A 72089-nucleotide genomic window follows, 5' to 3' on the forward strand; every position below is an offset into this window, starting at 1 on the left:
GAGTAAAACAAAACATCCAAATTTCCATCAAACTCACTAAAAGCAGATAAAATAGGAAGCAGCAGAGGGGAATTGGGGAAACAATGTGATGGGGTTTTGGGTAGAAGCACTAGAAAAGGTTGAAATAGCCACGTGTACTATTATGAATGAATCGTACAAGGCCAAATATATGCCTCTTCTGTAAGTCTGCCTCTTTTTGACATCATGCAGCTTTGATTTTTGCATAAAAGACAGAAAGGTAGAAGAGAAATTAACCCTTTCTCTGTGTTAACACTTGTGCTACATCTGTCTGTCTGCAGTTCTGTACTTTCTGTATTCCCATCTCTCTGAGTAATTGTGTTTCTGGATATACAGTACATCACAGAGGACGTGCGGTGCACTCAACCGTAATCTGGTCCTAATCCCTGCTAGGGGCATCCAGGAGTTGGATATTAAAAGTGGGATTTTATTTTTTTTACTTCCCTCTGACTGCCTCATGACTGCGATGTTAGGCTGACAACAACAACACCGGCTGAAAATACATTGCAACCACCAACCTTGACCTCGCCACCGAAGAAAAAATAGAAAAAGAGCCCAAAACAAAAGACACGTATGTGAGGCGGTGCGGTTGCATGCTTGTGTGGATCGGGTAAGTTTCTTCAAGCTCATATTGAAATAAACCTACAGTGAGTCACACCAGTCAACATTACGCAGAAGGAAGAAAGAAAAGCCTTTCCATGATACGTAGCCTTCCACTCTATGTGTGTGTGTCTCTTTTTGCCAATTTGCATGACGAGCGAGATAAAAACCCCATCGCCATGGGTAATTAATAAATCAGATTGAAATGATGGAACACTGGGTAGGCGTTGTTTCATTAATCGCCATCCCCGTCCTCTTCTAGTATCTTCCATCTCAGTGTTGCCGTTCGAGGCTCCTAATTAAATTGTACTTTCTGTCGATTGTGCTCATTACTCAGCCAAAACCAATCAGTGGTCTGCAGCTGGGTCTGGTGAGATGTAGATAAATATGGGAGTAAATGTTGGTTGAGGAACACGACATGGGGTGCACCTCGATGGCAGAGACAACACGGTGGTGCTTCCTTTTGGGGGGATGTTTCAGCACGGAAACCACCAGAGAAGTCTTGGTGGTTTAATTTTAGACTGGTCCCACGCCTCTTGTCAGTATTGAGTGAACGTCATGCAAACAACTGTTTTGACATTTTAACCTGACCTCAGCTTGACTTTGAATATCTATACTTATGCATCAGATCAACATAATTTTTTCAGAAATATTCTTTTAGCCACTAGTGGGGGAGGAACATGTGATGTTCTTTGACTGGATTTTTCCTTTTGTCGGTTTATTGCTGAAGTCTTCAATCTTTAAAGTCTTTAAAGACCAAAAATTGGGCACAAGTTTGGATTGGCAGGGTTCATTTAAATTGGGTGGGTTCCTGGTATGATCCAAGCTTTTACACTTTTTAACCCTATTTCAATAGGTTTGATGTCAGGGCTTTGGAAAGCCTATTCCAGAAGCCTAATGGAGCTATTTCTAAACAACTGCAGATTCTAGGATCACCAATTAAAACAACTGTGCATAAGTATTAGAGTTTAAAAGTAGATAAACTCTACCAATTCTGCCAAGAGGAGAGGTCACATGTCCAGTCAGAATTATGGCAGAAGCTTGGTCATGGACACTAAAAATATCAGCTTGAGGTGCAATTTTCTAAGGGATATTTAATCAAATGTTAGTGGAGGTGTATTTATACCTTTCACCTGTGCAGAATCCAAAGTAAATTCAAACTAACGAACCGAATACTTAAAGTCACTCAAGACATATGCTGTACAATCACTACAACCTGGAAAAAGAAGAGTTCAAAGAAATTATTAAAAGCCCCAAAATACCTTCACATTCAAGCTGGTGATGAGTGTAAGGAAACTTTTGACCAAAGATGTATATGTGTATGTGGGTGTTCTGGCTTCAAAAGATAGCCTTTGCTTTAAAAGAGCTCCTTTCAAGCTTCCTGTCAGTGTGCTGGAAGCTTTAAAGCTAAGAGGTCTCTGCAGCACTGACAGAGATTCTTCCTGATGGGATATTCCCTTTTCCCGACATTTCATCGTACCTGGCCAGTCAACCATTCCACTCAGACACGGCGCTTCCACCTCAACACTACAAAGCAGTTGGAGGTAGGCGGGCAAATGTGTTTGAAGAGATGACAGCAGCTAAAATAGGGTTGGCTTTGCCACTACAGAGCATTTTTGTAGTTAAAATGAGGGTCACAGCAGGTGACTGCTTTGCTCCAACGCAACTTGACAGATAGCCAAAAGTCCAAGGAGAAACTTTGGCATACTCAAATGGACCTGAACAACTATTTTCAAAGGTATTCTGTCTTAAAAGTTGTGAATTTGTTCCACAGTATCTAAAAACTGGAAATCAATATCTACATGGCAAGAAATGGGAAGTATAAGGCCCAAGGCATGCACAGCTCAGCTAACGCGGTTCATGAGGTAAGGTGGGTGAGTTTAAACATATGAAGAATATAATTTTGCCACTTTAACTTTTGTTTTCATTAAAAATACACTCGGAATACTAAAAAAAAAAATACTACAAAATAACATATAGGCACACCTACAAAAAACTCAGAGAAACCTCACTTGCCCAAAGCACCCAAATGATTAGAGCCATCAATGACTGCTGATATGAATGAATATACCTTTTTATACTATACTGGCACTGTAATCAAAGTTTTCTTTCTTTAACAATTGAAATGTATTGTTGCACTGTGTGTTGGCTTATTTTTACATTTTAAATGAAAACATATATTTAGAAACTGTACATGAATTGCAGTGAAAAACAACAAATCATTGTGCTACTATGAAAAAGTGTTGCTACTTGATTTGTACTACAAAATGAATTGTTTGAATGTGGGAAAAAACGCATACTTCCTGCCACTGCTAATTGTACTGTGTTATCGATTAAAAGGAACTGTTTTCTTGGTATTTTATTAAAATTATGGCACTGCTGCTACATCAATGTCTATGTTGTAAAGTGTACTCTGTTGTTAAAGCTGATTTGTTCAGTTGGTGAACACTTTCCTCTCTGTGTTGTCATGTAAATACTGGAAATCTTTTTAATTTAAGAAGGAAAACTCGAGTTTTAACTGACACGATTTCCATGTTGAAATATACACACTGATAAAAACACAAACAAATAATTTAATTAGTGCGTTACATCCGTTATTCTGAACCAAAACAAGAAACGCATGACTTTTTCATTTTTAGTAAGAAACAAAAAGTCTTCTATTATGAAGAACATACCTGTGCTTTCCATGTTTTGAGACCTCAAGTTTCTAATATGACATTTTTGTGAAAATAAACTGGGTTTCTGGTATAGATCAGATAACAACACTCAACCCTCCATGCTGTAAGCTAGCTTAGCCAATTGTGTGCGTGCTGTAATTGCTTCTTTAGTACACAAACAGAAAATAAATAAATATAAATTTCCTAAGTTGCAGAATTTTTCTTTTTTCCCACCAGATGCGCTGTTAAACAGCTTTGCACATATTCTCACCCCCAGAAAACACAAGAAAACTTGAAATCCTTTCTTAGAGCTAGCATAAAAGCATTGTTAGCCTAAATTAGCATATAAACCAGAAGAAACTAGCCTGCCTTTATTAAAAAAGCAGACCTACCCTGGTTTATATATAACTTCAGCTGTGCTCCCCAAGTATCTATGTCTCTCATGTTTAGGCATTAAAGTGTCAAAGTTGGTGAGAGATACTCATTATAGATCTTGTTCAGGTATCCAGTCTGTACCCTAGCCTAGCTTCATACTTGGCACACAAACAAGTTAAGTATCGATTTGTTTTGCTACCTTGCTCTAGGAAAGAAAGCAGGCGTTTCATGCAAAAATATTGTACTGTTAATCAGCCCTGCATATTTTCTCAGCTTGGGAAACACAAGAAAACTTGTGATTCAGCTGTTAGTCTCTGAGCATCACTGCTGGAGCAGTTTGGGGTTAAATGTCTTGTGGAAAGAACACATGGATGATAGTTGCTGGGGGCATTATTCAGTCTGTGTCAACATGCAGACATTTGCAAACACACACACACACACACACACACACTATGTTTACATACACGTTTCTGGAAAAGCAGGGTGCTCGGCAGCTCTCTCTGAAAGAAAGACAAGTGATGCAATGTTTTGCTCGTCACAGTCCTAGTTGACTGCTGTCTCTCTCTGTGTGTGTGTGTGTGCTATTGCAGGCAGGGTGGGGTAGGTGGGTGGGCTTGCAAGTGACAGGCCGAGATGGTAAGGGAGATAAATAGTCACACTGAGGGAAGCGATAATGGACTTTTCTTGTCTGCACTGTGTTGGCGTCTGCAGATGGTGAAGCAAGAGCAATGACAGACATGCTGATGTGTTTAACTTCTCTGGCTTGGAAAGTGAGAAAGGAGGAGAGACAGTGGCAGCAGACAGCGAGGATGGGGGGTGAGTAGAGAGGAAAAGATGCTGATGCTCTTTAACTCCTTTCCACATTGCCATTGGCAACAAGACCTCCGTCGACGCTCTGACAGATGCATGGTAATGAATCCGGCTTTAGGTGAAACCCGTCGCCGCCTTTTCCTCACACGCTCACAGTCTGTCCCTCTCTTCTTTTTCTCGCTTTCTTTTTCCCTTCTCTTTCTGTCACACACATGCACACACCTATCTTTCCACCCTTATCGCCACCAGACTTGAATTAAAGGGTTCACACTATTCACAGACGCAGACATTTTCTCACGTACCTCTGCTGGTATCTACCCATGCAAATGGTTTCATTTTTGCCCCCAGGTTTTGAGATGTCACTAATACAATGGTGCTGAAAGGAAAGCGTAACTTTATTTGTGGTGTTCACAACACATGACAGATGAACTATTTTCCATGAATAAAAAAGAAAGAAAGAAAGAAACCTAACAATGCATGACTTACTTAGCAAGCACGTTAGCTTAGCCTCATTGCTAAGAGCAAAATAAGTTCCTCTGGAAAAGAATGATTTAATCCATGCAGCAGCTATCCTTTTGGATTTCAAGGATTAATCCGGTCTTTAAGTGATGACGTGACGAATTCTGCTTCTGGGCCCAAAGTAGTGTGCATTTAATAAGGCTGTTGTGTTTTTAACACGTTTTAATGCTTTGTATCTTGTTCTATTTAATCTCAACAAGCCTCTAAAAACAGTCAGTGATCAATGTCGGCTTCTCTCAGTTTTTATTACTGCTAATCATTTTAAAGCTCAGTTTTTAAACCCTTCCGATGTAACTACAGCCAGCCCGTGCAGCAGTATATTAATGACTAACCTCGTATTGTGGATGGATTATCTTGGTGGTTCTCCTGACTGAAGTTTGGTCCGTTTACAGCATCCTGCCATGCAATTGCATTTGCCCCTAACCATTGGGAACCCTCACATTAACTTTTATCGAGTGGAAAAAAGTCCTCTGTTCATTAGCGTTCGTCCTCCAGCTTTACTGTTTATGTTATGCTAACATAGCTTAGCACATTATTATTTACAAGCTAGCCAAATTTCAGTAACCCTACACATGTCACTGCTGTTTACTTTATCTTCATTTATGTTGGAAGTGATAGCTGTATGTTTTAATTTGTTTCATAAATCTCTCAGTCAGAACATCCTATATTATATTTAGATGGAAGCTAGTGAGCTAACTCCCTGCTAACTTCTAACTCCGTTAAATATCATAAATTTCGTTTTCATGGATGCCTGGACGTTAAACTTAATTGTTACACCTGGTAGAGCAGCTACATTTCAAAGGAAGTAATGAGTGCGTGTGTTTGAGCAAAATAAAGGCTGACTACAACTTTATTTTTATATTCATGCTTATTTACTGTGAGTAGGCCTACTGGGACCAGGCCTTCACATGACCATAAAGACTATGTGTATGACAGAAATCATTACTTCAAGTTGGTTCTACATGTTATTGAATCATGGAGATCAATATGATTATTTTTCACATAACTGTGCAGAGTGCAATACTACAAAATTACATCTTCTTTAAAAAAGACATAACATTTTTGTGTACTGGGGAGCATTAGCGCTTCACACTTTGTAACTGTAAACTGCAGTAAAGCTAGAAATCTTTAAAAACAAAGCACATGATTAGATATTGCTAGGCAAGAATGCATGAAAATGGGTTCTGTGTGTTACAGAAAGTCCTGCAGATTTGAACCAAGATCCTGTTAGCAACAGACTCAAGAGAGTGAAAGCAGAGCAAGTGAGAAAGGGAGAGTCTCGGTTGTCTGATCTATTGGTCACTTCATCTTCTAACCGGTTTTCCTACGCTGTGCAGTTCGTTTGTCACTGCCGGCACAGGCTCATGTCTCACTTTCATGAAGAATTGTGTTTGCGAGTGTGCGCGCAGCAGTGCGTGCTGCTACAGCCGAGACAGAGACAGATGGGCTGACTCCCACTGGTTACATGTGTTTGCTCTCCGTCAGAACGCTCTGCCAAGAGGTCTGGACCCGAATGCCTCTGAGGGAAATATGCTCTCAAAGTGTCTGCCGGGTTTCTAGTTCAAAACCCTTACCTGAAACCGGCATGCAGGGGTTACAGCGGCTGTATGTCAGCGAGGTTAGGGAATAGTAGAGTTTGTGTCACTTAACGATGGCACGCAAACTCACAGCACTTGGTGAAGCGCTTAAATAGCACACCTGTCCGCCCTTTGCTAATCCTGGCTTCCTGGTGTTTGCCCATCATCCCTCTCACCTGTCCATCAAAAACTATACAGTGACCTAAATGTGCTGACAGCCCATTCAGGAGGCAATGACATCAGTATCAAGAGAAGACGGGGGAAAATAAATAAATAAATAAAACAGCCTTTTTGAAATCCCTGAGCTGCAGCAGTGCAAGTAGAACTTTTTGTCCCAGTTTGGCCGTTGACATTTTCCTGTTTTTTTATTTTTTCCTCCCCCTTCTGGCATCAGCAGAGGATTTATGATGAACAAAGGGAGTGAACACTGGATAAAAGCGCTAAACTGGCCTGCAGAGCCACTGTCTGGAGGGGGAAATAGCTTTGTGTGATGGGAGTTTTGTTCTAAGCCCTGCGGCCGGAGCTCAGTTTAACATCTGCTTCTGTCACACTCGGGGACGAGGTGCAGAACACTGTGGCACATTAAAGTACAGCCCAGTGCGCGCACACACACAAACACACATATAGTCTTTATGGTCATGTGAAGGCCTAGTCCCAGTACTCACAGTAAATAAGCATGAATATAAAAATAAAGTTGTAGTCAGCCTTTATTTTGCTCAAACACACGCACTCAATACTTCCTATGAAATGTTTGTCTAACCCTGGTAGCTGAGAGTAATCTACTTTAACTAGTGATGCAGAGTGTAAATAAAAGTGTGGTTAAACACCTCACCTACTATCAGTTTGACTAAGAGCAAGAACAGCTTTAAAAGACTACAAACTGGAACTCTTGCACAGGTTTGATTACCTCAAAAATGCAGTGAAAACAGTATGACGAGAGGTTCAAAGGGTGTTAGAAAAGACAAAAACCTGAAAGGCTATCTTCTTCTTCTTTACCACACGCGATGCGAGCATGCTTCAAAGCTGCGTATCTTTTCTCAGACAGAACGCCATTACTCCGACCTCGCATCTGGACACTTTGTTTTACCAAGGTGACAAGTGTGAAGTGTTATAAATTCAGTTATCTTGCATGTCTTTGCGTCAGCTCAGACAAATGCTGAATGTTTTGTGGAGCTGGACTCGAGCTTTTGTGTTCAGAAAAAAATAATAATGAGGGTGTTTAAGCGGAAAGACCTACACTCAGTTCAGTTCCTGTAATACAGAGCGTGAATCACTTCACAATCTATGACGTATGAGGACAGGAGCATGCCGGCCTCCACATTATCTCCACATGAACTCTATGAACTTTGCTTCAAGGATTTTAACAGATTACCCATGCCCATGCTCACCTGACCAAGCATATCTCTCTGTCAGGCAGTGTGACGCACATTTGCACTACAATCCTTTGACAATGGATCACGAAATAGGATAAAACTGGAAGAGCGATGTCCAACTTTTGAGGAGCGTTGATTACTTCTAATTTCTTAACAAAAGGCCCCGTTATGCCCACCTTGCATACAACAAAATTGTCACGTCTAATGTCGCGAGCCGCCATTTCTACCAGTCATGCACCTCCTGCAAACACACAAGCATTTGACTGTGTTGGTTTTTGTTGACATTTTAATGACACATCAGTGCAGAAGCTCAGAGAGTGACATATTATATAGAGAAAGATGTTGCAACAGTTTGAAAACATTCAACTTATAAATATAACTAAAAAATAATTAGCATTTAACATTAATGGTGCCTTTGCATAAATAAAGCTAAAAAAACCCAACAAATCTGGACTTCTTATCGTCCCGTATCGGCACTGATCCAGAGGTTTTGTCTAGTCTTAATAACCACAAGTCCAGAACACAGTCCCTCAGGTCTCAGCACTAACCCGTGTACTACCAATAACTGAAAGCAAAAAAAAAAAAAAAAAGAATGTATTGAGTGCTTTTTAAAAATTTAAACAGTAAAACCCCCAAAATCTGAGGGTAACATGAATATTTCTTCTCACCTAATACTTTTGTATTTGTTGAACACAGTCTGCCTGCAGAAAAGTCTTGACAAAATGGCGCGTTTGTGTACTTGTTAGTGTTGGGAAAAGTACGCATCGTTATTTTGAGGTATGCTAATTAGCCCTAGATGGTAAATCAGTATAGTTAATCCCTATAGGCAGAGACCTGGACTTTTACTGTACCCCTGTGTCTGAGAGTGTGTGTCGCTGACCAGAAACAAATCATAGCAGTGTTTTTTTTTGTTGAGGAATGCAAAGGGGAACTCTACCTGTTCTGATAAAAAAATTATGTTTTCACTGCAAACAGGAATGGTACAGATGGCAGCGTAGATGATGTCTCAGTAAACAGAAAACAGAGACGGATCGGTCGCCAGAGTGGAAACAAGCAGGTGGGCAGCGGATTTAATCACTTCCAGGACCATCTTTGTGTGTGTGTGTGTGTGTGTGTGTGTGCATCTTTCCGCATCTGTCAATTAAGCTCGAAAACCTGCAAGGTGAGCAAATGAGGAGAACCTGGGTAAAGGTGGTTTCCGTGGCAACTGCTGCACTTTAAAACACTTTCCCCACCCCCCGCCATACCCGTTTCACCTTTTTTTTTTTTTGCCTGCGGTGATGGTTTCCACACTGCGCAGCCAAAAAAGGTTTCCTGCTAAGTGGTAACAAAGAACTGCAGGGAAGAAACCTGATGCACGGCGCAGGAGCCGTGGAGATGACAGCAGTGACAAGCTATTCCTGTCAGCAAAGCCCCCTTCATGGATCTACGAGCCGGGCGGGAGAAAGAGAGAGGTGGAGGGGGAGAGGCAAAAAAAAATGTTGCGCGTGACAGGCAGATCCATCAGCAGCCTCAATAACGGGCTCGTCAGCGATCGTGTTCAAGTCACAAACCGCCCCTCTCCCCCTCCTCTTCCCTGTTAAGCCGCATCCATTTATTGCAACAAATGATTATATGGTTACTTTAACTGCCGGGCTCTGAAGGCAAAAAAATAAATAAAAAATCAATGCAAACATGTTTGAGGTTCACCGCCAGTATAAATGCCCTCTTTGGCTCAGTGGGCACATTTTGAGAATATTTCTCGTGCTCTGCTCAGATGAAATGTAACATGTTATTTCCTCGACTCCTTGACCTGCGTGTCATTCGTCAGCTGGTTGCGTATGCAGGATGCATTCAGGCGTGCACGTGTGCGCGCAGATGGCGCTGCAGGCAATTAGAAAAAGGAGAGTGGAAAGGGAGCCATTAGTGAGCAATTACCTCTGATTGCTTCAACATTGTTTTGGTGGGCTGCAGCACACTGTGAAATAGCCAAATGTTGCATTGTGGGCCTTCTCTCCTGCTCTGGCTCTTCCACTGCCGCCGCTGCTGCTCTCAACCACACAGCTGCAGCCGGAGCAGCCGGCCAGACACCGAAAATGTCTGCTGTTGTCATTGTGCTTTTCCTCGGATCACTTTGTTGATCTCTGCCTTGGCTCTCTGCTCTGTCTCTGCTGTTGCTCTTGCTCAATATTTGCCTGATCCAATATTGCTGCCTCTCTTTTTCGCTTCCCAATGTGTCTACTTTTTCACTTAACTCCACTTCAGCGAGTCTATTTTCCCACCACTGCCTATTTCACTTCCTCGTTACGTCCCTGACACACAGCCTTTCTCATGAATCCTCCTTAATTTCTTTTCTTTTAAACCTTTTCCATTATTGCTTCTTTTTTAGTAACTCGTTTGTTTTGAATAAAGGCATTGTTAGAACTGAATACCTTGCCTTTTGGTCCTGTTTTGGTTGGCCCACGCATTTCTTAACTGCAGTTTGAAACACTGACATTAGCATTTTGGTTACTGCGAAGTTTATGGGTGTGACACATGTACATGCTAATAAGTGCTAAGTAACAGACTCCTAAGATAGTAGTATTTCGCTCACTAAAAAAGAAGTAAAACATTACTGGATGGTCTGAGCTACACATATAGCTTCATATTGTGTCCTGTGATTGCATAAAAATTCCAAAAGGCACAAACAACAGGGCCAGCTACATGTCTTGAATTAGCTGAGGGTTAGCGCTAGCAAACAGCTGTTGGTTACAGCTGCGCGTGTCGACCGTCTCCAAATGGAAGCTTTATAAATATTTTTACACACCATGCAGTTGTTTAAAAAAAATGATGGGCATTTTAACATAGCAACCTGTGGAATGTTACACACTTTTTCAAGTGGCTAATCCAGAAACTGCATTTGTGCGTTAGCTTCATGTTCAAATTAAGGGTTGCTACTTCAATCTATACACAATGTTTTATGATCAGTATATCTGAATGTTATGCAGCACTGCCTGAGACAAATTAAATTTTTGGATGGATAATTTAGAAAACATTGTGTTTTCTGTTTATTTTTATTTTTTTGCTAAACTGTGCTGATGTTTTCAGGGACACGTGCCTGCACTCTCTGTATTTGAAAACTCAGAAAGATGACATTGAGAAACAGGTAAGCACATCTCAGAAGAACAATTTTTTTTCAGCAGAGTGATGCTAGTGTGTGTCGGGTGTATTGCTGCCTACATGAGACAGAAGCAATATTTTGACATTTTGGAAAGCACTGGCTAAGAATTTGCTAAAGTCTTTACTATCTTTATAACTGATGCACAGGTAAATGCTCTCACAGAAAGGTTTTGTTGTCATCAGCTACATTTGCACGCTGTCACAGAGCAGAAGGCTGTCAACACAGATCAGACCTTGTTAGAGCGCATTTGCAGACTGTCAAATGACAACAGATTGTACACAATCTATCACGGCCTACTGTCTAACATCTATAAACTGTTTTGGATTGATATTTGATCCTTTGCATGTAGAAATATTTTGCTGACCAAAAACAGAAACCTAGAATTGCAACTCACAGTTTAAGCCACATGGACAAAAGCATGATTGCTGCTGTGTTGCATCACCTCTTCTTTTAATAACATTATGCAGGTACTTGGAAAAGAGAAAACCAATTGGTGTAATTGGAAGGGAAGGGTTTTTTTCATTCTTCCCCAACGGTGGATTTCAGCTGTTACGATATTGTCTGTCTTAGAATGAACCAAATGCAGGAGACTGATTTATATGTTGCTTCAAAACTTGTAATTATCATTTAACATTAATGGTGCCTTTGCAGATGTGCAAGTGAAACCTCAGTCACACAGGCCTAGAGACTTCCGCTTGTTAGAGAAAAATGTGTTTCCCCGACCATTTGGCAGGTGGTTGCTACTTGTTGCTAGGTGAAATTGGTCACAAAGGGGGTACTGCACTAAAAACCTCCTTGTGATTGCTTTGTTTCCTAGCTGATTGCTGCAGTTGCCCGTTGATTGGTTGGACAATGGTTATCTGCAGACACTTGATACCTAACCACTGAGCAGCAGAGATGGGCAGTACTGTAATCTGATTACTTTTTTCAGGTAATGAGTAAAGTAAGGGATTACTATTGCAAAAACGGTAATTAGATTACCGTTACTTTCCCTTAGGAACGCTGCGTTACTGCGTTACTAAAACCGTGATTTTTTTGCGAGAATGTCTCATGACAGTGACGTAAGCGAGTCCGACGTGTGTGACAACAGCTGTGTGCAGATCAACAATGGATCATATATCGATTGTGGGCGAGAGTATGAGCGTGCAGCGTTTAAAGCGTGGAAGTACTGACCTTACTTTAAGTTTGATTCCATAAAAAGTCACAAAAACATTAGTGTCCGTTGTGCGTGGGAAGAAAACTTCTTTTTACAGCGAAAAAAAACCCTAAACAAGCACTGAGTGCGCAACGACGTAATGGGAAATTCACAGAGAAACTTGCGGATTCTTCAACTGACCGTGGCACACCTGCACCAGGGTAAACCTCCGTCTACCGCAGTCCTGCTTTACAGGTGAAAATAGAGCAAAAGGACCGCTAGTCTTTGACTTTATTTATTTTCTGCTGTGTTTTACTAGCATCTATTTGAAAGACTGAGTGTAAACACACAAAAATAAATGTTGGAATGTGCAGAAAACAAGTTTAAATGTTAAAAAAAATTCTTCCAGTCGGAGAATGTTGCATATAATTAAATTTAAATTTTAAAGTTAAAAGATTAAAACTGATAAAACAAGTTTAAAAAAGAGACTTTTCCATTTGATTACATTTTATATGATGGATTATGCAGAAAAAGTAGAATTGGGTTGAAAGGTCTATCGCTTTATTCAGGTTGTAAATTGTGTTTTTAAAAAGTAACTAAGTAACTAAGTAATTAATTACTTTTGAAAATAAGTAATCAGTAAAGTAACGGGATTACTTTTTTGGGGAAGTAATCGGTAATTAGTTACTGATTACTTTTTTCAAGTAACTTGACCAACACTGCTGAGCAGTAGTTAAGCATGAAAAGGTGTGACTCAAATATATATGCAGGTGGCTGTGGCTATGAAGGTAGAGCAGCTTATCTATTAATCAGAATCTTGGTGTTATCATCAAGAGATAAAGGCCACTCATGATCTCACAATAATGTTATACATCATACAACCAAGACAAATGCACAACTTCTGGAAAACTGCCGCAATTTTTGTAATTTTCAGTTTGTGAAAAAAGAAACATCAAAGTTTAAGTGATATTATGAATATTGTCTTAGATTACAGAATTTAAACTGGAATTGGAGTGGCCAAACGAAATTATTGGATTAACAGTACCTAACCGTAACCTTAGTTTCAAGACTTCAAATGTATTTTGAACGTACACTCAAAAGCTGTTTCATGGACCAGTGTGGGGTTTTGTTACTTCCTCATAGTTCAGGTTGATACAGTATTTTAACAAGTGGGGCATTAAAAATGTTAAAGGCATTGAAAACGGTCTTTCTTAGGCTGCAATTATTTTTTTTAAATAAATCCACCAGAGAGACTGGAGGGACATTAGAAGTAACAGAACAAACAGTTTGGTACAGTTTGGAAAAAAAATGCAATCACCAGCTGGACATCCACAGAAGAAAAAAGGGGTGGAATAATCACAGGATCCTTTACAAACAAAACCAAAGTCTATAATCAGCCTCAAAAACAGAAAGGCCAGATTTGTAGTTGAATGACTTTAAATGTAATCTTTACAATAGTTAATTTTATTATTTGCAGAATGAGAAGCCACCCCTCTCAGAACATCTAGATATACCTCAGATGTATATGAATGAAAGATGTGCAAGGGCCATTAGAATCTTAATTACAAAAGCTGGTCAGGGTGTAAAAGATTGCTTTCATCACGACAGAGCTTGGATCAATAGTACTCTTGTGAAGTGAGGGGTTAGCCAGCAGACCTCAGTATGATAAACTGTAGAAATATATGAAATCACAGAAACTCTTATTGGAAAAAAAGATTAATATTGAAGGGGTGTAATTTAACTGGTTTTGTTATATTCAAAGGTGTTATTTTTAAAAGTTATTGATAGCCTGAGAACATTTCATTCTGGGTACATCCTCGAAATTTGCACTTAACGTTTAAATTTGAGTGTTATTTCAGCAGCAGTGTTATTTCAGGAAGTTTTAACGGTAGATCCCAGTGCATGTGTGTCAGGGACAAATCTTTTGACAGAGCAAGAGCTGAAGATGATGACAGGGAGGGGGGTCTCAGCACTTAGGGTAAATTTAGGATGCTTAACAAGAAGCTGCCTTCCTGCTTTCTCTTATTCTCTGCTTCTATTTCTGTCTTTTTTTCTCCCTCTTCTTTCTTCTTCTCTTTCACGCACTTCATATCTCCATCACACCAGGTCCCCTTCTGTCTCCTTCAGAGTCGGTTGCTTCTCAGCGGGGTGGGAGTAAAGTGTTGATTGGTACCATGCTGGCAAATGGCGGGAGATTGGAGGTAGCCCGCTGATGCGAGCTCATGTTGAGCCCACACCCCCTTTCGGCCTGGTCTGGCAGGAAAAAAAAAGAGATGAAGCGATGGCAGGGGGCTGGCGGACCAAAATAAAAACAAAATGAAATAGCACTGAGTGAGAGAGGCACTTTCAGGGCTTCTTTACTGATGCTACAGCTACAAATAGGCATGACTTTACATGTCAGTGCTTTCCCAAGACTATAGGCTGTTATTTTGTTGCCAGTTGTTATTTTGTTACTTTTGACTAATGCACTGGATTGCATTTAGAGGTTTTTTTTTTTTTTACCTTAGTCTTGTATTTGGGGATGCTTCAGCAGTGATGAATTATGACCAGTGTTGGGTAAGTTACTTTAAATTAGTAACTTAGTTACATTACTAGTTACTTCTATCAAAAGTAACTCAGTTACTTCAAGTTACTTGTTACTTTCAGAGTAACTAGTTATTAGGGAAAGTAACTTTGGTTTTACTCAGAATTCTCTTGTTAATGTGTTGCTTCCGTAACTGGATACCCAGCAAGATTGCCAGTCTTCTAGCTTGCTTACTTGCCACAAGTGCACTGTGCCACCTACCAATAGAAAGGAAAAAATAATGTATTTCCACGAGAGAAATCCCACACCTGAATCTATCCTAGCCTGCTTTTTACATCCAACACAAAAACTGCAGTCGTGGTGCTTTCGATTGTACTCAGAACTCGGAAATTCTGCCTTCTGAATAGGAAGATGTAGGTAACACCAGACTGAAGATGAGCTGCATACAGAGCTGGACTGGGACAAAAAAATCGTCCTGGGCATTTTGACTAGAGACCGGCCCACCATTATAGGAAAAATCATAAAGCCTTTGAATGAAAATAAACACTGTTGTGACAGTGATGTACACTGTTTTGATGGTATATATGTATCAATCTATCAATTGTTTGTTGCAAGACTCAGATAATTATTTTTTTAAAAGTGAGACATTTTAAATTAGAATAAGAAAGTATTTCCTTGTGCCCCCCTTTCCCTTTTAATGCCCTACGTGGACCCCTGGCAACACTTTGCTAGACCCGCTCCTGCACAGTTACCAGCTGTCAGCTACTTAGAAAAGGATCCTGGTGTTATTTGTCTCTCAGAAACAGTTCATAACTTCCCTTCAACTCATTCATGTTAACTAAAAGTTAAACCTGTTTCTCCATCACAGCTCTGATGATTCAGTAAGGACATCTCCTGGTTTTATCTTCATGTTTCCCTCTCACCAGATAACCAAACCGATATCATGACCAGCAGGTTTACAGCTGTGGCTCCGGCAAACATCAGCTGATACTAGAGATTAATATTAAATAAATTCTAACAACAGCTGATCAAGCTTAAACATGCTGCTGTTGTTTACCGTGACATCCGCTGGTTTCCTCTTTCTGGCGCAAAGTGGACGATAAAAAAACAAGAGAGAAAAGCCGATCAGCTGATCATTGATCAGTTTCATGATTGAAGTAGAAACAGGAGAGGGAGGGTGAGAGGATGAGAGAAGAAGAGGCAGCTGTGCAGCGTAAACACAGAATAACTCCAGCTTTGTGTCTTTTTCATTCTAGCTGAAGTCCGGGACAAACTGTGTTCCTTTTCACCTCAATACGAAACGCATGATATTTTCTCTGAATACGAGACGATTCCGTTTTTTACAGGATGGTTGGCAACTCTAATAATTAACCTTATGAACAAAATAAAGTTCAACATCATAGCACCCACCCAGCTGTATGGAAACTCCGTCATGCTAGCTAGCACGCAGTACGAAAAAGTCAGCATAACGAAAATAAACTCCACCTAAACTTGGTTCATATCTGACCCAGATGGACTGCAGGTTATAACTTCTTACCTGAAGTTCAGTTCACCTGACACTCTCGGACCAGCGGCTGCTTCGGGTCTCTCCTCTTGCCTCCCTTTTCCTTCATCCACCTGCTGGCTTCCACCACTTGCTAATGTTATAAGATAAGATAAGATAAGATAAGATAAGATAAGATAACCTTTATTAGTCCCACACGTGGGAAATTTGTTTTGTCACAGCAGGAAGTGGACAGTGCAAAAGTTATGAGGCAAAAATTAGAATACAATAAGAATAAATACAGTACACAACTGTACAGAATAGAATAAAATAAAATACTATATACAGTAGAATAAAATAAAATAAATATACAATAAGATAAAAATAGAATACAAATACAAATACTATATACAACTGAGTAAAAATACAACGATGACAGAAAGGATTATTGCACTTAGTATTATTGTATGGATGTGTGTGCTTGATCAGTTAAAGTCTTTATTATGGAGTCTGACAGCAGTGGGGAGGAAAGACCTGCGAAATCTCTCCGTCCCACACCGTGGGATATTGAATCTGTGGAAGCTCCGCGATAGCCACCACACGAAGTAACGAATAACAAGCCTATCGAAAATCCCAGTAACGAGTAACGCGTTCCCGGTTTTGGCATAATAACTAGTTACCGTGCTCGTTACCACAATAATAACGTAGTTACTGTAACGCGTTATTTAATAACGTGCTAGTCCCAACCAGTGTTGGTCAAGTTACTTGAAAAAAGTAATCAGTAACTAATTACTGATTACTTCCCCAAAAAAGTAATCCCGTTACTTTACTGATTACTTATTTTCAAAAGTAATTAATTACTTAGTTACTTAGTTACTTTTTAAAAACACGATTTACAACCTGAATAGGTGGTAAAGCGATAGATCTTTCAGCCCAATTCTACTTTTTCTACATAATCCATCATACAAAATGTAATCAAATGGAAAAGTCTCTTTTTAAAACTTGTTTTATTAGTTTTAATCTTTTAACTTTATGCATCAAGCAAAAATGTAATTATATGCAACATTCACTGACTGGAAGAAATTTGTTTAATATTTAAAACTATTTTCTGCACATTCCAGCACATAAATTTTTTTTTTTTTTGTGTTTACACTCAGTCTTTCAAATAGATGCAAATAAAACACAGCAGAAAATAAATAAAGTCAAAGACTAGCGGTCCTGTTGCTCTATTTTCACCTGTAAAGCAGGAGCAGGGTAGGCGGAGGTTTACCCTGGTGCAGGTGTGCCGCAGCGGTCAGTGGAAGGATATGGCAGTTTCTCTGTGAATTTCCCATTACGTGGTAGCGCACTCGGTGCTTGCTTGGAAGTTTAGGGGTTTTTTTTCGCTGTAAAAAGAAGTTTTCTTCCCATGCACAACGGACACTAATGTTTTTGTCACTTTTTATGGAATCAAACTTAAAGTAAGGTCAATACTTAAACGCTGCACGCTCATACTCTCTCCAGTACTTGATATATGATCCACTGTTGATCTGCACACAGCTGTTGTCACAAACGTCGCACTTGCTTACGTCACTGTCATGAGACATTCTCGCAAAAAAATCACGGTTTTAGTAACGCAGTAACGCAGCGTTCCTACGGGAAAGTAACGGTAATCTAATTACTGTTTTTGCAATAGTAATACCTTACTTTACTCGTTACTCGAAAAAAGTAATCGGATTACAGTTACTGCCCATCTCTGGTCCCAACACTGATTATGACTGACTAGTTTGAGTCCCACAGTGCTTCAAATACATGCAAAAACACATACACCAGAAAGCATCCAATGGGTGAACATCTTGTGGAGACATCTTTTTATCGGAGTTCGAGAGTTCAGACATGGTTAGAGAGTTGGTTTGGCCAGTAAGTAATCTTATCATTTGCAAACGTTTGCACATTTAAAACAGCTGAGTTAAAGAAGAATTAGCTGAGATTAGTAGCCAATGGTGTTTGAAAGAGGCATAAACAGCAACTGGTTATACCTAGTTTCTGAAGTCCTATTTTGAAGGCCAAAAATCAGGGGTTTCTGCTGTCGCCATCTTGGTTGGAAAATCCAAGATGTGACGAGGAATGGTGAGTCCTCTACAGAGTTGTGGTTGAGAAGTTGTTAGCCAATATTCAAACCACTCATAACCCTCAATTTTGAAACCGTGTGCTATTTTTGACCGTTTTCATAGTAATAATGATAATAATCAATCATTTCATTTCATAATCTGTTTCACGAGGCTTCACTGTAGAGTCACTGATTACCTGAGGTTCACGTTACATCCAATGATTAACTAGCTCATCTGAATTTTTAACATCACATTTATGAATACAAGTTAAATTAATTTATATAGCCCAGAGTCCCAAGTCAAATTTGTTTCAAATTTTATAACTGGCCATTGGTTCTAGATAATTTAAATGGCCTGTATTTATATAGCGCTTTACTAGTCCCTGAGGACCCCAAAGCGCTTTACATATCCAGTCATCCACCCATTCACGCACACATCCACACACTGGTGATGGCAGCTACATTGTAGCCACAGCCACCCTGGGGCACACTGACAGAGGCGAGGCTGCCGGACACTGGCGCCACCGGGCCCTCTGACCACCAGCAGTAGGCAACGGGTGAAGTGTCTTGCCCAAGGACACAACGACCGAGACTGTCCAAGCCGGGGCTCGAACCGGCAACCTTCCGATTACAAGGCGAACTCCCAACTCTTGAGCCACGATCGCCCAATTTACTGCAATAACAGGTAAGGAGGGAGGAAAGATGAAAGAACTAGAGCACAAGGGGGGATGAAAGAGAAGGTCAAACACAGACTGAAGGTGGGCAGATGACAGAAAGAGTTACATCATGGAAATCAGGAACTGAGATCTAGCAGCATTTACTGTATTTACTGCATAAAAGCAGTCTGTTTGTACATGTACATCGACTTGAGTGCCTCATTAAAACACCACAATGTAGAAACTAATGTGTTTCAGTTGGAAGTACACTGTCTAAAAGTCAGTCTACACAGTTGGAAAAATAGGACTGATGTTCTTCGCGAAACACACCAGAACTTTTAAAAATGTTACAAATTAATTCATCAAAATTTAACACACTCACATTTACTCCTCCCCACTTCCTTTAAGTAGATAAAGGAATTTATATTATGAATGTGGGACAGAAAAGGAAAAGAAAATTAGTGGATACCAATTCACCAAAGTGCGGGAAATATGCGTGATGCTCAAAAAATCCACGGGGAAGTAATCCCAGAAACCTCATTGCTCGTACAGCAATACTGATCAGAGGGACATATTGATTTTGTTCTTGATATGATTTATAAGAACTTTATTTAACATTTACTTCTGTTTTCGAGCTTTTTTTGAACAAACCCCATGCATCTGTTTCGGTATATCGTGCCAGAAATCACCTTCTCACGGGATTTTGCTTTGAATGAAGTTTCTAATCATAGTCTACATCCGGGGTGTTTTGCTCCAGGTGGATTGCAGAAGAAGTGCAAATCCTACCTCTCAGCAAGTTCTCTGTTTGATTCTTGACTTCTCATTTCGCCCGAGATGCCACATTAGCAGCAAAACCGGAGAGCTATGCGCTTTGAACCAACTAGGTGTGAAAAACCTTTAACCGACGAGTCTGTTTGTAAATGTGCCAGGTGGTGGTGGGAACGAGCGCACGCCACCTCTGCCCCACGCCAGAGGCAGAAACATGAGGCTTCGCTAAATGTCAACCATGACTTTTTTCCTTCAATTTTTTAAAAAACAAAACACCAACTGACTAGGCAGCGTATGTTATGGGGGACGTTTTTCTTGTGAGGAAAAAAAAATTCAGACTATAGGATGGAGGAGACAGCGCTAAGGAGGACAAGTAAGCTTGTTGAACTCATTGCCAGCTTCCCTCCCTTTTTCACTTTCTCCCCCGTGCTCGTTGAAGAAAGATTAGCTGGTGCGCTGTAAAGGTCACAATAGTGAAGTCCGTTTTGGCAATGTCAGCCATGGGATTGGATTGGCCGGCCTTCAAAGGGAGGGATTACCATAGAGCCACGAGCTGAAAGTAACCCAGCGCTGACGGGCCAGATCGCAGCCAAATGACAAATTACAGCTGGTCTGGTTAGGTCTGTGGGCCAAGAGAAATAGTGCGTGCGTGCGTGTCTTGGTGCTGCAGCAGACAGATGAAAGCTCCTAGAAGCTGGCTGAGCTCTCGCTCCATTATACAGACGAGTGCCTCTATTCTCTCCCTGTCTCCACACGCACACACTCCCAGAGTTGAAGTCCGCATGACTCCGCTGCCCTCTGTCTCCTCACGCCTCCAGGACAAAGACATCAACGCACACACACACTTCTAATCTCTCACACGCAAGCAGGCGTGCCCTTCAAAGCCAAAGGAACTGGAGCAGACGAGACAAAGATGGACACGGTGGCTGTAAAGACACGAGCGGGCGTGCGAGTGTCTCCTGTGGCTGCAAGGTAACCCAACCTGTCCCTGTTTATTCCTATTCATCGCACTCCTGTCAGCAACACAGCTTGACCTTGGCTTTGTATTATGTACCTCGCAGAGAAAGTCATTAGGAGCTTTGAAGATGAATGTACAGCATCATCGGCGAGGGACTTGTGTGGCTCCGCGAGGACACAAAGGTGAGCTGAGGTAGCTTCTGCTAATTGTCACAGCTAATTTACACTAATTGTATTTATTTGCCGGCTGCCTGACCGTGGCTCATTGACTGCCGGCTTTACGGTTCAGCAGCGTTGCGATCGGGTTCAGTTGTTGGTCAGAGCTGGCTTCCACTTCCAGGTCTTTGGGGTCTCCCTTGTCAGTGTCTATCTAAGGGACACCAGAGTGAGTAGCACTGTTAAAAAGTACTAAAAAGGGATCATACAGTTAGAAGCACTCACTACTGTTGCTTGACAGGACGGTCTATGTAATCGTTAGTTACTGTTACTGTCCTTTGCTCAATCCACAACCAGTCGCAGCAGATGGCCCCGCCCCTCCCTAAGCCTTTTCTGCAGGAGGTTTCTTCCTGTTAAAAGGGAGTTTTTCCTTCCCACTGTCGCCAACTGCTTGCTCACGGGGCTCGTCTGTGCTATTGCCGGGTCTTTATGCCTTAAAAAAGGCAATAAATAATTCAATTGTATTTTTCATTGTCCTAAATATACTAACAGGGTTCATTGTGGAGAAAATGGATAAATCGCAAAAAAATGCACTCATTGTTAGCTAAGAACAAAGTGCTTACATGCTTTTTTGCATGCAAAAAAAAAAAGAGATAATGGGCAAAAAAAAAGTGCGACAATTAGGAAGAATGGCAGTCAAGATGCTACACTTTGTCTTCTAAATGCACAAACTGTCTGGCTTAATTAGGATACGTAGGACAATCTCAAAGTAACACTCCCAGTAAAACACCCCCAACGGGAAAGCATACACACAATAATCCACAATAATACTCAAATTATCTCATTACAGTTCATTCATGTGGGATGTGCAGAATGCATTAGCTTACAAATAAAATGATTTGAACATTATTCTGGCTTTCCTGCTTCCCTGTAGGGAGTGTTTATTCTATAAAAATAAATTGTGCTTACACTTGTCAGCAGATATGCATGCTGAGTGGAGACTTACGCACGACTATGCAGAAAGGGAGAGGTCTGGATAAAGGTCTTGCTAAGCATGAGATTCGTGTCTGTTGCATGCAGTGCACATCAATCTACACACATTAGACAAAAGATAAACTAAAGAAAAATCTACCTGCCTCTGAGAAGTCTGAGCCTTGCAAAAAACACTGGATATTCTAATAGCCTAGGGTTCAAGCTGAAGGTTAAAGAGCAGTAACCCTAACTCTAACTTTACAGGGTTAAAGACAAGTATCTATGTTAAAATCTTAATTATTTCAGTCCAGTCAGCCAGCTCCCTAATTAGTTCAGTGTTGATATGTGGTTCTAGGCTGTGAGCTTGTCACTCCTAACAAAGAGACACCAAGCTCAGCAAAACAGGGATGACAGGGAATGGTGGTGGTGGTGGGTGGTGGGCACACTAATGAACTTCAGTCAGAGAACTCAAGTTAGAAAACATTCATTATACCAGCAGAGTATAGTTAGAGTTTGCAATCTAGGCTCTGAGCTCATCATACTCTACAAAATATGTTCTTTATAAACTGGGGAGTGATTTGTCAAGGCGGATGCTGAGGAGCAGTGATGCAGGGTTGGTACGGACATGTCATAGGTTTGGGTGGGACGTCATGAAGCTCACATGGGCGAATTTGTAGGATGTGTTGTGTATAATATATGAGAATAAAGCAGTAGCCTATACGTAGGCAGATCGATCCAATTATAGCGCAATAGGATCAATACTTAGATTTGTTTCTAGCCACTTAAGTTAAGTACAAAAATAGGTCAAAAATATACACTATGAAAATGTCTGAAGCTTTTTGTGTTGACTGTCACCTTGTTTTATTTACAGTGCTCCCTCACTATATTGCAGTTCACCTTTTGCGGCCTTGCTGTTTCGTGGATTTTTTTTGTGCAGTTTTGCATGCTTTTTTTCCCCCACAGCGCATTGTGTTCTGCATCCTGATTGGCTATAGACCATTGTCAATCAATCTTCTGTTGCGTCGAGCTTGTCAAATTTACTTAAATCTTCGATCGCTACCAGTGTGACTCTGAAGTGCTGTACTGGATGATGTAGAAGTCTCAAAAACTGTCTGAAATATTATTATATTACATTTGGCCTTGCCCTGTTTTTAGGAAAAAAAATGCTTCTGATGTGTTTCAGTTCATAAGAGGTGATTTTGTGGTTTTTCCTTGTGCAGTGCTTCAAGTGCACATCCACTTGTTTCTTTAAAGCCCTGCTCTGGTCACTTGTATATCCACGTTGGATTCTTTCCACTGTCTGAAAATGATAACCGTCTATCATGACTTTGATTTCTCGGGACAAGGATGAAGTTAAGTGCAAGTGATAGAGTGCATCAAGTAAGTTTGAACTCAGAGGCTGTTTTCATCCTCGGGTCTGATGCTGAGGAGGGATTCAAGCACTATAACCAGAGAATAAAGTGGAAAGTGGAACAATCTGGAATGGTATTCTGGCATTTTCATTTAATGAGCACTTTAATCTGATAGGCAGGTTAATGCATAACACTGAATGAGTGAACATGTCAGGTGCCGCAGCCTGGTGTTGCTTCCAGTGGGGGCATGGAGACACTTTCTCAGTAATAAGAAAATAATGATGTCCCGCGGTACGTTTACACCTTTAACACATCCCTTTCTCCTCATCCCTTCGGGGCGTTCATGGTGCAGATGTAAATAAAGTTGCAGTCCCACTAGCACTGCAGAAGGGGATTTAACATGACCAGAGTAAGTTTTTTGTTTTTATTTTTAAGTGGCATGTAATTTGAAATGCAGCTTGATAAATATCAAACACACAAGCTGTCTCTGCACAGTTTGTATATCCAGTTAATGTGAAATGTAAAGAAAACTCTTAATGTGTAATGAGAGATTAGGAAATGACTGCTACAAAAAGCTAAGTACGTTAGCCAAATGAAATTTTATAAAATGGAAACTTAAATCTGACATGTAGTGGGAGAGTTTTAAAATCAGATATTGGATCATTACCTGATGGAATCCAACGTTTTTGTGACTTAAACTCCGTCGTCTGAATCTACAGATAGCAGTGAATACTAGAGTAAAAGCACAGGTCACAGCCTGTGCACAAAGAAAGATCTCTTGGAGCTCACAAAATACATTATTGTGTGACTCGAGTCTAAGACATTCTTTTCCCCAAGCTGCACTGCTGCACCCAATCTTAGGGTTTCCCCACCTCCTGAATCCTACTTTAACCCCTGACCGCAACCCTTTTGGATGTAGAGAGAAGCAACAAGCAGGCTTCTCCTTTTGCTCCTGACCTGAGCTCCACCTTTGTGATGAAACTGCTGTTTCATCACTGCGCTGCAGCCTGAGAATATCAGCGAGCCTCAGTGTGAAGGCTGGGTCAGTTTAAAGATGAAGTTGGTGTTTGCCAAAGCAGAACCTGAATGCATCTCACACATCAGCATATTCAACTTTTCTACTGATACTATATGTTTTGCACTCAGGAAAATATTAGCAGTGGAACAAGAAGACATCTACAGATATCGTGACCAGAATATCTGTATTTTCAATCACAAAAATAAAGTGGTAAATATAAGAGAGTGGGATGGCGATGCAGTGGATTGCACTGTTGCAAGGTTTTGGATTTGAACATTCCAATTATGCATACAATTTCCCTTTTTGACAAAGTTTCTATTTAGGGCTGCTAATAGTTTCTTCCTGTTAGATGGGGAGTTTTTCCTTCCCACTGTCACCAAGTGCTTGCTCATAGGGGTCGTCTGATTGCTGGAGTTTTCTCTCTATTGGGGTCCTTTCCTTAGAGCATAGGTGTCGAACTCCAGGCCTCGAGTGCTGGTGTCCTGCAGGTTTTAGATGAATCCTTGATTCAACACAGCTGATTTAAATGGCTAAATGACTCAACATGTCTTGAAGTTCTCCAGAAGCCTCGTAATGAACTAATCATTTCATTCAGGTGTGTTGACCCACGGTGAGATCTAAAACCGAGCACTGGGATTGGGCACCCCTGCCTTAGAGAATAAAGCTCAAGGTGTTGTGATTTGGCGCTTTATAAATAAAATTGAATTGAATTGATGGAGCCCATGGACTGATGACCAGTGGTCAGTGTCAACTGGAATAGGCTTCAACCTCCCTGCAGCCCTCGACGGATGAGACGTTAAAAACATGAATGGATGGGTATAATCAACGAACAACACAACAATATTCAGGCCTGTTTTTTTGCTGTACAAACTGGACAGAGCAGAGGAAGAATGATGGATTATTGTAGGTTTTACCATAGCAGTCAAATCTAGCCTTGAGCTCAGTGCACCAGAGTTTGCATAAAGCAACGCTATAGTTTGCCTGCTTACTTTTTCTAAAGCTTGGCATTTGTCTGGGCAACGCTGCACACAACTTTCCACTCTTTCTGAGCGGATGTTATGTTTATAAATGAGACCTCAGGAGGCTGCTGGATGGGGCAGGTGGTTTAGTTTCTGCAGAGGCATACAGGTGGGATGCTGCGGGCCACAGGTTATAGTCACTCTAGTTATTGCTGGTTGCTTGGCACGGCAACTCGCTGGAGAGCAGCAAAGCCAACAGAAATCAGTGACTCACCCTTCCGATCTCCCTCACACTCTCTCACTTTTTTTCCCATTCCATTTCATCCACAAAGGGGGCAGAAGGCCCTCTCTCTGAGCACGGTGATGCACAGAGACATGTATGCCCAAGCATTTACATTTAGTTTCTTGCTTTTGAAGATATAGTTCTACCCCTGCCACTCATTCCAGGTGGAAAAAAAGTGAAAAGAAGTAAGTTTGGTTCCCTTCTCAGCCTCGCTCTTTGTGGATCTACATTAGCCTCTGGAGAGCAAACAGTCTGGAACAATCTCTCCCCACCAGACCTCTTTCAGTCTTTCTTTCTTTGTTATGTTTTCGCCATCCGCTCATCTTCCCCTCTTGTCCTTGCCCCGTAATCCTCCAAGATATACTTTGCTCCCATTACACATGTGTTCCCAGTCAAAACCGATGAATTATAAATGAACGTCCATGAAGCAGAATGCCAGAGGTCTCCTGTTGCTGTTACACACAAAAATACTGCCCAGAGGAGTGGAGGCATTATGATACGGTCATTTAACAGATGCTTTTATCTTAAGTGAACAGTAATACATGCTGTATTTTTAGCTTAGACCTCAAGGGCTTTAGCTGATTGCTGGGATTTAAGAAGCAACATACAGTTTGCTCTGCTGATGGCCAAGTCGCTGCCTTCACACTGTATTGTCTGTCCATATGTAGGGCACACGAACTGAACCTTTGGGAAAGACGTCCCATTCCATGTTATCATCTGCCAGAAAGTAAAGAACTGAGCTTGTCCGAAGCCTCGGAAGAATCTAGCGTATTTGCATAAGGCTTGTGTGAAAGAGAACAGTAAACCTGTCGTTGCGGCTCCCTCATTGCTTAGCCTCCTTTTTCTTTGTGGAGCTTCACCTTCTTCTTCTCTTTCTGTTTCTTTTATTAAACTGAATCAGTTTTTCTTGTCAGAGTCCTCCCTCGCTCCATCACTTTTTAATAACCCTCCTCGCTTTAATGAGTTCTGTTATGTACACAGGGGGCAGCGGCTAGGGGCCAATTTGTGATTTCACATCAGATCAGATCAGAGAAAGCTAAGGAAATAAAAGGGGGGGAAACACACACACACACATACATCTTCCTGTGTGTCTCTTCTTCTTCTTCTTTTTGTGCCCACAAGAGAGAACCTTGCATCTCATCTGGGCAGCCTGGGGAATTGCAGCACTCCCCGAGCCGCCATTTTGGAAGCATCCTGTGGAACAGCGAGTCACCGGAGAGAACTCCTTAGGGGGCGAAGGGGAGAGAGCAGCAGGAAGGGAGAGGGAAAAAAAGGCGAATGCTGGTGTGTACCCGCATGAGGTTAGTTAACTTTTTACATCTGGAAAAGCCTAATGAAGCTCTCCTGTTTGCTCTCGCCGGGTTCTGTAACTGGAGGAGTTGCAGAGAGGTGAGGGATTTAGTAATGGAATGCAAGCTGCAGAAATCCTCAACTTTCACATCGGGGCTTTGTTTATCTCTACTAGGCGAGGGAGCAGCAGCCGACAAAGCAGCTCCACCACACACGACTCAGACAGTGTCATAACCTCGCCCATTTTAGCTTGCCTGAGAGGTACTGCGTTGCCGAGCTGAGCTGGGTTTTATATGAGACCAAAGACTGTTGCAGAATCCCAAAAACGAGGATGATGATACGCTTCCTTGAGCTATTTTTCATGAGCTCTTTGTTTCCTTTAGCATTTATAATATGTGGTTGATGAAATAAACATGATATTTTCAAAAGAAAAATGCAGTAAGCTATATACACATATATATACAGTCCCCTCTCACCCTGCGGGCGGTCTCTCTTTCAAGCTTGGGTCCTCCACCAGTGGCTGGGGAGCTTAAGGATCCTGCACAGTACCTTAGCTCAGTGGTTCCCAAATTTTTTTCGCTGGGCCCCCCTTTGTTTTACAGGAAAAATGTTCACGCCCCCCTCACGCACGCGCACACGCACGCACTAACACATCCTCCAACCACACACACCCATATTTTGCTCAATTGTGGTTTATTTCACACCTCAAACATTTAGTAAACAATTAAGCAAATACAGGTAGTAAGAAAATAAACTACTAACTCTTTTACGCTACATCCGCACCTACACAGGTATTTTTGAAAACGCAGCTGTGTCATCCACACGTAAACAGCGTTTCGAATCACCGAAAATGGAGATTTTTTTAAAACTCCTTTTTTGCTTTTACGTGTGGACGAGGAATACAGAGTTCGTCACGCAACGTCAAAGGTATGTGCCTTTTTTCACGTCACGCTGTGCGCCACGTTATTGTTTACATGAGATGAATTGCAGAATGGCAGATAGTCAGATTAACAGTATTTTGTGTCTATCTTCAGGTTTTACACACTTACATATAAACACGCAGTTACTGTCCCTCTATTTAGAAAGGCAGAGGCGTCACGGTGTCATTATTTTACATGTAGTTGTTTTTTTCTTGTGTAATAATATTCAACATTGCTATCAATACATTTTTCAAAAACTGCCTCTCTGTGCAAAATGGGTTTAAAAACATAAACAACTGTGGGATACTGTTTGTCTGTGATTTGGACGGGGGAACAAATCGTGGCAGGATCAGCCTGATGTTATTTGTATCCCGCTGTAACTTTACTGTATAAAGAGCTAACATCTCCAAAATGTCAGGAGTAGTTAGTCATTACAACAAGTGTTTGTAAACTAAAAATCAAGAATGTGTGATACTGTTTGTCCGTGATTTGAAGAGCCCAGCGCTGCTCCTGACGAAGGAAATACCAATTCTGCAGGGGAGACCTACCTTGGCACTTGTGCAGGTGAAACCAAAGGGAAGACATGATTCACCATGTTTTCTAGTCTTTGGCTTAGAATGAAGTTGGTTTGGAAACATATTCAGCTATGCTTCATCTCCTGCTTTGCGTTTGTGCGGGCGCCCCGTGCTAGCAGTGTCCAAGCGTCATTTATTTTTTTTCCCTTTTCATACTGCGCCCCACTTGCAATGGCTCTGCCCCCCCCACCCCCCCCACCCCACCCCACTAGGGGGCGGGCCCCACACTTTGGGAAGGTCTGCCTTAGCTGTTCCTAGCACTGCCCTCTTCTGGACAGAGATCTCAAGTGTTGTTCCTGGGATCTGCTGGAGCCACTTGCCAAGTTTGGGAGTCACTGCACCGAGGGCTCCAAGCTGGGTACAGCTGGATAGCATAATGGTAAGCCCACATCCATTTGGAACAGGAGTCATAGGTTTGACTCCCGGGGTGTCTGTATCCAGTACGGGTCTTAGGCTAGACACCTGATGCCAACCAACCTGACTCAGCTGGATTGAAGACACTTGCAGGAGAACCTGCAAATTCCACACTTCTCAAAATATTTTGACTTTGATAAACAGACAAAACATTTAAAAAAAGATTTCCTGACAACATAGATGGAGCTCAGAGTTTGCAAACCTGAGTATGTTACCCTTGAAATACTTAAAAATAAAGTGGAAGCAAAGTGTGCTATAAGTACTCTGAGTGCTATACTCACTCACTGTTCAGGGACTGTCTTCATAGTTGCTGTGAGTCTAAAAACAAGACACAAATAAAGGCTATTTGTCTTCTTTGGCTCTTGTAATGCCAAAAGAAATCCAGTTAGTAACATATAAACACAAACAAAATTCTCCTCCATGCTGTATCCCCTGGAACAGTCTGTTATCCATGCCGGGATCCAGTGCCAGGTGAGTGGAGTCGTGGGTCAAGTCTGGACCACTGAGGGCCCTCGGCTGTGCTAGTAGGGCAGAGCTCTCCATCTGTTCCCACTCACTTTACCACGACTTCATCACAATCACACAGAGGTAGAGAACAGAAGATTGAATGAACCAATGCAATGCCAATATTTTATTCTGGAGGATACCCTCCTTTGGACAATCACTTTATGTATAACAGATCAGTGCTAAAAAACTGAAGCTCTTTAAAATGATATATAAACACACCTTATTTTCACCAGAAGCACCATCACATACAGGCAAAAGAGCAATAAGTACACTGCTATAACATCCTTCAAATTCTTGGAATTTGGCCTCCAGCTTCTTCCTGTATGCATCTGTACACCATCTCAATCATGCATTCAGTTCATGGTGTATCCTCTTCTTTTCATTCAGTACTGCTTTCAGGTAACTGGTGATCCAGGGTTTGTTGTTAGAAAAACTGCTGGAGTGTTGCCAAGTCTAGGATAGATTAAAAATCTTATAATTCTGCACTGGTTTTGCATGTGTGACAGCAAAAATTGGGATAGGAGAATTATTTTCTCTCATCATTAAGGTAATCTTTTAACTAACTTTGGCTTAACGTTTCTACAAACAGGAAAACTTTAATGAATTCACAAATTTGCCAGCTACCCATGGTGTCACTTGCTGGAGCCATTTTAAGCCATTTTTGAGCAGGAAAAAACAAACAAATCTGTATGGAAAGCACATTTGAGGCTTATGATGAAGCTGCCACAGGGTGGCTATAGCTCAGGAGTTACAGCAGGTCATCTACTAATCGGAGGGATGGTGTTTTTATGTGTGGATGCCTAAGTGTCCTCGGGTAAGATACTGATCTCCAAAATGCAATTATTAAAATTATATAACTAAAAAAAAGTTTACTTTAAATTTTAGTTTACTAAAATTAGTTTAATTTATTACCAGTGCAACAAAATAATTGAGAAATGGATGAAAAATGTATTGGTATGTGTAGGCCTAGTTGAAAACAGAGTCGCTATAAAGCTATGCCGGCCAGTGCTGATACTGAGGGAGAAGTTGGCTACGCTACGTGTCCAACAGACAATGCCGACAGTGGATTCTGGTGTTCCTAAAAGGCAATCAGTGTTACTCATTATTGAATGAACGCAAACAAATACAAACTGCCAAAAGAGCAGTTAGCTAACAGTAACTGCAAAGTATGAGAGCAACAAACTCACACATAACTGACAAATGAACAACAGAAAGACTGTGGTTTAGTCGTGACCTCTGTAGCTGCTGTCATATCAGAGGAGGGAGTAAATGCCCCTAAAGTCTCACTTAGCAGCGGTCATGTCAGCTGACGAGACAGATGGCCTAGTCCAAAATATTCCAGTAATGCCCCTGAGAAGATAACACTTTAGATTATTAATATTTTTACATAAAAGCTGGGATGATATTACAAAACTAGGATCGAGGTCTCTTCAAGGCCTATTTATTAATGAAACAGCAATGCAGCTGTAGCAAAATACAGATTTGATTAAATCAATCAAATACGTCCAGAATGTTCCAGTATTATTGGGAAAAGTACAATGTAAAATAGCAAAAAGCAAATAATTTGCATTAAATTACAGAATTGCCACTTATACCTTTATCTTTTGCATCCAAGGACACAGACATTGTAAAATTTTAAAAGTGATTTTGAGCAATATTTTTCCAGGCCTACTTTAGATTTTTCAAAGATTTTTGGGGGTTTGTTGAGCCTGATCTATGGATGAGTCAAGCATAAAAAAGACACCTAACTCAAAGGATGAACCAGTGTTTTATATACAAATAACAGACAATTTAGCAAACAACCAGTTTTAAAATGTGTCTTTAGGCACTTATGAACGGAGAAAAGTACCAGATTTTGATCCATCATTGAGTGTCATCTCAAAAGCATCTAATTAGCAACAACTACATTTTTCACCATGACAATGATCCTAAACACACTGCCGATGCAGTGAAAGCAAACCTGAATCGAAAAACACAATATGGAACACTATCGGTCATGGACCAGAGTATTATTATTCCCAATACATAGCATACAGACTATTTGTCATGCCTCTAGGCGTTGCATAGTAGTGCAAAAGGTACTCTTCCACATCCTAATAAGACACTCGCAGCCACTCGCAGCAGTAGGACACTCTTAGAGCAGAGGCTCCAGCTGTCCATTCCAGCCCTAATTCTAACCTTAACCATAACCTTAACCCTATGACGTAGTGTTTTCCAAAGTGATTCAGGATCCAAAAGTGAAGAGATTTAACATACATAATGCTTTGTTAGGTTGATTTTCATGTCACACATGAAAACACATTTATAGATTCATTCCAACCCGCTCTCATGCCTCCGAATGTGTAACATACCGATGGTTTGTCACAGTCGTCAGTATGTTACGCGTTGGGATGAGAACGTGTTGCATGGATTGGCCTCCCCAGAGCCAGAACTCAAGACTATTGAAGCAGTGTGGGATTATCTTGACAAGAACAGAACAAAAGGCAGAAACATCCAAAGAAGAACTTTGAATGTCCTTCAAGAAGCCTGGAGAACTATTCCTGAAGACTGCTTAAAGGAATAGGACCTTAGAGAGCTCGGGCTTGTATAGAAGAATTATTATTGATCATTATAATTGTACAAACTCTTTTTTTGGCCATATATATATATATATATATATATATATATATATAGAGAGAGAGAGAGAGAGAGAGACTGTATTTCAATCTGTGTTTGTATGAGTTATGTATGTTTTATTAAACCACTGCATCCATTTCTCATTTTCAGACTTTGCCACAGTACTCTATGGTTGAGTCAGTTTAAACCAGTCATGTTATGTCACAATAAATGAATCAGAAGACATTATGTTGCAACCTTTTTCAGGAAAAAGTCAGATTCATCCAGTCAGGTTCAACAAACACAACCTTATCCTGTGTTCTTTTTCCATCTTAAATTTTCTTTTCTTTTAGCCATCAATCCTATATTTGTTTACTGGGTTCAAACAAATAAGTTGGACATGGAAATTTATTGGAGCTGCCAACACTGGCAAGCAACAACTGCATCATTTTTATGCCTGGAGATGAATCTAAATATAGAATTATTCTCTTAAATTAGACTAAAATACCAGTTCTTCCCACTTTGGGTGATACAGTTACATAAAGTTTCTATCTCAGGAAAAGTTTTATAGTAGCAGCATACAGAGTGGGTTTGTGGTGTAAGATCCAAATTGCAATAGCAGAATGGGTGATTAATTGTCTTTTGTCGCAGTAGCTCCATTGCAAATGCAACAAAAGCAAAAGCAAAGGTATGCAGACATGAGCTAAACAAGCAGAAATTAATGCACTGAAGAGCTGCGCCAAAGATTCTGTCCAAAAAGCAGAGAGCTGCAGAAATACTGTGGACAATCAATGCGGTGTAATAACTACCAGCAAAAGTGAGTTGATTTAAGCACTTCGGCTTCTCAGAGGTACTTTGTCACTAGATTTACCGATTTAGCTATTTTATGGCTTTTGTACTTTGGGTAGACAATTTATGCTACTACTAACCAGAGTCTTTAAGGAGCCATAGAGCTCATAAGCAGTCTGTGTCTTGTCAAAGACTCTCGAGTGAGGCTGTTGTTTGCTGTCACATTAGGTCTGAACTTGTGCAGTCTGATTAAAGCACAATGTCAGTTGGCTACTTCTTAAGTTATGAGAGACTTGAGCTTTGGTTTCTGCCCTTCATGTGTGCAACATGAGGGATTGTTATCTCACTCTGAATGAAAAAAAAAGAATATTACATTTAAATAAAGATTCTCAAAATTAATACAAGGATCTACATTTCATGGAAGGGGAGTAAACATACTAAATGTATGCTTAGTATCTGTACTTCCACTCACTGGTCCCTTCTGTCTGAAGCAAAATCTGTGTCAAACTAGCCAGCAGAGACAGAGCTATACAACGCCTAAGAATGAAATAACCAGCAGCAGATTATAATAAATTCCTTCATTTATCATTCTTTCCCAGGGCTCAGTTGAAAAGAGTTTTAAAACCTTAACATCTTAGTGTGGCGCCTTTGGCAATGTAAGCACTTTATCTATGGCTAAAGGTAAACAGGGAGATTTGCTAAATCTCTTTTGATCTAAAATTCCATCAACCAAATTGTTTCATTTCTTTTTCTTTTTTTTCGGCCCAGATTAATAATGATTAAGTAATACTTTGTTGATCCCGGGGGAAATTCCCTTTCCTCTCACCTCTTGGAGATTAGAGGTCAGGGGCTGTAATGGAAGATCATCCCTGGGGCGCACAGGGATTCTTTGAATTGAGGAGTAAAATTATGTGGTTTGGAAACATTTTCCAGCTCAAGGGTGTTCTCCGGTGTTATTACAGGAAGCAAAAAGGATTAGATTTTCCCACAATTTACTCACATGATATATATTTTTCGCTTGACATGAAAATAGTACAGTTGTCACCACGTGTCGAGCTCTTAAATTTTGTCATGTTATATTAATTACAAGAGATCCACTCACTTTAATGTGGAATGGTGGAAACAACAAAACACGTTCAAATCCGAAGACGCTTCCAACAACTTTCTGTTTATCTCGTGCATAAGTTTAATTGTTATACTCTGATATTACCTGAACTATTTTTCCTGCAGTTTTCTGCTTCCCCCCCCTTTTTTATATGGGCTTGACTGAACCCCAAAATATGTCGAAACAACGAACACGTAATTTTATATTCGTCACAAGCTGTTCGAGTTCTGTGGCCGGCTTTGGTGTTTGAGCTTTCCTCCATGATGCTTGCATGTCACAAACTAAAAAGAGCAAAGTCACGTGACCACAAACTGGCTAGTTTCTTTTAAAGAGGACAGTGCACACTGGGGTAACACGAAAATAACCAAAATGGGCATGATTATGTCAATTAGAGAGTCTGAATGTCAGTTTTGATTCATTTTTGATTAATTGCTCAGTCCTAATGGGGACATTGTGGTCATAAAGGGATGGACATGCTCAGCAACAATACTTGTGTAAGCTTTAGCATTTAAATGATGTTCAGCTGGTGCTAATGGGCTCAAAGAGTGCCAAGAAAATAACTCCCACACCAATTACTCCTCCAACAGCAGCCTGAGCTGTTGATAGAAGGATGGATCCATGCTTTCATGCTATTTACGTCAGATTCTTATCCCACCATCCACATGTTGAGGTGAAAATCAGGACTCATCAAACCAGGAAATGTTTCTTTAAATTTGTTATTTCCCACAGCCCCACCAGGTTTACCGCATTTCAGTATTGGCTTCAGTTTCCCACCTGAAGACTGCACTGTTTAAAATTATTAATGTTATTATTATTTTATTTCCATGCTTTCTATATGGATCTGTGCCTCCTCTGCTCTTGACTTAAATTATTATGGGTTCATTTATTCTACCATGTTAGTCATTTATGAGTTCTGGGTGTGCACATCGTGCTCTGTTTTTTCTTTTTGTGGGTCATATTTTTATAAATATTGTAGCTCTCTTCTCTCAGTTAGCAGTGATCCTTCCAAGATGACCGAGTATTTACAGTGGTGACAGATTGCTCACTGGCCAAGCTCTCTCCTGAACTAAGGTGCTAAGTGAGGCACTGAGGGACGCAGCACGAATGTCTAACAGCCTGGTGTAAAACTGACCGAACCGAGAGGAATGGAGGAGTGATGGAAAGAGAATCTGCTCTGACCTAATGGTATCATCTGTTGTGAAAGAGAGTGTGGTGCAGTCCAGGGCTGCTTTGGCCTGGTTGCATTTATCTGATTTGGACTCTGCAGGGATTCCAGACTGTCTGATATCTAAGGGATCTGTGACATTCTTTTTGCGGTAGTAGTTTACATTCATTATTTGGCAGCTTGGCCAAGCTGTCGAGGTTTCTTGTCTCCAAATCGAAGCTTGAAAAACGTTTTTAATGGCTATGATTACAGAGTGTGGAAACCATGTAGTGGGCAAACACATGCCTCTAGGATCTACAAGAATGCAGCTTTTCATTCCATAGGCCGGAATTATCTGATTAATTCTCCTTCTCTGTCTAGGACAGCTGCTGAAATCACTGAGTGGAAAAAAAAGAACAACAAAATCTGTGGACCATCCATGATCCCAGTTATTAGACAATGGAGTGACTCTGGGATCAGAGGAGGAGATGTGATGCTCTGGCTGGAGCTCCACAGGCCACAGAGATGACACATGGATAAACACCATGCCAGCGACATGATGACATGATGGGGCCTTAATGATAGTTCTTAGCACCTCATTCTCATCAGGGCTGTCAAGTCACAAAGGTTGACTTTGACTCCCTGTTGGAACTCAGTCTGGGGGGAGTTATTTTTTTCTCCTTATCTTTCCTCGTGTGGTGCATTTTTCCATTGTTATACCTCTCTGACCTGTCTTCCCCATGTGATGTTTTTGTGTAATGTATGTATAGTCAGAGGGTAAGATGGCGCCGCCATTGCATGCAATAGGTCGGCAGCCTAATGAAATTTCCCCTTGTGGGACTAATACAGGTATATCAAATCAAATCAATTCAAAATCAAAAGTTCATTTTTTGTTTTTCCATAATGCTTCTTCTTCTACAATAATTATAGGATTTGGAGGTGGTAGTTGTTGTGTTAGTTTTTTTTTCAGCTTTTGTTTATTAAATTATAATATATGAAATTCTAATGTATAGTGTACCTTTGCGATCTGCAGTGAAATAAACAAAATCTTTCCTAAAACTTAATCTTAAATGCATATTGTGATTTTTTTTAAGATAAATTTTGCAGTTCTTGACACTGTATTCGGAAGATTTTCTGCATGTCTTCTTCTGTAACTTTCACTCCTCTGTCCAGTGAACCACAACCCTCTCACTCTTGACAATAAAGGTGTATTTTGCCTCTTTTCTATGTGTGCGCAGAGGATGCTTTCCAGCATCTCCAGCCATTAAAAAAAAAAAACTGTCTGGGCTGCAACCCAACACTTGCAAACAGGGCCAGTTGGGTAGCTCACTCTGCCAGATCCTCACGCCGGATCTCTCCATAACGACCTCCCCTCCCTCCTCCATCTTTGGTATTGGGGTCACGTTTCCCTTCATTGACAGGAAAGACTTCTTTAGAGGGCGGATTAAAAGGCCTCCAAAGCGATTCTGATAGGAGGTGTCTGGCAGCCGATGTTGCTGGCTGATATGTCACAGCACTCAGGAGTGGAGAGGAGACGTGGGGGGAGACAGAACAGGAAACTGCTGATTGGCTTTGACCGGGTGCACAGGTGTGTGCGTGCGTGTAGCCTTCTGTGCGCACGTGTGTTGCAAAAGGGCATTTTGCGCTGACCGAAGATGAAAGGATAACTGTCGTTAGTCTTCTCCTGTGATGGCTGATTAGAGTGATGCAATTGTCTGCAAGAAAGGGCCACAACAACATATGATCAAACCTGCATCGATATACAGATGTGAAGATCAGAGGACACGAGCACACACGCACAGGCATAGCAACTGTCCGCATCTCAAATCATGAAACATATCCTTTGACGTCATCCAATTTTGGAAAAGAACACTCCACCTTACTGTCAATTGCCAGATCACCAGCTGGCTCATCTCAAGTATTCTTCGTTAGATCTGAGAGAGTAATGAGGGTGTGTGTGTGTCTTTGTGTGTGCACATTGCGGTGGTTGGGGTGGTACTCTAATGGCAGATGAGTGACCCAGTCAGAAAAGGTCAGCAACACTACAGGGCTGATGTGGCGAGGCACCCTCCACTCACTGACTAATTAAATGTCAGTGCTTCAGACTGGATAGAGAAGAGAAGCTGGAGGGGGGAGGAGGATGGGGGCAGAGTGGGGTTTGGGAGGAAAACACAGGAGAGAGTGGCAGATAGGTAGACAGGGAACGGACCTCGTTGTAAATGTCACATGTTACATAAGGCTGGGCTCTTTGGCAGTGGAGAGTTTAGGACTTAAAAAAGAAAAAGAGAAACACTTTTGGACAGATGGTTTCTGAATGTTGGAGATTTTTCGAGCGGCGTGCTGCAAAATGACTAGTTTTATTTTTATCTCTGTCACCATGTTAGCTCTGTGTACTCACTATATACAGACTTTATCTAAAAGATGGCTGCACCTTCTGGCTCAGGAAAGTGAGCTTCTTTCCTCCTATGTTCTTTGTAATGGCAGGGGATTGTTGTAGAGTGGTATAGAAGTCTGTGATAATTCTTATCTTAGAAGATCATTTGGTCTGAATTGTAAGTTTTCAGTATTATTCATTGTAACATGATGTTCCTTTTGTAAATGACGGTTAATACTGGAGTCAAAAAAGACAAAACAGACTCTGATTTTAGGGTTGATGTCTGAGTTAGATCCATCGCTTTTCATGTCCAACTTTAGATCACCGAGATGACGATGGTGAAAATGCTGAGTTTGAGGTGTCATAACAGAGCATCTTTAAAATAATGAGAGACATTATGACCATCTGCCTAATATTGCATTTTGCTGCCAAAACAGCACTGACCCATGGAGGCATGGACTCCTACAGACCCCTGAAGGTGTGCTGTGGTATATGGACCAAGATGTTAACAGCAGATCTGTCACAGCCGGGATGGCCGGTGTGTTTATGAAACGCTCCCAAAAGTAGACATGGGAGAAATGAACTTACTGTTTAAAGAAAAGGCGAGCTTTTATTAAAGCTGATAACATGAATCCAAACACAAGACAAAACGAACAGTGGTGAAAACTAAAACCTAAACTGGAAAAATACTAGATGATAATAAATATGACCAAGAGAGACATGAACACGATTCTGAGCAGAAGCTACGAGACAAAACCTGAACATGTCCTGAACAGAATCATGAAACACTTGAAACCTGACTTGACAGACAACCTGACACTGAACAAAGGAAGACTTAAATACACAGAGGGGTAATGAGGTAATGGAAACACCTGGTGAGACACAGCTAACCCAAATGAACAAGACGCCACAGGGGAAGCAAAACCAAATGCACTGAACATGGAAACTCAATACTTGCAAATAAAACAGGAAATATGGAGAGACATGAACTGGGACACACAAGCTTGACAAAGAGAGAGGGAGCGAGAGAGGGGGAGACAGAGGAGAGAAACACAAGGAAAACAAGGATAGACAAGGAGATAACACAACTAGACTAAATTTGAACTAAACCCTAACTAAGAATAACACCACAAGAACTGAACATATTTCAATATAATCTGAGAAACCAAAATTACAAATAAAAAATAAAAGCTGGGTCACAGACCCAGCCCCCTGACAAGATCCTTTAAGTTGTGAGGTGTCGGCTCTATGGATAGACTTGCTTGGCCAGCACATCACACAGATCCTCCATTAACTAGATCGAGATTTGGAAGCCGAGTCAACACTTCAAACTCTTTGTTGTGCTCACAAAAGCATTCCTGAACCATTTTTCTCTGTGGCAGGACGCATTATCCTGCTGAAAGAGACCACAATCATCAGGGAGTACCGTTTCCATGAACGGTGTAAAGGGTCTGCAGCAATGCTTAGGCAGGTGGTATGTGCCAAAGTAACATCCACACGAGTTCTGTTGGGAAACCTAGGGTCCTGTATCCAACTCAAGAAGGCAATGCCCAAACACGGTCTTCTTCCAATAATGCATCCTTGTGCCAGGTGTTCCTCAGGTAAGCAACGCGGACACTCCACCGTCTACGTTACTTAGCACGTCAGCATGGACACCCTGACTGATCTATGGCTGTTGTCAAACTTGCTCAAATCCATTTGCTTGCCAAATCAGGTTAGCACATTTCAACACAGCAGTTTTTTAACAAACTGGACTCGTGCTGCACGAGTAAAATCATCAAAAAACAATACACTTGATTGAAGGAAAGAAAAAAGGATAAAAATAATAATTTTATAGATAAAATTAGAGTAAAAAATGTAATATAAATAGTGATCAAAACAATATTAATGAAAGAGATGCAATATGGAGAATGACTCAGTTAGCTAAAGCTATTCTGAAGATGACAAAGCTAATGAAAAGCAGCATGTTTTAAGTTTAAGGGATTTGAAGACTGTTAGTCTGCACAATCCAGCCTGTACTAGAAGGTTCTGATCAGCAGACCTAAGTGAGTGTATGAGGCATGGGAACATAAACGATCTGCTTGATAACGTAGAGCGAGCCCATGTAAGTATTTATAGCTGAGCAACAATATTTTAAAATTGATGCTATAGTTCACAGGAGGTCAGTACAACAATTTACTACTGGGTGAAATATAATTAAGTATTATCAGGAATTAATAAACATTATCAATAAAAACCTTAGTGGGTCTTAAAATTACATCAATACAACCTTATTTAACAAAAATGAAACTAAAGTGCAGAAGCAGGGTGTGAAAACCAACCTTACTGCTTCCATAGGAATTAAGTGGCTGATGCACTTGATTAAGCACTTGATTAAGTGCATTTGTTTAGCAGCTTTGATCTGATCAAAGTTTGTTACTCTCAAGTCTTAAATGGTGGTGCAGTAGTTGTACTATCACACCACAGCACAAATGTTTAGTACCAGGTCTCACCTGTTTGGCTGGAACACTCTGTGTGGAGTTTCCCAGCTTCTTCTCACAGTCTGGCTAATGGTTATTTGAAATTGTTTGCAGGTGTGCACATGAAAAGCTGCTTGTTTGTCTGTTTCTATGTGGCAGCCGTGATGCTCTGATGGATTTTTGGGTTGTCCATGTCATGGCTCTGGATCTTGAACCCAGGACATTAAATTTTGGTGGTATTTCAGTCTGCACACAAAAGTATCTTTTGGCAAAACAGTGAACCCTGAGTTTCTCTCAGCGTGTTCACTGGCATGTTAATGCTGGAAAGAAAGCACTTAGACAAAGAAACGAGTGCTTGTGTGAATGAGGCTTGTAGTGTAAAGTGTTGTGGGTGCTCAAGCAGAGTGTAAGAAGTGGTATAGTAGAACCTGTCCATAAGTCTGTTTGAGTTATGACTTTCTCTAGTCTACCCTCGTGTGTCAAGTTCTTCTATGTCTGGTGTTCTAGTTAAAAATGTCCTCTTTTATTCTGGTAATCTTGTATTTTATGTCTCACTTTACTTCCTCCTTTGTCATCTCGATTGGTTTTAGCTCTCCCTTGTGTACTCTTTTGTGTAAAAATGGTGCTGTCTTCCCTACTGTGGATTTGGTTTGAGTCTTCCTTTCATGGACATTATTCTGAACACCGTAATCGTCCTGAATGAAGGTTCACTTTTCCTTTAATCTCGCCTGCCTGCGACTGTCCGTTTAGGTCCCTTTGCCTGTAATTCATGAGATCCCAGGGTGTTGCCTCCCTTCGCCTTGTGACGACAGGGATTGGCGTCCCTGCAACCCTAAGTTGGACAAGTGGTTAAGAAAATGGATGGATTGATTTCTTAGTGGGAATATACACCCAGCAATCTTACAACATCAAACATTTCCTTAAGAACAATTCTGAGAGAATTCATTTCCATAACAGGCGAGCTCGCACAACATTACAACATACCGATTTTGGCCGAAGACAACTTTCCTGTGAATCGCAGCAGTTGGGAAAAGCATCAGTGAAAAGCAAAAGGTTTGCAAACGGTTTTTCAATTTTGTTGATTTTTATGCAGAAATGTTTGTGAGCAAATCCACTGCTGAGATCAAAAATTTTCTCCCACAGACAGTTTAAGGGGATTAAGCACTACATAACTCCCAGCTTTGTATAAATTTGTGTGTTTTATTCCAAATGTTTTGTGTGTAGAGTTGCCAATGCTTGTTCTCTGACAGCCTTGGCACGCCTGTCTGTAACATTATTTAAAAAGCTATCCACTTTTAAATGACTCAGCAAGCTGCCTCGAGCACTAGTAGTCGTGCAGTAGCTACAGTTGGTTGTGCGGTTAAATGCATATGAAGAGAAAAGCAGCAAATGTGCCATCTTTGCTTCTCTTTTCATTTTGAAGTTGGTTATGCTGTGCTCTCGCAGTCTGTGGCATCACGAAGCCACCAACAGCCGTTCAAGAAATCCATCCACGTATCCGTTTTCGTCCACTTGTTCTCTTGTTGTTTTTTAAGATGTCTCCATGTAAATGCACTTTAACTCCATGTGGGGTTGTAGTTGTTTGTTACACGGCTTTACTTTTACTCCTGACAACTGTGGATGGTGGTTGATGCAATGCTGCGTCTCCCAAGGCACACAACAGTGATTCTGATACTTCTGTAAGCGAGTTGACCAACAGACAATTTCTCCACAGTTTTGCTCATTTCCTTTAAGTAACACGCAGAGTCTCAGTGGGTTTAAGCTAGCCGCTTAGATACATAGTTTAGCACAACCTGTTGGCAGAGACTGAATTGATGGCATACTCGTCTTGCTCACATACCGTGTTGTGTGTGTGTGTGTGACTGTATTATGAGACCAGGGTCCTTCCGTTTCTCCTAAGGGAAGATATTGGAAGCGTCTCCTCTCCCCCTAAAAAGCTGCTGAATTATTCACTATGCCCCAGTTTCTGCCCATTAAGTTGACACACTGCTGGAACTCTCTCGTCTGGAGTAGTTGACAGCTTTCTTACACACACACAGCTACATGTGCAGACGAGGTCTCTCACACACACAGTCACGCATGTATAAATATATATATTTAACCACCTCAGCTCTTTAAAAAAAAAAAGAGAGACTTTTCTTTTCAAAGTCTGTGAGAATACTCATTGCTTCTGTCATTACCTCTGCTCCCTCCTTTCTTCCATTATTTAAAAAAAAATACTTATTTTGTATTTCAGGCTCATATTTCCATTCACAGTCTGTTTTTTGTCCAAATTTTCTCCCATTGCTTTTCTACTATGTATTCACTGCACACACTGAGATGAGCGTGTTTTGGGAGAACTCTTAAGTTAATTTTAAACGTGTAACATCTGACATCTTACTGAAAGACAGCTTAACAAGTGGTGATAAACTTCAGTTTATACATAAGCTAGTATGGCGCACAGTGGCATTTCTTCTTTAGGGAAACAGCTAAGTGCTAAAATCTTTTAGCACCTTGTGCACCTTTGTGCACAAAGATCATGTGGTATCTTTAATCAAGTGATTAAAGATACCACATGATGAGTTTTCAGAAGCCCCCTGACCAAGACCTAGAACTGGGTTGTGTGGTATTTTTGCCACAAAATCAACACATTCTCATAACCTCTCCTACGATCAGCCTGTGGGGAAGAACAGAAACCAACAAAACTCCTCATATGGAGGCAGGTGGGAAAGTTAAAGACATAATAAATTAAATAATTAAACATTGCGACAGCGCTGCAGCAGTAGGTAACTCCTCTCTAGTGAGATACTGCACTCCGCTGTACTGCTTCTCAGGTACAGCTAGAAGAACGCAATCTAAGATGCTGACCCAGCCTCCAAACTCATCGGGTTCCAATCAGATCATGTATCCAAAGCATCAGCTAAAATAAGCCTGTTCCTTGGAGGCTCAAAGAGCCACAGAATCTACTTTGACAAATTACAATGAATGTAATTTTCAGTAACCAATCATTTTCAGTTCATACTGAAATATATTCATCTGGTCTTTCTTCCTCTTTTGGCAGCCCCCCTTCGGGGTCACCACAGCATATCATCTGCCTCCATCTCACCCTATCCCAGAATTCTCTTCATGTCATCCATCAATCCATCCTCCTGGCTGGCAGCTCCATTTTTAACATTCTCAGTCCAGTATATCCACTAGCCCTCCTCTCCAAACCATTTAAGCTTTGACTCTCTAATGTTGTCTTCCAACTGCTCAATTTCACCATTTACTTAGAAAAAAAATCAGGATAACAGCTTGCATGGCTAACAATGATCAGCAGTAAATTTACCTGTTAGTGATTGTGCCAGCTCCCGGACTCCCGGGTCATAGAAGGCTCATAAGAACTGAGAATGTCTCATATGGGTCACTGTTACTGCAAGACATGTACTACAGAAATGTAACGGGACAGTCTTGTCCACTGTGAATTAAAGGACTAAGATCAAATGTTCCTTCTGTGCAGCTTTGTCATCCCCTCATCCCTCTCATCAATCTCTCCCTAAGCCAATATTTTTAGCCTCGTCTATTTTTCATACACCAATTTTGTACCTTGGAGACTGGCTGATGTTTCGATAAACTCGAGAGCTAAAGTGAAACACAAGTGATAGAAGTCAATACAACTTCCATGCGGTTTCCTGGAATGCACTGTTGAAATATTGAGCCCTGCTTAAAATTTCAAGTCCATGATACAGGCTTTTTCTGGCGATGCTAGCTCTTGTAGGGTATTCAAACCCAATAATTCATGTGCGGATATGAATATTTCAGTCATGGCAGAGGAAATTAAAATAAATTAATGATAATCAAACTCCAGGCACTTTTGCTATTTCAGGTCCGGCAGAATAAGCTAAGATAAATGGGTACTGCTACATCTTTAAAATCTAAGAGTTCCTCTTACAAAGTAGTATCACTTTTCCATGATCCACATTTTGGTGAGCATTGACTCATTAAAGCAGACAAATTCCAATCTATCTTGTTAATCTTGTTAAAATGTCACTCACAATCATACAAAAAGGCATATTAAATGTTATAGCTAATCAAATGTTTTTAATCTACCCATTCATCCATCCCCACCATTTATCTTGTGCCAGGTGCAGCAGCGAAGCAGCGAAGCCCAAACCGCCCTCTCCCCAGGCACATCCTCCAGCTTATCCGTGAGAACACCTTAGTGTTCCCAGGCCAGCTGAGAGATATAATCTCTTCAGCGTTCCCCGAGCTTTTTCCCAGTAGGACATGTCTGGGTCCTCACTCAGGAGGTACCCCAGTCAGATGCCCAAACCATTTTCAGCAAGCTGCTTTTGATGCAGACGAGTGGCGACTGTAAGCGAAACCCCTGTGGCCACCCTTTGGAGAAAGCTCATTTCTGCTGCTTGTGCTCATTCTTTTGCTCACCACTCAGAGCTCAGGACCATAGGGGAATGTAGGAATGTAGATCGACTGGAAATCAATGCAGGCAGCACATTCCAAAACAAAAATGATCAAGTTTACCAGTGTGTTGGACCTCTTCTTTTAAGACTCTTTAAACATTTAGTAAGTGGAGGGAAAAATGGGTAATGCTTATTCAGGGTCTGGTAATAGATAATAAAACACTTATAGGTCCTTGTAAGTAAGGGGCCTCCTTGAGCTGTGTTTTCTTTAAAAACAGCATACTTTACTCCAATATTGCTTTCAGCATTAATGGGACCTTCGGGGATTCACAAGTTACCTGTGGTATGTGTAAGAGTGCACATGGCATCACGGATGCCGGGGTTTAATTAAAATTCAGTTTTATTTACATATAGCATCAAGTCACAGAAACAGTCATCTCAAGACCCTTCATATTGAAAGGCAGAGACCAACGCTGTGAGCAAACGCTTGACGACAGTGTGAAGAAAAAACTCCCTTTTAAGATGAAGAAACCTCCAGTAGGAAAATGTGTTATTGGCACTGCAAAAAAACCCCGTACTGACTAAAACAAACAAAACAACAACAACAACAATACACGTAATCATTTTTGACATGCTTTCTTTGTTTTCATTTAGTACAGTGTTGAATTATTTGTTGATTCCTCCATTTTTTTTAGTTTTACAGAACCTCACAACTTTTCTGAAACCTACTTGTAAATAAAACATCTACGTGGGAGTTTTTGAATAATCTGGAGAGCCTGTCTAGCGAATTGTCTCTGCTTATTATAATTAACTCGTGTTTGGATTTTTGTTCATCTCTGTGTCTGTTCTGAGAAAAAAAATGACCTGAAATGTGAGCAGAAAGGATCTGCAACACGTTCACAAAATATTACGACATTTATTTTTAATCACAATATAAAACTTCTGATTAATTAGTTTGGCCCAAATGTATGTTGCCCTTTGTATGACAATTTCAAGCAAACGATAATTAGGCCAGATCTGGGAGCATACTGCTTTGTGCAGGCATGACAGGGTGCGCACAGTTAATATCCTTGTCTCATTACCGTGTTTTTGCATATTTTTGTACATTTAAAATCTCAAATGAACTGTCTTATCTCCATTATATTTCCCTATTCCTGGATCTCTCCATCTCCTGTGCTAATGATGCACCCGAATGTCCTCCCTCCTGAATCCATCTTCTTTTTTCCCCTCTTTCTTTTTCTGTCTATCCATCTCCACTCCACCCCCCTCTCATGTCTGTGTCTGTTCTCCAGACTCTAATGATGGGGCAATCTATGTGTGGTTGCATGCAGTGTGTGTGTGTGTGTGTGTGTGTGCGTGTGTGTGTGTGCGTGCGAGGGATATGTTGAGGCTGAAGAGCTGACAATGAGCTATCCACCTACAGTGCAGCCAAGCACCCAGGAAGATGTTATTATAAAACGCAAAAATTCACACGCGGTCCACAGCGTGCGGAAAAGCGTCTGCACACACTGGGTTGCTAAGAAGGAGCACAAGGCTTCATTAGCATGATTGATCCTCTGATTAACATGAGCGACCTACACACCCGACCACAAGAGAAGGCTGGGTGGTAAATGCTTCTAATCACAGTGGCAGTTTCTCTCGGTGGGAGCGGTGGTTACCTTCAGGTTAACGCATTTCTTTTAGAACCAGGATTCAGGTGTCAGTGTTTAAACGTGGGTCAAGGCCAGAAAAAGGTACAAACATTTTTTTTTTCGAAATATGAAACAAAACTCTCAAAGTGGTTTTTACAACTAAAGGCTCAGCCGCAGCTGACCTTCAGTTAAAGTCCAAATGACCCTCATTTATCACACCTGCACTGACACTAAGGGAAAACTGCACCGGAAAAATCTGAGTCACCGAATGCAACACGACGGGCATAATAATGCGTTCTCATGGCTGTGTGCATAAATCCCCTTTGTTGCTCATCCTCATCAAGATGACACAAATCTCTTACTGATTACAACGGAAAACAATAATACAGTTCCCTACAGGATATATATGGTGACTATCATGTATCTAAGAAGCAGTAGCATCAGTCTTTAGAATGACCATCATCTTACGTCACACTGTGCTTTCTTCTTCTTTTTAAAATATAAAAGCACAAAGTAACTTTCTTCAAAGTGGAAATCCTCCCATGGACTGAAGGATGAAGAACCTAGAAATCTATTTCTTATAAAGGTTCAATGATGTTTACACTACAAAGCTTCATCTGTGTTTACACTGGGTGATTGGGGAGTGTGTGGAGTGGGTCATCCCTGTTGAAGAATTCTGTGTATGAATGTCGAAACACAGGAGGAAAAAATGTGAAGGAGAAATGTTTTCAGTGGATGATGAAGTTCTGTGAAATGCCCTCACTCACTATAAAGATTATAGTGAGCAATCCTTTGAATCCTGGAAAAAGCCGCTGCCATCGTGAGCCTCAGGCAAGAACCACCTGTAAGACAGAGCGTAAAATGCTGCCGTTTTGTCAAAGCTGCTGGTGTCTCACACCTCTGGGTCAAGGCTATAGTGTCACTCCGAAATGATCACATGTGGATGCTTGTAAAAGACTTATTCATGTCAAATTTAAACAGAATGTGCAGCGTTAAGTGCAAAACTGGTAAGGTGCATGTTTAATTTAAACCACAATCCTTTTCCTAAACTTCCTAACGTACCAAAGATGTCTGACTAAATGTAACCATGCAGCAACTAAAGTGACAGTAAAAAGGAATCAAATCAGTGCTCTTCAGTCTGCTCTTTTACACTGATCAAAAAATGTAAAGAAACTCTTTTTTTCTTAGAGTAAATCTGTCATGGTCCTGGGTTGGTGACCCAGTGTTTTTGGTTATGTACTTTTACTTTTGATAGTTTTGTATTATGACTGTTGTTTTGGGTTTCCTAGGGTTTAGTTGTGTTCCCTCTGTTTGGTGTCTTCCCTGCTTGTGTCTGTGAAGGTTCTCAGTCATCCGGGTCATTGTAGTCAAAGGAGCTTGCAAAGAAAAGCGTCTGGACTTCTTTAAGCTGCTTGAAGACGTTTCACCTCTAATCCGAGAAGCTTCTTCAGTTCTAAAGTCAAATGGTGGGGAGTCCCAGATTTAAACCTAGTGGGAGTATCCCCCCACAGAGGACCACCTGATGATCCTCTAATCGCCTGAGCCAAGGTGTGAAACTGTGTGTGGGTCCCAATCAGCCAGAGTTTCGGGTGTGTTCATTGTGAAACCTGGCCCCACCTTATCATGCGAGTTCCTGAGGTCAGATGGCCCAGGATGTGAGTGGGCGTTCAGGCGTCTGGGGAGGGAACTCAAAACTGGATTATAGATGGCAGACAGTTGGTGTCGTAAACCCCCGCCTCTGTTCAAAGATGGTCGCTCACAGTGGACATAGATGGCTTCTTTCACTCCTCTTTCAAACCATCTGTCCTCTCTGTCCAAAATGTGAACATTGGCATTCTCGAAAGAGTGTCCTTTATCCTTAAGATCTTGTCTTGTCCTGTGGAGGTGGCTCTTCTGTGTTGTGCCATGCGCTTGTGAAGTGGCTGTTTAGTCTCTCCAATGTAGAGGTCTGGGCATTCCTTGCTGCACTGTACAGCATACACCACATTGTTAAGTCTGTGTTTTGGCGTTTTGTCTTTCGGGTGAACCAGTTTTTGTCTGAGCGTGTTGCTGGGTCTGAAATGCAACGGGATGTCATGCTTGGAGAAAACTCTCCTGAGTTTTTCTGATACACCGGCTACATAGGGGATGACAATGTTGTTGCATCTGTCCTTCTTATCCTCCCTCGCTGGTGTCTGGTCTTCAAGAAGCGGTGGGGCCAGGTTTCACAATGAGCTCACCCGAAACTCTGGCTGATTGGGACCCACACACAGTTTCACACCTTGGCTCAGGCGATTAGAGGATCATCAGGGGGTCCTTTTGTCCCTCTGTGGGGGGATACTCCCACTAGGTTTAAATCTGGGACTCCCCACCATTTGACCTTAGAACTGAAGAAGCTTCTCGGATTAGAGGTGAAACGCCTTCAAGTAACTTAAAGAAGTCCAGACGCTTTTCTCTGCAAGCTTCTTTGACTTCCCTGTTTGTGTATCCCCTTAGTGTAGTAGGTCTCTGTGTTTAGTCCGCGTCTCTGAGTCTGTGTCATTACGTGTATGTGTTTCCTGTTTTACTTTGAAGGTCTCTGTCTTATGTCAGTGTGTTCTGTTTATGTTTCCCCTGCCTCATCAGCTGTTATGTCTCCCAGGTGTGTTTCCCTCCTGTTCCCCATCCCCTGATTACTGGTGTGTGTATTTATAGTGTGTGTTCACCCATCCTCGTTGCTGGTTCGTCTGTGTTCTTCCCCTCCGTCTTTCTGTCTATGTTCCTCCGTCTTCCTGGACTTTCTCCCTGCAAGGTACTCTCATTCGTGTTCTGGTTTTGTTGTTTAAGTTTTAGTTTTCCCAGTTTAGAGTATTTTCAGTTCTGTTCCTCGCCACCCTTTCGTTTGTGTTGTACTTCACCCTTGTGTTAATAAAGCTCGCTCACTACTACGCAGTCTGCATCTTGGGTCCGTTTAATCATCAAGTCAGTTACATTTCTGGGATATCGATGTGGTCATTTAAGTAGTAGAGGGGGTTAATAAGTTTTAGTTGCTTTGGTGTGATTGGTGTGCTACTGGTAGCACGAGGTGATACCTGGACTCTACAGAGGTTACACACGTAGTTCAAATCTTCCATGATGGCTTATCAGTACGTGCCATTGGCAGAAGGTTAGCTATGTTTTGATATACCGGCACCACCAGCTGCACCTAAGACTGTTTCAAATCAAATCAAATCAAATCAAATCACTTTTATTGTCACATCACATGTGCAGGTACATTGGTACAGCACATGTGAGTGAAATTCTTGTGTGCGAGCTTCACAAGCAACAGAGTTGTGCAAAATACAATAATGTAAACAAGCAAAATACAAGAATGGCTACATCTGAAACTAATAAATATATGTACAGTATATAATAGTATATGCATTTCTGGATGTGTATACTAAATATGTGTGTGTGTGTGTGTGTGTGTGTGTGTGTGTACACATATTTTACAAATTAAATAGAGTAAACAATAAATAAAATATATAAAATAAATAAAATAAAATATACAGAGCTCATGCAGTTTAGGAGCTCATGCAGGATCTCCTGCATGTGTATCTTCACTTGCATTGATTTCATATTACAAATCAATATGAATACTGATTGGCTGGGAGAAATCAGTGCAACTGTGTAATCTTAAAGGTAGAGTAGTAGGTAGAGTAGCCAATTTGGATGTCCACTGAAGTTATGGTTTCTTGCTCTGGGATTAGAGTAAAGCAGAGCTTTCTGTGTAAGTTCATTCTTCCTAAGCTGTAAGCATTGCATCTCAATTCAACCACTGGTGCTCAGAAGCAGACTTTTCCTTAGAAAGAGTTACTGGGTCAGGGCTAGCAAGGGACAAAACACCTTTATCAACCATAGCAGTCTGCACTTCAGATTTGATTGCCTTCTTTTTCAACTGGTTTGGCACAGAAAAATGAGCAGCAACAATTGTTCTTCGTTGCAGTGATTAAACTTATCAAGGCTCAACTGAGACTCAAACTAAAGTCTTAAATTATTGAGAATAAAATGTTTCCTCAACTATCCATCAGCCAACAATAATCGGTGGCTTCAATTAATATCTAATCAGGCAAGAAGTAGAAAACATGAAATTCTGTATAATTGATGTTGCTGTGGCTGAAATGTATCTATGTACGTGTATTTTATTTGACTAATTTCGTGCATGTACGCTTTCATTGGTTTGAAAAGTTGTTTAAAACTGCCTGTGAGAGGGCTTTCTACTTCTTGGGTGACACCATTACCCCTAGAGGCTAGAAAGAAAATGGCACATGCACTTAGGCTACGTTCAAACTGCAGGCGAAAGCGCATGAAATCCGAATTTTTTGACCCTATGCAACCCATATCCGATCATGGTATGACAGTATGAACATCACAAATCTGATATTTTCAAATCTGACCTGGGTCACTTTCGTATGTGGTACTGAATCCGATACATATCTGATGTCTTAGAAAGTGACTGCTGTTTGAATGGTCATGTCGCATTAAATCCGTCTTTTACGTCACTGACACAAGACAGACGGCAGTTATCAGCGCCGGAGAAGCGCCCGATAAGACATCGTGAACACTTCCTCGCCCTACAGTGAAACTGTTTGGAAGACAACGTTAGAGAAACTTGAACATTTTATTTGTACTATATAATCTGCAGATTCTGACAGAACTCTGCAACTATCCTTTGAAGCACCGCTCCTCTCTAAAACAGCAATAAGGATAATTATGAGGCCATATGTAAATAACAAAATAACTTACAGCAAAATTATGAAACGTAAAGTCCCTAAACGTAAACGTAAACCCTGAAGAAGACCTAAACCAATACACGTGTGTTTTTAATGTATTTAACGCTGTAAATCAAAGGCCTTATATTTTCTTGTCCAAACCTACAAACCCTACCATGAGCAAGGATTTTTTATGACCATCTTAGCTATAGTCTTTCCATTTTCTTTTCACTGTTATTCCCTTTCATGAGCACTGGTGATTTGAGGGATTTATTATTTTCTTTATAGCTCTTTAGATCACAGTCTGTCTTTCAGCATCTACCTATATACAGTGATGGGAATAACGGCGTTATAAGTAACGGCGTTACTAACAGCATTACTTTTTTCAGTAACGAGTAATCTAACTAATTACTATTCCTATCGTTACAATGCCGTTACAGTTACTAGCAAGGAAACGTGCCGTTACTATTTTCAACAAACAGGCAGTTGAAGCTGTGTTCAGCTTACCGCATCTTATATCAGTTGCACGGAAGTAGCTGTAAGTAATCTGTAATTGCTTATTACAGATTACTTACAGCTACTTCCGTGCTGCTCCCGCGGACGGTAATCATGATCACTATCTAGCACAACACCTGGAGCTAAGGGGGCAAAACAATCGCATGAGTGCTGCTGTTTGACTAAGGAAGAATAAAGTAGTCGTGGTAAGCCAATCACATGACCACTTAAAGACAAAGCAACAAGGGGACATATACCAGTTTTTAAATTGTGTTGATAGGCCACGTAAAACCTGAGTCATGATAAACAATATATATGCGGCGTTTTTTCCTCAATAGTTTCGTCACGTAAGGATGCAAGCACTGTCTGCTTATGACACCTCCCCTCCCAAAAACGAGAGAGAGAGAGAGAGAGAGAGAGAGAGAGAGAGAGAGAGAGAGAGAGAGGCGTTTAGCGTGTTTGGAGTGTGTAGTTAGCGTGAATAGTTTTGTGTTGTTTTATCAGTGAGGCCAGGGTGAGCAGGAGAGGAGGAGGGGTTGCTGTCTTATTTAATGAAGTTTTCAGTCTTTTGAATATGTGGCTTTACAGCTGAAGGCCCCATCCAAAGTTGTGTTTCTTAATGTTTACAGGCCTCCCAAATACTGCACAGACTTTATTAATGATCTCAGTGAATTGCTGTCCGTGATTTGTGTTGATTTCGACTGTGTAATTATTGTTGGGGATTTTAACATCCATGGGGACTACCCTCAGGACAAAGGGACTAAAGACCTGAGTAACACTCTGGGCAACTTTGGGCTTACTCAGCATGTAACAGAGACCACACATAATAGACGACACACTCTTGACCTACTGATCTCCAAGCGCCTGAGCATTTCAAAGGTTACTTTAACCAGGTCTTCCCATTAGCACCTGACCTGTCCAGAGGTTCAGTCAATGAGCTCGTCAATAGCTTCAATGCAAAAATGTTAAATGTAATGGACACTATTGCTCCCATTAAGCTGGTTATCTCTGGAAGGAAGTCTCCATGGAGAAACTCCACACTGGTATAAAATGAAAAAAGAGAGTGTAGGAAAGCTGAGCGCAGATGGAGAAAAACAAACCTCCAGGTTCACTATGACATCTATAAAGAGAAAACTCACAATTATAATTTACAACTGAGGAGTGCAAGGAGGTCCTACTTCTCTGACATCATAACCAAAAACAGTCATAATGCTCGGGTCTTATTTTCTAAAGTTGACAGGCTAACAAACCCTCCTGTGCCAGTGGCAGCTGAACTTCATTCAACCATGGCCTGCAATGACTTTGCCAAATTCTTCACAGAAAAAATCCAAAAGTTTAGACAAACAATTGGTACATCAACAGCAGATTCAGGATATGTACTGTGTCCACCGAAAAACTGTTTAAACACCATAAAACAGTTTCACCCTATTAACAGCAAATACCTGGAGGACATCTTAGGTCAACTGAACTCCTCCTCTTGCTGTTTAGATGTCCTGCCAACAAGTTTTTTCAAAAAGGTGTCAAAGACTTTGGAGTCAGACCTGTTACAGATCGTCAACTTTTCTTTGATGTCAGGTGTGTTTCCAGAACCACTAAAAACAGCTGTAATTAAACCTATACTGAAAAAGGACAAGACACAAATGAACAACAGGCCGATTTCAAATCTCCCATTTTAAAGTAAGATCATTGAAAAAGCAGTTTCTCAACAGCTCAGTTACTTCTTAAAACAGAATAATTGCTACGATGCCTTCCAGTCAGGTTTTAGGCAGAACCACAGCACTGAAACCGCTCTGACCAAAGTGTTTAATGACATATGTCTGGATACAGACAGTGGAAAAATGTCAGTCTTAGTTTTACTGGATCTCAGTGCAGCATTTGATACAGCTGACCACAACATATTACTCAAACAACTGGAGAACTGGGCAGGTCTTTCAGGAACTGTACTAAACTGGTACAAAACATGCTTAGAAAACAGGAAATAATTGTATCAATAGGTAAGTTCACATCTGAGCAGACAAGTATCACATGTGGAGTTCCCCAAGGTTCCATCTTGGGACCCCATCTGTTTAACATTTACATGCTCCCACTGGCACATATTATAAAGAACATCCAAATAAACTACCACAGCTATGCAGATGACACACAAATATATATCACAATGTCACCAGGAGACCGAGGCCCTGTACAGGCTCTTGGTAAATGCATTGAGGAAATCAATGACTGGTTGTGCCACAATTTTCTCCAGCTAAACAAAAACAAAACTGAGGTAATAGTCTTTGGTGCCAAAGAAAAACGATTACAGGTCACCAGAGAACTTCAATCTATACATCTAAAAACCACAAACCAGGCGAGAAATTTGAGTGTAGTGATGGATGCAGACCTAAACTTAGAAAAACACATTAAGACAATAACAAAATCAGCTTACTATCACCTCAAGAATATTTCAAGGATAAAAGATCTGATGTCTCAACAGGACCTGGAAAAACTAGTCCATGCATTCATCTTTAGTAGGCTCGATTACTGTAACAGCATCTTTACAGGTCTACCTAAAAAAATCAGTCAGACAACTACAGCTCATTCAGAACTCTGCTGCTCGAGTCCTCACTAAGACCAAAAAAGTGGACCACATCAGTCCAGCTCTGAGGTCTTTACACTGGCTGCCTGTCCGTCAGAGGATAGACTTTAAAGTCCTGATGCTGGTCTATAAAGCTCAGAATGGTTTAGGACCAAAATACATCAGTGACCTTCTGACCCAGTATGAACCTTTCAGATCCCTCAGGTCGATCCGGTTTTTTATCAGTTCCCAGAGTCAGAACCAGACACGGAGAAGCTGCATTTAGCTTTTATGCTCCATATATGTGGAACAAACTCCCAGAAAGCCTCAGATCAGCTGAAACACTCAGTTTATTTAAATCCAGGTTGAAGACTCACCTATTCTCAGCTGAATTTGAATAAAACACCAAATCCACACTTTTAAGCTTAAATTTCAAAACTTACATTTTAACTAATGATTTTATCTACTGTTCTGATTTTATCTACTGGGGTTTTTTTTTAATCAATTTTAAATCATGCTTTTTATTTGTTCTTGTCTTTTAATGTCTCTGTAAAGCACTTTGAATCACCTTGTTGTTGAATTGTGCTATATAAATAAACTTGCCTTGCCTTGTGTGTCAGAACAATGAGGTGACTGCTGTCTCCAGGTAGAAACAGGAGTGATACACCTGCTGCTGTCAGACCTGCAGGTATCAGGCTGTGATGTTCTGCTTTATAGTGGACAGAAATAATTTTTTTTGGAGTGGCACAAATAATTTGTGTGGCATCTTATTGAATGCAGAACAGCTGATTGTTCTGTAAATAGTTTTAAATGGTTATTTAAAAAAATCAAGGTAAATGGATGCAAATAACTTTGTTGTTTGCAAAACTTGTGCATAGGATTTTAAAATTGACAATTTATATTTGCATTTAAAGTTATGAAATATGATTCATTAAAGATGTTTGTGGTTGTTACAGTAAAAATATATAACTTTTTCTACTCTGATTTTATGTTTTTTGTCTGATTTTAGATCAATATGTCAAAAATAAAACATAACTGTAAGTTCAGATATGTGAGGTTGTGCTGAAAAGAATTATACCAAACAAGGCAAAGTAAATAGTTTTTAAAGGTAAAATGTGGAGGGAAAATCAAAAGTAGTTAAAAATGGCCAATTATACCCTGGACCCCAGAGGGTTAAACATTTTTTTTAAAGTAACGCAATAGTTACTTTTCAAGTAATTAATTAGTTTTAGAATATTGTAACTCAGTTACTAACTACTAACTAACTTTTTTTGAAGAAGTAACTACTAGTAACTATAATTAATTACTTTTTCAAAGTAACTTGCCCAACACTGCCCATATACCAAAAGATAGTATCAGTGCCAAAAGACATCTTGTGCATGTGTGATGACAGCTACAGCTAGAAAAAAATGGCAATATTTGATGCCCAACATCTTCACATGCATACACTTACGAAGTTTCATACAAAGAAATTTGTTTTTAAAATGATTTGTCACACTGACTAATTTACTAGGAATTTCATGTTAGGCATGAGCATATCTTTAAGTTGTCCTGGCCCTGCAATAAACATGCAGCTGATCTTAGAACTATAATTTCTTTCTTATCATTCCCCATTAGGGTTGCCAACTCCCTGAAAAATAAATAAGGGACACCTCGTGGCCAGTGTTGCCAACTTAGCGACTTTGTCGCTATATTTAGCGAGTTTTCAGACCCCTTAGCGACTTTTTTTCTAAAAAAAGTCGATAAAAAGACGTGAAAGCGCGTATCGCTTTTACTCTCAACAAGCAGCGGGTGCTGTAACGCAGTCAGTTCTTCTTTTACTCTTATGCTGTTTTGTGGATCACAAGGTTTAAAACTACTTATAAACACACACACACACACAAAGTAACTCCACCAGAGTGCCTATTTCGGGTCACTTTTGCCGGTCCACGCCCAGGTAAAGGAGCTGGGTTGGAATTGTGATATTAAAAAAAACCAATAATTGCTAGAAGAAATTTAATTTGTAGTTCTAAATAAACTCCCCTATGACAGCTGGGATAGGCTCCAGCGCCCCCCGCGACCCTGAAAAGGATAAGCGGAAGCGAATGGATGGATGGATGGGTTCTAAACCCAGTTGTCTTCACCCTTCCCAGTGTGGTGAATTTTGTAGCTCATTTTTTTTTGTGTGTAAAATTATTTTTTAACCATTTTACTTGAATTTGATTTAAGCAGATGCATATTCTTTGTGATATGACCATATGGGAAACAAATGATCATTTAGTCATTTATTTTTAGCTCAAAATGACAACATTAACACAGTAAAACAGGTCTCTTTCTTAAACAGAAGCCTGTCATGTTTAACTTTTGAGAATATAAGTAAATCTTTCTTTAAAAGAACTCTGTCCTGCTTAACTTAAAATTATATAAATTAATAGAAAACAATAGAACGAAAAACATTCTTGTAACAGTGCACATATAGTGCATTTAGTACAATTGGCTTCAGTTGAGGTATTATTTCAGATTTTCTAATGCTAATCAGCTGCTCCTGTTTGTAAACCCGCTTGTTCCCATGATTACGCATCTTAACTCATCATCATTATTAATCTATGTATTACTTTTATGTATTAGTCATCTATTTGTTGTATTCATCTATCCTTGCAGTTGTTTATTACACAAAATAAATTATATTATCACACTTCTGGCCACATAGCGCTGATATTCACTGCACATGCCCATATTAACCTTAACCAGTGTTTACATACCATATCTGCTTCTGCCGTGGCCTGGTGGACAAGAAATTGGTTAAGGGTTCCCCGAGCTTTCACGCCCCTCATGTTCTTCATGTGCCCACCATTAGAAGCATGCCTATGGAAAAAGTGCGCTGGCACACAGTGCAGTGCGCTTTAAAGGTGTTATCGTGCATTTTCCCAGCCAGGTGTTTTCCTTTTCCCATTCCTCCCTGTACTTTTGCAGCCTTTTTTTCTTTCTCTGAGCGAACAAACATTGCTGCTCTAATGCTGGGCTTACACTGTGCGATTTTTGGCCCATTTTGAGATGATTTTTGAGTCGTGCGACCGATTTGGTGATCGGCCCGATTTTGGCCTTCATCGTGCATCGTGTAGCATACAGGTAACGAGAAGCAATTAACACCTCACGACCAGCTCCCAATCATCAATCGCTCGTGAGGGTGTCACCGCAACCGCTCACACTGCTCACGCGCGAACACGTAAACGTCGGTGAAAAAGACGGAGCAGCACGGCAGTGCAGCGTGTGATCTGGACACAAGCGATGGAGGCACAACTTGTAGAACTTTGGAAAGCTCATCCGAGCCTTTTCGATGTGGCCTCACAAAATTATCACGACCACAACAACCGTGAAAATAGTTGGATTTACATTGCTGCTCAATCACAGCTGCCTGATCAATGTTTTTCATTAGCAATTTAGAAAAGTTGATGGTAGTGGTGTGTCTGTGTGAGTGAAAGACAGAGAGAGAGAGCGACAGAATTTCTGTTATAACCTTCATTTTATGGAGACACAGTGTGAGCACTCAGGTCGCATCAGAGCATCGGGCGGTATAGTGTGAGACTGCATCGTGACCTACCAACTTCTAACCCCTGCAAGTCAATTGTACAGTTTGAGCAGCAGCTGAATAACGTGACTGAAAAAATCGCACAGTGTCTGCCCAGCTTTAGGTGTACTGTCGTCCGAGACTTGCACCGCAGTGTCGGCGTTTGTTTCCCTGTTGGTCATGCTTCTTGTTGTGGTCATCTGTTGTCTTCTGGTATTTTCTCCGTAAGCGACCTTTCCTCGACCAATGAGATGAGCGGTAATCTGAATTGTCATACTCGAATTGTCATAAGTGTGCTGTCAGCTCATTGGTCACAAAGCAGGAGAGGGGCTGGGAATTATGTTTTCAAACAAAGCGTTAATTCCATAAACATTTATAGACTACTTTTGATTCTCACTGTATTATGGGACAAAGTGCGTCCCTTATTAGCTCAATACGGGACGTGTACTTTTGTTTCTAAATACGGGACGATTCCGTTTTTTAAGGGACGGTTGGCAACCCTATTCCCCATGGAGCACCCTTCAACTGTGTGAAGCTTGCACATGATTGATTAGTAGACTTCATCACTGTCAATCTTCATGCCACTGAGCCTTATGAGTGAAATAAACTGTCACATTGTTAGTGTCCCAGCAGCATGCTTGTATCAAGTTTTGGCTGTTGCCTGTTTTTCTTTTACGTAATTGGCAGCAGTAAAATAATCAGCCTTTGAATAAATGGCTGCCTAGTTAAGAAAATCTCATTTAGTGCTATTGCTAATTCGACACCAAACAGAATTCCATAAAGACCTAAGGTTAGCTTTATTATTGACAGATTTTAAGCTTAGAACAAGAAACACAAACTGATTTTTTTTCAACAAAATAAAAACAAAACAAAAAACTAACCTATGTGGATTTTGTCAAAACTTGGTCATAAATGTGCTAGCACTAGCAGCTTTAGCTAGCAGCTACATGCACGGTTTCTCTTCTTCCTATTGAAAGCATGGTAATGGATTTTTCTGCCAAATGATATGCCTTTTAGTGTGGAACAGACTGTCCAACAACTCTTTGCTAATATTTTGGTGAGTAAAATTGTACTTTTTTATTAGTCTGTTACTAAGCATTTGAACAGTTGATGGATGTAGCTCGCAAATCAAGTTTGCTAGTGTTAGCTGCATCTTCATTTTTGACTTAAAAACAGACAACACAAAACAAACAAACAAACCAATGGTGGTTGCCCAAAAGTAAAATGTTATGGTTAAATCCAAAGATAAGTGCTTAGTTCATGTTACATGTCTACCAGTCTGTGCTTACACATCAAGTAGAAGGACTGGGGTTGTTACAAGCTACTAAGTCTTCAACTCTGTTTTGCTAAATAAGATAGAAATCAGCAGTGTTTCCAGTTCAATCTGCCAATCAGATTACTGCCCTTCAGTCAGGACTCTCGCATCGTGGTTTTACTGCAACGATAACAAAAATTTGAATTTGGTGGCTTGGTTCTGCACCAATGCCCCAGAAACAAATCTCTGTGAGATAAGGTGACACAGACAGTCTCAAAGCTCACAACCCTCCACCCCCCAGCAGAGCCCTAGGTACACAACACCTGACTGAGCAAGAACACATACAGGAAAAACATTCTGATTTCACTTAAATCTAAATGCTAATGCAGGAGGAGGCTGGGGAAGTGAGTTATGTTTACTGTGTAGCCGATGGTGTTAGCACAGAGGGTTCACTGCTGAGAATTAAAATGACACCATGACTTTTTTATTACTCACACTATTATATTTAGGTGTATATATACATATGATTGGATGTTGACTGGAACATGTGTTCAGTATAGTAAACTATATCTGGTCCGGGCTGATCCGGTGACAGTCAATGACATCTGGGCAGTGTTGCCAACTTAGCGACTTTGTCGAGTTTTCAGACCCCCTTAGTGACTTTTTTTCTAAAAAGCGACTAGCGACAAATATGGCAACTTTTTCTGGTGTTATTGGAGACTTATTTATGACGACTTTTTGACGTGAAAGCGCGTATCGCTTTTACTCTCAACAAGCAGCGGTGCTGCCGTGGGCACCTCGCCCGTTCCAAAGCGCTCACGGGTGGAGGATAGTCCTCCCCCAGCTGCTATCAGGGCAGGAGATGTGCACACCTATGCGTCCAAACTGCAAATGAATCGCGCATTAGTGAAGCCACCGCTCCCGCACTGACTGTAATGCAGTCAGTTCTTCTTTTACTCTTATGCTGTTTTGTGGATCACAAGGTTTAAAACTACTTATAAACACACACACACACACACAAAGTAACTCCACCAGAGTGCCATTTTCGGGTTACTTTTGCCGGTCCAAGCCTGGGTAAAGGAGCAGGGTTGGAATTGTGACATTAAAAAAAAACAATAATTGCTAAAAGAAATGTAATTTGTAGTTCTAAATAAACTCTAAATGCATTTAGGACATTTTTTTACTCACTTTATGTCTCTTCCATGATGTTATTTCTCTCTCCAACAACGTAGGTTACAATTACGTTAGCATGACCAATTATGCAAATTATAGGCGGTGACGTCATTTAGCGACTTCTAGCGACTTTTAGGACAACCAATAGCGATTTTCCTTACTGAGGAGTTGGCAACACTGCATCTGGGCCTACTTACTTTGACTGCTCAGATTGTCATAACATAAGCTGCACATTTCAGTGGACAAAAACAGGCGTGTCCCATGGGTCTATTAAGGCTTGTTTACCTCGATACATTTATGTATCAGTGTAGAAAAATGTATCTAATTTGTGTGCAAATCCTGTTGAGTTGTATTCACAATTTAATGCGTGCTCAACAAAGACAAAAACTGCTTTGCAAAAAACTGTGTTGTTGCCGGAGCTGTATTAAACAGCACCTCCATGGATTCTGCTAAAAATAACTTGATGGCAGACAATCAAAAACATTTCTGACAAGCTGCTGGGAATTGGGAATTAAAATGGCACTGTGACCCCTTATGAAAAATTAACATGAAACAATGACACAATAACTTAAATATCTGGGGTTGCTATCAAGCAGCGGCTACGATTAGGATAATCTTTAAATGCTGTTAAATTCCCGCATACCTGCTACTCACTTTCAAACTAGTTTATTGCTGAGTGTGCCCTCAGCCTTATCTGGTCATGGGAGATGGCCTCACCTCCCTGAGGCTGGTTTTGCCTGAAGTTTCTTCCTGTTAAAAAGGGAGTTTTTCCTTCGAGCTGTCACCAAATGCTTGCTCATAGTTTGATGTCTGATTGTTGGGCTTTTCTTTGTATTACTGTGGGGTCTTTACCTTACCATATTAAAGCACCTTGAGGCAACTGTAGTTGTGATTCGGTGCTATATAAATAGAACTCAGTTGAATTGAGTTGGGTGTAAGAGGTGTCTACATAAATTTAAAGGATATTTAAATTGATTACAGTAACAAATGTGGCAACATATATTCAGAAAACAAGGACAAATACAGCGTCATGGTTAAGTAAACGGCTCATCATAATGTTACAAGCTACAAGCTGATTACTGATCATAGTTACATCAGTAATGCATAGCAGCTTTTACTCAGTATGGTCTATGCTTGTCACTCATTTTTATTCTTGTAGCAGCTTGCACATAGTTAGTTTGCTCATCAGCTCTTCAGCCAGTACATCTATTGGACACTTTGGTAACAACTAGCAAACAACACACGTAAGAGCTAATTTGTGAGGCTAAATCCAGTTTGATTCCATCTACCTGAAGTCTGAATCCATGACCAGCTCCAGACTGGCTCCTGAACATTTTCTCTGAGATAATATAAGAGCTCAACAATTTTCTACTCTGTCATCAGTACCTGCTAGGTCCTATTTGTCACCTGAATTTAACAAAGAAAAAGAGAGGAAAAATGAGGATCTTCAGGGTGGGCCATTTATATGGATACACCGTAATAACATGGGAATGGTTGGTGATATTAAAGTCCTGTTTGTGGCACATTAGTATATGTGCGTCCACATTTTGGCAAATCCAACACTGAACCAGTTTCACGAGACTTAGCAAGCAGTTTGCTAACTGTAGCATGGGAGATGTGTGGTCTCGTAAGGTGTCTTGCATTGAAATCTGCTGCAATGACCCGGTTACTGCGTTCACCAGATATCAACACAATTTCGATCTGCTCCTCACGTGTTAACCTCTTCGACATGTCAATGGCTGTGAACAAAGAGAAACTTGTAAATAACTCATGAAAGAATAAAGTTACGTTGAAACCAAGCACACCATTGTTTTTCTTGTGACATTACCAATAAGTTTGATGTGTCACATGGCCCTCTTCCTATTGAAAAAACAAAAGTTGTATCCAAGATGGCCGACTTCTAAATGGCCACCATGGTCACCACCCATCTTGAGGAGTTTGCCCCCTCACATATACTAATGTGCCACAAACAGGACTTTAATATCACCAACCATTCCCATTTTATTACGGTGTATCCATATAAATGGCCCACCCTGTACATCAGTAGTGGTGGACGTAAGAGGATTTAAACATTATTTTTCATTAGTAAGTAAGAAAAAAATACAAAATTCTTTTACACACAGTTGTGATTTTCTGACCTTACTCAAACTTGTTTTGTGTTTCTCTTTTGAACAGTCGTTGTACATCTTTCACTGGAACAATTTCTCTTTGTACTGCTCAGAGATGTGCATCCTGGATTAAAAAGTCACAAACAAAAAGTGGATGAATATTTAGGATGATTAGGTCAGCTGTTGACTGTAGCTGAACGGAGGTCTGTAATGCAGATAGCAAACAGGTTTTTTTTCCAGGTGGCTAATTTCTATGCTGACTTTGTGTCAAGCATGAACATATTTCAAATGATTCATGCCAAAATGTGTGCTCTTTTTTATCGGAATGGTTCAGAGAGCTTGTTATTTTATGGGCCCACTGTTTTATGCTTATTTCCCCAACCAAAGATACAACAAAAGTGGAAGAGGTAGCATGGCCTATGGAGCCATAATAGCCACATGAATGGGAAACACATCAAGCTTGTTCATGCAGCAAATGAAAGGCAGGCCTAAATTAACCCTAATGTTTTATATCATTGAGGAAGCTAAAGAACTCTAGGTCTGCACCTTTACGTGAAATAAAACCTATCTTCATGTAGCTTTTTAATAACTACATCATATTGCTTTGCAAATGACCTTGCTTTTTTTATGTAGACATCATAATCATATTATAAGCCTGATCGCTTTTCAACATATTCAACACAATCCCGGTAAAACTTCCACAAAGCAGATATGAACAAAGTCACATGATTTTTGTTCATATTCATTACTGAGTCCAGGAATTGGCCTTTAATATCTGTTTCCAGGAGCATGTGCCAGGATGTATCATTTCGGACTGTATCAAATTCCACTCTGTAATCAATAAGAGAAAAGGCAAAACAATACAGATCAATATGTTTCAGTAAAAGACGAAATAACCTTTTTTTCCCCCTTTTTCCCAGCCTGACTTCTCTTAAGGATTGGATCATAGTTTAACCAAACAAAAGGACAGCAGTGTGACTAATAAATGATTTTTGGAGCATTCATTATATACAGAACAGGCTCATTAAATGCAACAATCATCACACTGGTCCGTGTATATTTGTGGCAGATTTGTAACATGCTTGCATTTAGTTTGATGAGTAATGCCAAAGTTTTGGTGACATTGTGGATCACGGTGGCACGGTGGTTAGCACTGTTGCCGCACAGCAAGAAGGTGGGAGGACCGTCATGTCTTTGGACTGTTCTCCCACCGTCCAAAGACATGCATATGATTGTTGGGTTTTTCTCTGTATCTATGAAGCGCCTTGAGGCGACTTATGTTGTGATTTGGCGCTATATAAATAAAATTGAATTGAATTGAATTGAATGCAGCTTGTGGGGATAGGTTAATTGGATAATCCAAATTGCCACTAGGTGTAAATGTGCGAGTGAATGTGAGTGCAAATGGTTGTCTGTCCCTGTGTGTTAGCCCTGCGACAGACTGGTGACCTGTCCAGGGTGTACCCCGCCTCTCGCCATGTGACAGCTGGGATAGGCTCCAGCGCCCCCCGCGACCCTGAAAAGGATAAGCGGAAGCGAATGGATGGATGGATGGATGGATGGATAGTCTTTCACCTCACACATTTGTACAATAGCAGAATGGTTGTGTGCCTCTCTGTGTTAGCCCTCTGACAGTCTGCTGACCTGTACAGGGTGTTTCCCACCTCTTGATCCAGGATAGCTATAATAGCCTCCAACCCCACCATGGCCCTAAATTGGATAGGTGTTCAAAAATGAATTGATAATAATAAATTATAATTAAACTATTACTTAGAGAATAGAAGTTCTTGAATCAGTATCTGCTCAGACAATCTGTTCTCACAATATAACATGAACTCTTTTATCATCCAGTATAAATGAGTCTTATGCTGCCTGAGAGATGTTGGTGATGCTGAGGACAAAAGGACCCGAAGAACTGAGCATATGCTTTGCTTTCCTTTGTTTTTCAACCAACATGGGTTGGTTTGACATGTGATACCTTTGTGATTGTGTACAATCTTCATTGACTTCCTTTCATCACACCTCCAAATCCACTAAAAGAAAAATTACACAGGTGCCAATTAATACTTGTCCATCACTCATTCATATCCTCAGACAGGGCCATAAAAATATTGTAAAAACAGCTCTCAGGGTTCACCATATGTTTTCCAGCAACAGCTACAGGATTTCTGCTGGGATATTTTGGCTCTCAGCTTCCTGTCTAAACAGGAAGTGTTGGGATATGTAGGAGGATGTCTGCTTCTTGTGACCATCTGCGCTGTGTTTTGGCACACATTTGACCAATTTTAGAATTGCACGTGCAACTCTGAGAAGACGCAATACAATGAGAGTAAGGAGGCATTTCAAAGGCGTAATTAAATGAGTTTTCATGGACAGCACTGGGATCAGTTACTTGAGGTAGTAAACCAATAGTCACTACTTTCCAGTAAAATTCCAATTACACATGAACTGCTTGGTTAATTATATATAGAAGTCTCTCAACAAAAACACTTTGCAAGGTTAGGAAAAAAACAAACAAACAGAGCCTAAAGTCAGGGTAAACAATCCTGTAGGAAACTAGACCAAACGTTATATGCCAGTTCCATCTTGGAGCTTCTTTAGGATTTGCTATATTGTGGTATTGTTTTACTTAATTGCTTTATTTTTAAAAAGAAGCACGGAGAGGAGCGCACACATCTGCCAAGGCAGCTTGCTCTCTAGGCAGTACTTATTTTTAAAGGAACAGCATTGTATCCTGTATATATCTATTTTGTTTCTTTGTTCTTAAACTTATTTTAAGAAGTTTTTAGTGCAGTGGAAACAAGTACAAAGTCCAGGATTTTGTTATTTAACCTGTTGAACCCAATGGTTGAAACCCATTTTAATATACATAATAGACATAATGTTGAGTTCAATTAGTTTTTATTTACGCGGCTGTAGCATACGAGTAGAATTCATTTAACAAAATTTGTTGAAATGTTTAGTAAATAAATATTTTCCAACTTTTAAAATAATGTGAAATTTAGAATGGCCATAAGAAACAGTTTTAAAGAGTCTATATAGTATTATTGTTATCATTTTGACCTTCAGATCAGGTCAGAGGTCAGTGTGACATTCTAAATCATGGGTAGGAAATTCCAGGTCCCAGTGCCGGTGTCCTGCAGGTTTTAGATGTTACGACCCGTCTAGGGCCAGACAATAACATGAGTGAAGCACTCGCTCCCCCCAGGACCCAGGAAACAGAATCGTTTGTTATAATGAGATTTATTTACAGTGTTTAAGTGATAACGGCCAAGGCCAAAATAATAAACAAAATGATTCTAAACTGATTCCCACACACCTGACCTTACCAAAACAAAAGCCAAAAATAAAGACAGAGTCTGACCTCCTTGACTTACTAAAAAACAGAAGGACACTGATGATGAAAAGAAACGGCAGCTCACCTCTACCTACCTACTCCACTTCCTCAACTTTCACAAATGAGACTGCAGCCAGTGGCTGTCACAGGCACACTGCTTGGTCGCGGGGAGAAACAGGAGAACCTCCCTCGTCGTGGCTTTCCAGCCTCCATTTAATAGGCGGGTCCTCCACCAAGAACCAGTCACTCCGGAGCTGTATATCCACGCACCAATCGCAGCAGGGCCCTGGCACAGCTGAATTAACATAAACAGATGCGTTGATTGCACAAAACAAACACATTCAATACAGAGTCATAACACCTTGATCCAACACAGCTAAATGGCTAAATTTCCTCCTCAACATCTCTTGAAGTTCTCCAGAGGCCTGGTAATGAAGTAATCATTTCATTCAGGTGTGTTGACGCAGGGTGAGATCTAAAACCTGCAGGACACCGGCCCTTGAGGCCTGGAGTTGACAACCCCTGTTCTAAATGTTTTTGACAATAAACACTAAACTTGTAAGACTCATATTTAGACGGCTTTTTGTCAATTTCTGAACAAATTAACTATTATGTTGACCTTGAAGACCTTGGTGGATGAAAGGCAAAATAGGTTGAGAATAGGTCGTTCACATGACCCCACTCCACACCCCTACAAAATTTTATCAGAGTTCATTCAAAACTTTTTTAGCTATCGCAGTTACAGACAGAATGACACGTGCAAGCGCAAACACTACCAAAAACACAAGCTCCCTGGTGACAGTAGCTAGCATAATGTGAGGAAGTGCTGAAAAGCTTTTAAGCAGTTCGTAGTTTTCGAACAGCTTCTCCAGGAAGATCTGACATGTGTTAACCAAACCTCTTGTAATCATGCAGTGAGTGCATCACTCACGGCGAAAACAATACGAAACTTTGTTCAGCTCTTTGCCCCCAACTCCACGGCTCTGAACTCTGCTGCTACTTGTCATTCGGCTGGATGCGCCTCACCTCTGTTGCTGGCTCTGTGATGTAGTTGCTTCAAAGTCAGCCCTTTTTTCTTGTGGTGTTTCCATTATTTTTTTCCATCCCTTCGAGCAGCAGATCAGTTCCAAGGGAACTGCAACGTGTTTGTGGAGCTTAGCCATGGCCGCGCCTAATTTTGCCCTTAATGATGTTGATATGTTCGCTCCTGTCCTGCATTTGAAAAACAAAAGGGATTACTCCAGATATTTAGCTGAAGGGAGGAAAAAATGTTTCTTTTCATGTCTCAGGTTTCCTGTAAGACCTGGTGGATTTTATGAAATTGCCAAATCTAATTGGCAGGTTTCATCATGTAGCGCGAAAAAAACATTGGAGATTGTGTTTGTGTCATGTGTGGATAGAGACCACGGGTGTCAAATTCCGTTTCACTGAAGACACGCTGGGAAATGAGAATCACATCAAGGCCCAGACATTTGCAGTCCTTTCAGTCTAATCCACAGGAAAAAAAGCTTTAATCAAACAAAATGATATCTTCTGATTACAGTTCTACAAGAAGGCAATCATATGGCCACCTCCCCGTTCACAAGCCTGAATCTGAAAGCTACTTGTAATAAAACCGAATCATGTGAAAGCAAAACAAATGAATTTATTTTATTTTATTGCACTTTTTCATTCATGACAACACAAGACTTCGATGCTTTCTTGAAAGTTTAATTTTAAAAAAGAAAATGAAATAAATCTCTGATCATATGACACACAGCCTAGCCTTCTATCCTGAAACCGGCTGCAGACACAAACAGCGCTTTGCAGGTCCATCGCTTTCAGATCGGCCTCAAAGAAACACATTGTGCTGCAGGTGCGTCTCTCTCCTCAGCTCAGCTGCTTTATGAAGCCTCTGTTTCCTGTCTGTGACTTTGTATATTTGCTGGAATGTGGATGAACATCGACATGACAAAATGACGCTGTAGCCGGTTATCCGATGCGTGATACAGACCATATAGAGTCCCGTGTTTCTCTATGAGTATTTCAGTCCAGATGAGAGATTGATTGTAGTCGTACGACCGGGCTCAAACTGATAAATGTTTTTTATTCCAGGGAAATTAGTACAGATTCATTTTGTGATCCAATTGGGTCATGCACTTGCTTGATAAATGAGATTTTGCTTGATAAATGTGTTTGCTTGTTCCGTGTAATACGAGACATTAGTGCACGTGTTACTACTTGTTCCCATTCTTTTTATAGAAACGTTAAGACGTATGACTCTCGTCTACACGTGCACGTGCGTGTGTGTATGTGGCATGACACCAATTTGTGAGAGCTTCACACCCTTTCATTTGTATAAACAGGCCCTATCTTTTTCAACAGGACCCCCTTGCAGCTCGTGTGGCCTCAGACAGAACCACAGCGAGTGCCTTTTAACATTCATGTATTCACTCAGAACTCAGTCAAAGCGGCAAAAGCTGTGAACTCCGCCAACTGGGGATCTCTGGGAAACAGGTCTTGTCCCATTTCATCCTTTATAAATCAAAGCGCCCTTCAGGACTTGGATGCAAAACAATGCCACTGGAGCGGGACGCCATCCATCTCCTCGATGCAAATGCGATCCGCGTGTTCGCGAGGGTCGCACGCTTACGTGCGCAGGCCGCGGCGCATTTCGCGGCTAAGCTGCAGAAATGGTGCGTCGGTTGTGACTGCGAGGTGATGACCTATGAGCTTATTTGAGCGAACGGCGAGATCAGAAAGGGAGAAGTGCAGAGAGTGCCGGAGGATGGAGATTTGTCCTTCCTCCCACACTCAGCAAACCCTCTCCTGGATTCCCTGCTATTGTTCTCTAATAAGCCCTGCTTCTCGCTGCTGCTCACATGCCTGTTTGTGTGTGTAACATCCATCCATAACAACATCATTATCAGGTTTTGTTTGAAGCCTCTCTCTATACACTCACTCGCTCTTTCTCCCTCTCTTCCCTTCCCCTCCTCTGCCTCATCTGCTCATGTTGGCAGGCTCGGGTAAGTCGGCGCTGAGGAGAGGAAGCAGAGGGAAGCGAAAAAAGGAGGGGAAGATGTGGAGTGAAGAAACTGTGTTGGCTGCATTAGCATATCAGACACATGGTGAGGGCTGGAGATTGGGTACTGGAGCAGATGTCGATTTACATATTCAACATTGGGCCAGCGGTGCATGTGTACATAGGTGTGTGTACAAGTGTGTGTGTGTGTGTGTGTGTTAGGAAGGGGGGGAAAGTAATGGATGTCATGAGTGGAAAAGAGGCATGGGTGGAGTAGAAGTGGATGGAGGGGAATGGAATGAGGGTGGAATCCAAATCAGAGGAAGTGCTCCCATCCGTGCATCCATCCATGAATCCATCCATCCGTCTGTCCGACTTGACTTGCGACACCCATTTCTCTGAGAGAAAGTGAATTAATTTGTCCTTTGTTTTTTTTGCAATAAGATTAGCATAAAAAGAGGATGACTGTGATTGACGGGTGTGTTTTTTGCGCAGACTTTTGGCAGGCTCGGGGAGCTGATCAAAGCTGCCTGACAGTATTGATGTAGTTAATTAGAGTAAACACAGAGCACTCACATGCCGACTCGTTATCTCCTACTCACACATACAAACTTGCGCTAATATGTGTTGTCTTTATATCTCTATTCACTTGCCTGAAATGTGAAACCTCTCTTATCTACCGCTCTCTCTGTTTGTGTTTCTGTCTTTTGAGCATTTTTTTTAGTATTTGTTCTCTTGTTTCATCTTTATCTCTTTCAAAAGTTTCCAACTCTCGCTAACCTCTGTCTTTAATTTTCTCCCTGTAGCCTTCTAACTTTATATCGTACACAGCTTCTTTCCATCTCTCTGCCTTTCCATTTCCTCGTAGATGGAAAACAGGTGGTTGCAGAGAGCAGCTGTAGTCGTATTCCAGTGGCGAGGAAGCGAAACTCACATGAATCACACTCGAGCACCGCTGGGCCAGCATGGAGTGTACTCTTCGGGAGAAGAAGTGGGGTGCCGTGAGTGTGTGTGTGCGTGTCTGAGTGTCCCGTTTTTATTTATTTTTTTAAGATAGAATTCAAACAGACTGCAGTGTTTGTTCAGGAGTAATGGTGGAATTTATTATTCTGCACATGCTGAACATGCAATCTTGTATCTGGTGTAGGGCAAGGTGAAAAAGACAAATGAGAAACAGACATGACTGCATGCTCATGACACACAGGCAGACAGAACCAGAAATGCTGAGCATAATGTATGCACACAGATTCATGCACAGGCTTTCAGCCCAGAGATAAAGTATACCATTTAATATCGCTCAAGGACAATCGAAATTGTTAGTTTTATTATTTTGGCTTAATTACCTTTATTTCTTGGTAGAAATACTCGCTACATCTAAAGAGATGGTGAATATTTGTTTACCCAAGGAAAACAATTAATTGCTCCTTCGTGAGTTTGTATTGCCTGAAGGTGCCTTCTTGTGAAGCCCAACTGCTGGCAAAAGTCGGCAAAAAGAGTAAAAGCGTCCATGTCGTGGGATACACAACCAACACATGAAAGAACCCACAACCAATTTTTTATGTTTGACCCAAAAAATAAATTGGGTGGTTAGCGCATTAAGATATTATACAAAGAATGGGGTACTGTGGTCTCCCGATGCTTTGCATGTATGTGACGGGCATTTTAAGTCAAAGATCCAAGGGTCAGGACTTCTATAATACTCCTTACTTTTCTTAAACGTAATGCAGTACGTTACTTAATTAGCAGGATCTGGCTCCTGGGCTGGGGTCGGCATGCACTCAGCTTTATCATTACTCTGGGTTGTTGGCTAGCTGTTGGCTAGCTCTGGTTCTTTTGTGCAATAAAAATAAAATGAATATCCACCATTTTCTGAAATCGGCAGATTGTAGCGTGAGTGCACAGGAAGAAAAAAAGCATGTTTTTGTCTTTCTATTTGGAGATAACCGAAGAACCTTTGTAACATAGATAATGTCATGATTGTGTAACTGTAATAAAATGATTAATTTTAGTACAGTATCACATTTTATATCTGGAAAATATGATTACACTGAATGCTGCATGCCTGCACCGCTATGCACTTTTGTGAATTATAAAACGTTCCTATGACATAGCTAACATTAACTATTAGTCTCTATAAGCTTTAAATCACTTAATAAAATCTATATAATAATAAAATGATCATAAGTTTTGTCCCAAACAAACTTTCCATTTCCTTTGTAACACTCATCAACCTCATGGTTGCCTTGACAACCTCAGTGTTTCGTGTGTGGGGTTTGAAGTCCTTTGTGTTAATCATGTGGCCTTCTTGATTTTATTTGCATGCGCTGAAACGCTCCTACACAAAGCCATCTGGGCTTTCGAAAGAGAAGTTAGAACTATTACTGTGGTGTTTTACAGTGTTTTAAATGTCTGCATAAATTAAAACCACAATGTAACATTGTGGATGAAGCACAAGTGACCAGAAAACAGTAGAAAAATATATTCTGTAGTAGGTCGCTGTATTTGTTACAGGTTTAAAATGTAGAATGATCTGAACACAAACCTCATTCTTGTTACTGTTTAAGGTAATTTTTTACTTTTTCCACTTCTTACAGTAATTTTCGAAGGAAAATGGCCACCATTAGGTTTTCCAGACTGATATCAGATGCATGAGGGACTCACAGGAATCGAGGCGTGCATGTAATACAGTGCAAATTTATGCCGCTGACACCAGTGCCATCACTTACACTGTATCAGAGTTGAATAAATTACTGCTAAGTCATACCAGACATTTCTCACTGATGCTGCTTTACATTAAAAAGACGTTAAAACGCGGCGTATTTTCAAACGCGCTAAATTACGAAATGTGCAATGGTAAAAACTAACAATATGTACGTGTGAATAAAGAAATAGTAGTGCAAAGTCATGTGCAGTATGTAGAAATTGATTAATGTAAATATATGTACATGGATACAGATGTTTTTTTGAATCCCTGCACCATATACAAGTGGATAGTAAACCGGATACAGCTATAGCTAATCACCCAGAATTAATTACAGCACACTTTGTGTACCGGTATACCATGAGCCACTTACACATATATACATGTACACACACATCTACACACTGACACACCCATCATGCAGTATACAGTGTATAGTTTGCTGTATGCAGTGTTATCAGACACCTCCCCGGGGCAAATATGTGTTTGTGTCTGTAGCTGGAAAATATTCTCCCCAAGTTGACCATGTCTTGGACTCCACATTCATCCACAGGTGTCCGTTTGTGTGTTTGTGCCTGTGGCACCGCTGCAGACTGATATTGCTGCCACCCACGAGATTGCGAGCCACCTTCAGGGCCGTCCTCACTATCCTCCATTTCCACCGTTTTCAATCCTTCATCCATGTCCCACAATCTCTGGCTGAGTGTATCTCCGTGCTTTTCCATCCCTTTGCCTCCCCGGTCATTCCTCTTATTCGATTCTGTCTTTTTGTAATCAGTTTTTCTCTCTCCTTTGCCGTCACAGCTTCACTTTCTCTCTCTCCCCCTTTTCTGTGCCCAAGTCCTCTTTCTTGGTTTCCCTCCTTTCATCACCCCAGATCAGACTCCGTCCACTCTTGCACTCAATATGGTATTGATTGGTTTTCCTCTGCGTTCTCTGACCTTGTTGTAATAGTGCCAGAGAGGTCACGGCAGATAGATTTCTCTGAAAAAGACACTGTCATGTTCAGTAATCTATGGTTGCAGCGTGCCAATTAATGACAAATAGATCTGCAGGCCTTCCTCGTTTACCTTTTTCACAGGCTAAATGCGTCTTGGTATGAGAGCTCCCATGGCAAGAAAAAAAAAAAAAAACAGGACTCTTTGTAACGGCAGATGAGTGAAAATGGACACAAGTGAGATCACAAGCCTGCTGTGAAGGATGCTGAATAGCCGTGTGAAATTAAAAAAGGGTTTTTTAGGCGAGCACAACTGGAATGTATTGTAGAGCTTGAAGGCCACGAATTACACAGAGCGAGAGCGGGAGTACATGGATATTTCTCTCTCTTTTCTCTCTGTTTTGCTTATATTTGTGTGCCTCCTCTTCCCTGCTGAATTCGCTGTTGATATGTGAATAATGGAAAACACATTCTCCGGCCAGACAATCCCCCAAACACACAATGCGGCACATGAATACACACCGTTGTGCACACAAGCTCTGCATCGGCTGCCCCGGAGGAATGCTTCTTTCACAGATGGTGTGAGGAAAATTTGGTGCTTTCATAGTGACACCCTCATGAAACTTTTACCCCCTCCTCCTCCTCCTCCCAGTTTCCTCTCTGCACTTTA

General features: G+C 40.9%; 1 long non-coding RNA gene across 2 annotated transcripts; it reads left to right on the forward strand.

Moving 5' to 3' along the window:
- Nucleotides 1-4319: 4319 nt before the first annotated feature.
- LOC146683654 (uncharacterized) lies at nt 4320-35813 on the forward strand. 2 transcript variants are annotated; one of them, XR_014917630.1, is made up of 6 exons: nt 4320-4466; nt 8905-8986; nt 10996-11053; nt 20542-20695; nt 20785-20863; nt 35141-35813. It is a non-coding gene; the product is annotated as an uncharacterized LOC146683654 (long non-coding RNA). The 2 variants fall into 2 exon arrangements; XR_014917631.1 differs by lacking the exon at nt 10996-11053.
- The last annotated feature ends 36276 nt before the right edge of the window (nt 35814-72089 follow it).

Source organism: Copadichromis virginalis, linkage group LG22 (genome assembly GCF_057382275.1).
Source record: "Copadichromis virginalis isolate Kocher_CV1m ecotype Utaka linkage group LG22, C_Virginalis_male_GT1.1, whole genome shotgun sequence".
Classification (NCBI taxonomy): Eukaryota; Metazoa; Chordata; class Actinopteri; order Cichliformes; family Cichlidae; genus Copadichromis; species Copadichromis virginalis.